The 51,541-nt window shown below is 43.2% G+C and overlaps 9 protein-coding genes across 17 annotated transcripts; 7 read left to right on the forward strand and 2 right to left on the reverse strand.

Annotated features, from left to right (window-relative positions):
• The first annotated feature begins 4,072 nt into the window (after positions 1 to 4,072).
• rasd2a (RASD family member 2a) lies at positions 4,073 to 5,675 on the forward strand. The gene is made up of 2 exons (XM_070981620.1): positions 4,073 to 4,691; positions 4,992 to 5,675. Exons 1-2 carry the CDS (start codon positions 4,166 to 4,168, stop codon positions 5,507 to 5,509), a joined length of 1,044 nt encoding a protein of 347 aa, XP_070837721.1. The 5' UTR covers positions 4,073 to 4,165; the 3' UTR covers positions 5,510 to 5,675.
• A 1,106-nt stretch (positions 5,676 to 6,781) lies between these two features.
• On the reverse strand, positions 6,782 to 11,250 carry rsad1 (radical S-adenosyl methionine domain containing 1). The gene is made up of 9 exons (XM_070981913.1): positions 10,948 to 11,250; positions 10,644 to 10,777; positions 10,352 to 10,556; positions 9,895 to 10,260; positions 9,015 to 9,078; positions 8,782 to 8,929; positions 8,404 to 8,458; positions 8,151 to 8,254; positions 6,782 to 7,937 (listed from the first exon to the last, which is right to left on the reverse strand). The coding sequence occupies exons 1-9, from the start codon at positions 11,086 to 11,088 to the stop codon at positions 7,793 to 7,795; spliced, it is 1,362 nt and encodes a 453-aa protein (XP_070838014.1). The 5' UTR covers positions 11,089 to 11,250; the 3' UTR covers positions 6,782 to 7,792.
• A 1,540-nt stretch (positions 11,251 to 12,790) lies between these two features.
• Positions 12,791 to 14,309, forward strand: LOC139343229 (GTPase IMAP family member 7). Its single transcript, XM_070980731.1, has 2 exons — positions 12,791 to 12,882; positions 13,285 to 14,309. Exons 1-2 carry the CDS (start codon positions 12,864 to 12,866, stop codon positions 14,307 to 14,309), a joined length of 1,044 nt encoding a protein of 347 aa, XP_070836832.1. The 5' UTR covers positions 12,791 to 12,863.
• A 368-nt stretch (positions 14,310 to 14,677) lies between these two features.
• Positions 14,678 to 17,629, forward strand: btr02 (bloodthirsty-related gene family, member 2). Its single transcript, XM_070981120.1, has 7 exons — positions 14,678 to 14,796; positions 15,656 to 15,928; positions 16,008 to 16,085; positions 16,186 to 16,434; positions 16,518 to 16,665; positions 16,761 to 16,787; positions 17,040 to 17,629. Exons 2-7 carry the CDS (start codon positions 15,659 to 15,661, stop codon positions 17,582 to 17,584), a joined length of 1,317 nt encoding a protein of 438 aa, XP_070837221.1. The 5' UTR covers positions 14,678 to 14,796; positions 15,656 to 15,658; the 3' UTR covers positions 17,585 to 17,629.
• A 49-nt stretch (positions 17,630 to 17,678) lies between these two features.
• cldnk (claudin k) lies at positions 17,679 to 20,473 on the forward strand. Its single transcript, XM_070981121.1, has 2 exons — positions 17,679 to 18,365; positions 19,368 to 20,473. Exon 2 carries the CDS (start codon positions 19,570 to 19,572, stop codon positions 20,215 to 20,217), a length of 648 nt encoding a protein of 215 aa, XP_070837222.1. The 5' UTR covers positions 17,679 to 18,365; positions 19,368 to 19,569; the 3' UTR covers positions 20,218 to 20,473.
• A 1,711-nt stretch (positions 20,474 to 22,184) lies between these two features.
• On the forward strand, positions 22,185 to 31,252 carry hgs (hepatocyte growth factor-regulated tyrosine kinase substrate). 5 transcript variants are annotated; one of them, XM_070981029.1, is made up of 20 exons: positions 22,185 to 22,340; positions 24,039 to 24,123; positions 24,316 to 24,391; positions 24,537 to 24,629; positions 25,365 to 25,488; positions 25,593 to 25,645; positions 25,812 to 25,880; positions 26,010 to 26,134; positions 26,840 to 26,924; positions 27,224 to 27,322; positions 27,405 to 27,500; positions 27,604 to 27,642; positions 27,749 to 27,913; positions 28,030 to 28,243; positions 28,340 to 28,512; positions 28,598 to 28,738; positions 28,872 to 29,055; positions 29,227 to 29,363; positions 29,469 to 29,651; positions 29,846 to 31,252. In XM_070981029.1, the coding sequence occupies exons 1-20, from the start codon at positions 22,304 to 22,306 to the stop codon at positions 29,945 to 29,947; spliced, it is 2,280 nt and encodes a 759-aa protein (XP_070837130.1). In that variant the 5' UTR covers positions 22,185 to 22,303; the 3' UTR covers positions 29,948 to 31,252. The 5 variants fall into 5 exon arrangements, with proteins under 5 accessions (XP_070837130.1, XP_070837127.1, XP_070837128.1 ...); XM_070981026.1 differs by having other exon boundaries at positions 22,193 to 22,340; positions 26,813 to 26,924; XM_070981027.1 differs by having other exon boundaries at positions 22,193 to 22,340; positions 26,813 to 26,924; positions 28,033 to 28,243.
• A 117-nt stretch (positions 31,253 to 31,369) lies between these two features.
• Positions 31,370 to 32,978, reverse strand: LOC139343897 (methyltransferase-like 26 B). 3 transcript variants are annotated; one of them, XM_070981736.1, is made up of 7 exons: positions 32,823 to 32,978; positions 32,523 to 32,747; positions 32,132 to 32,294; positions 31,985 to 32,044; positions 31,799 to 31,866; positions 31,630 to 31,708; positions 31,370 to 31,545 (listed from the first exon to the last, which is right to left on the reverse strand). In XM_070981736.1, the coding sequence occupies exons 2-7, from the start codon at positions 32,720 to 32,722 to the stop codon at positions 31,498 to 31,500; spliced, it is 618 nt and encodes a 205-aa protein (XP_070837837.1). In that variant the 5' UTR covers positions 32,723 to 32,747; positions 32,823 to 32,978; the 3' UTR covers positions 31,370 to 31,497. The 3 variants fall into 3 exon arrangements, with proteins under 3 accessions (XP_070837837.1, XP_070837839.1, XP_070837836.1); XM_070981738.1 differs by lacking the exon at positions 32,823 to 32,978 and adding an exon at positions 32,799 to 32,805 and having other exon boundaries at positions 32,523 to 32,725; XM_070981735.1 differs by lacking the exon at positions 32,823 to 32,978 and having other exon boundaries at positions 32,523 to 32,768.
• A 482-nt stretch (positions 32,979 to 33,460) lies between these two features.
• mrpl12 (mitochondrial ribosomal protein L12) lies at positions 33,461 to 36,488 on the forward strand. The gene is made up of 5 exons (XM_070981296.1): positions 33,461 to 33,661; positions 34,455 to 34,653; positions 34,748 to 34,813; positions 34,941 to 35,078; positions 35,876 to 36,488. The coding sequence occupies exons 1-5, from the start codon at positions 33,603 to 33,605 to the stop codon at positions 35,990 to 35,992; spliced, it is 579 nt and encodes a 192-aa protein (XP_070837397.1). The 5' UTR covers positions 33,461 to 33,602; the 3' UTR covers positions 35,993 to 36,488.
• Positions 36,489 to 40,672: 4,184 nt separating this feature from the next.
• On the forward strand, positions 40,673 to 44,057 carry slc25a10a (solute carrier family 25 member 10a). Of its 3 annotated transcripts, none has more exons than XM_070981586.1 (11): positions 40,673 to 40,907; positions 41,422 to 41,541; positions 41,625 to 41,739; positions 41,809 to 41,857; positions 42,268 to 42,309; positions 42,411 to 42,454; positions 42,696 to 42,766; positions 42,852 to 42,944; positions 43,035 to 43,112; positions 43,286 to 43,342; positions 43,476 to 44,057. In XM_070981586.1, exons 1-11 carry the CDS (start codon positions 40,818 to 40,820, stop codon positions 43,575 to 43,577), a joined length of 861 nt encoding a protein of 286 aa, XP_070837687.1. In that variant the 5' UTR covers positions 40,673 to 40,817; the 3' UTR covers positions 43,578 to 44,057. The 3 variants fall into 3 exon arrangements, with proteins under 3 accessions (XP_070837687.1, XP_070837690.1, XP_070837688.1); XM_070981589.1 differs by having other exon boundaries at positions 41,625 to 41,694; XM_070981587.1 differs by having other exon boundaries at positions 41,434 to 41,541.
• The last annotated feature ends 7,484 nt before the right edge of the window (positions 44,058 to 51,541 follow it).

Here is a 51,541-nt window from a genome sequence, read left to right on the forward strand (position 1 = left end):
CACTAATGGGCTGTTGTCTGAACTCAAGTCCTTCTGCATTACAGGCCTTAAAAAAAATCTCTGGCTTGGAATCAAACAACCGTGCAAAGCAATCTGCAGCCACGTACAGGTCGCCTATATGAAAACACACAAGGATCCTAAGGTGACGCTGAGCGAATGATGATTAGCCAACTGAGGGAAAATCAGGAGAGAGCAGTGGCTCCCGTGGTTGGTTGACTGAGCAGGATATACAGGAAATACCAGCTCCACCTTGAAACAACAAAGGCACGACTCTTGGAGAAGACAAAAGGAGAAAGTGTACAGAAATAAGAAGTGCGAGAAGCAGAGTGAAACCGGTGGCATATTACTTCTGATAAATGCTTCACAGAAGTTTGGAGTCTATTTACTTTATGATGCTCCCTGTTTACTCTTCATGTGACTCATTGATGAGAGCACAACTTCATATATTTACATATATATACTATATATATATATAGACACTCCTCCTCCTGTCTGCCTTGGCACCCAGTGTCTTTATTTCTCCTGAAAACAGATGCCTGAACATTCTTTGTTTCCCAACAAAGGCCTGATGAGGTCAGTGCTGGGGGGACATGCAGGCGAGGTCTGGGAAACAGAGGGGGAGGAGAGAGAGGGCTGACAAACAGCACCAGCCTACTACTGCACGGCGGTGACGTCACACAGGAGAGGAAATCTGTGCGCGCGCGCGACCAGTGACCACTTTCGGTCCACTGGAGGATCCAGTTTCTAAAACTTCATGTGTCTCTCTTTGCTGCCCTCTAGTGTTTTTGTGTTTGTTTTCTGGTGTCTTGTGCCGTGATCTCATCTGAGTGTTGGACTGGTTTTATAAAGCTGTACATGACAAAGGCTGGGCTGCCCAAGACCACCCAAAGGGTCCCCAAAAAGAAACTGGGTTCAGTCCATGTCAGTTGCTCTTATGGTCCTGATCTTGTAAAGGCACTAGGTGTCCAAATTCTAGTTTAAAATATTGAAATGTTTTGTTTAGTCTGACAATAGCCCCAAACCCAAAGATGTTGAATTTAAAAGGAAACTGAGTGTCACCAATTTTTGTTTGTTGCTTATATTGCTCGGAAAAATTTTGTCCACTATCAAAACTGCAGTTCATTTTCTGTCAATCAACTAATCAATTAACTTAATCAGTTCGGCTTTAGAGCACTGGTAGGTTTCTCTGTGCCTGGGGAAATAATGAAACTGCTGTGTGTCAGCGGGCTTTATCCAGCCATGCAAATTACATGTGATATAAAACCACCAGTCCTCACACTCCCCCGCTGGCAGTGCGGTGTTTGTCTGTCATTGATGTGCTCATTTCCTGACAATGATGCCCTCAGTTTACAAGATGTTAAAAAAAAAAAAAAAAAAAGATTTACAGGACCAAAGGACATGCAGGCAATGACTGGAAAAACACAGGCAAGTGTATTTGCAGCACCTTTCTGTGGCACCTTTCTTCAATAAGGCAATTCAAATTGCTTTGTATGAGACATAAAAGGTATTTAAAAAAGGACAAAAGGCAATGCAATATAAATATATGCTTATGGGTAGGATTAAAAAAGTAAAATAGAATGTAAGAAATCTATTTCTGTGCTGTACACGTCAAAGTCTTTAAGTAGTTTTTAGCGGGATGGACGAGTTGACTGACAGGACTCTTGATTTGTTAATTGATTTTATATTGCATTGTGTTGTGTTTTTAATTATCATTGTCGTGAATTTCTTCACTTTATGTTAAGCTTTAAATGCCTCTATGTTTGAAAAGTGCCTTTCACCAAATGATCCTGTAATCTGCTGTCGACGTCCATTGCTCATTTATGTGTGACGCTAAGCAGAGGAACAAACAGTCAATCATCTTAATACATCTGCATTCAAAGCACCTCCAAAATCCTACAGTAAAATGATGAAGGTGACGTGAATCTGCCCCTGAGTCAAACAGGTGAATCATGACATCTAAGATGCTGCTGTAATGTGTGACTATTTGATGGGCTGATGATTGTGTCCAATCATTTCCATAAATATAAACCTCCAGTATCTTAGGAAAGTGAAAGTGGTTTCTATATTTAGCCATGTAACCAGGGAGTGGATGTGTCAGTGAGCAGCCATTAGTGCAGTGTGACGTTGTACTGTGACTGGGTGGTGACTGAGGCCCTACCCAGTGTAAATTACAGTTGCAGTAGTAGCATTACATTAGCTTAACGCTGTTTGTTGCTGCACAGTCATAAACTAGCACATTTGATGAAGGTGACAAAATATGGAAATCACCATGAAGCGTTGCTCTAAGATTAAATCTAGAATAATTCATGTTTTATATGCGAGACATGAACAAAAATGAATTCCTTTTGTTTTCAAAAAAGTCATTCACATCCGCAGAGATGTACAGTATGTTATCCTACACTGTGATGCTACTTATGTTTAGACCCACGAGAGGTCGAAATCCTGTTGTGAACAAACTGCCATAAAGCTCCAACACCAGAAATCCAAACTGACTCACTGGGACCTCAAATATAACACTATAAGCTGTATTTGCTTTAAATGGTGTGTCTACTCTGACTATAGAAGGCAGCTTTACAGGAGGTCGCTGGAGGCCACAATTTAATTAACAACTCCCTGTCTTATTTTTTTAGGCAGATATTTTTTCTTTCAGAAGGTGTTTTGTTGTAAGTGCTCATAAATTTCAGGGCGAGGAAAATGCACGTCTCTTACATTTTCCATCAGACATGGCGTTCTGCTGCCTTTCACCGAACTGCACTTGTTGAATTGAGGTCGCGCAGTCATTGGCAATCAAGCCTTTCCTTTCTGTACAACAGCACATCCAACCCATTCTTCAAGCCTCCATGAAGAAACTGTTATGTGAGCTTTCCATTCAGAGTGCCCTTGGTTTGTGAAAAGGATGCTTTGACTGAGAGGAGGCCACAGTTATTCAGTGTGACTCAATGTTCAAATGTTCAGTTCAGTGCATGGCTAGAGTATTTCCTTCATGTCCTTCAGCTTTCATTGTGCGCCTTCTTTAAGCCTTCACTCTCAAACATCAAATCCATCGATGCAAATGAATGCGTTCATATTCACCACTATAAAGCAAAGGTAATGACTTCGGCCCTCATACTGATGACTTTATACAGTGGAAAATGGCAAGAAATCAGACTGCAGTTGCTGAAGCCGGTGATGCAGCAGAGGACTCATCTCATGGATCCTACAGCAGAGAGTGAGCTGTTTCTCCAGCCTTTAATCTGACAGGACGTCGTGATTTCTGCAGAAAACAATGGGGGGTGTATGCAGGTACTGTTCATACTGCCCTCATGAATAACTAAATCCCAGACGCGCAGTCATGTTAGGCTGTGCAGGCACGTAAGGAAACACTGCGTGGTGGTCATATGAGCATAAAAAATAGATCAAAGAAACAGGCCGCAATAAAACGCAAATCAAAAGCCTCCTGTTACCATGACAGCAGTCTAAGAGAAGAAAATGAACACAATTAATTAGCTCTCACACTTCTGGTGTCCATGACTACAGGGATTTGGGCAATTATGTGAACACTCTATCAGCTCATTCATCCATTTATCCATATGAGACAGGAAACACCTGTTAGTCAGGTGCTAAAATACACCACATTTAATTAGATTATTATTTTTTTAATTTTCAGAACTGTTCAAAGCATAATTTTAGTCTGATTTTTGTCATTTTGAACATGATTTATCCATAATATAATAAATTCCTTTTAGACCAATATCATGGACTTCCATCATACAGCAAGTAATTCGGACAGTCGTTGCTTTTTTTTTCACTTTTAACTCGATTACTGGCCCTGTCCTTGAAAAGCACCTGATTATTTAACTTCAGTTTTTGCAACCCAACTGTTCTTGAGCGAGTACACTCATGCGGAGAGCTGCACTGTGAAATCTCATACTCACAGACTTGTAGAGCTCATTTCTCCAAAGGAAAAGTACAAGAGAGTGGAGATCTTGTGTGCTTTTTTTGGTTCGGGGTTTGTTCTATGCTTCTATAAAAGGAGCGCGTTATTTGGATGAGACGATGACGCAGACACTGTGGGTGTATAAGAGAAGACACTCGGCTCTGTTTCGGCGCACATATGGAGAAGCAACTGGGTTAGTAAGATTTTGATCGCCTCTCGGTGTCCGGAGACGCTTGAAAGAACAAGGAGATGAACGCAACTGAGAAGTTTTACCTTCCCGTTGATGGCATCTTCGAAATGTTCAACTCTCTCGCCGGGCAATCACGCATTACGCACCCAGTTCTTCAGAGCAGCCCAGTACCCCAGCGCCCCAAAGTCTCAAACATATCGAAGACAGGCATGGGCATCATCAAAACGGTCAAAGGGAGCTGGAGACAGCAGGAGAAGAGAGCGGTTGCAAGTAGATCCTCGAGTTCTGGGAATCGGCAGGTGTCGACTGACCGACTCCCAAAGAGGTCCGTGGACTTGCTGGAGCTGGGTCTGACCAAGCCCAGGAACTGTCACAGAATAGTTGTGCTTGGAGCACCTAAAGTAGGTAAAACCAACATCCTCCAGCGATTCCTGGGTAACGAATTTGAAGAGCTCTATGAGCCCACAACGGAGGACTTTCACAGAAAACTCTTCCACATCGGCGGAGAGGCGTACCAGATTGATCTCCTGGACGCAGCGAGTGAGAGGAACTTCCCTGCGAAGCGGAGGTTATCCATTCTGACAGGTGAGCACTCAGACTGTGAAGAATCACTGCAGTTGTTTTAAGTATCAGCAGGATTTTAAGAAATATTATTTAGCACAATTTTGTGGCTTTATGAGTATCATTTGACCTTAAATTAAAAAAAAAAATTAATTTCACTTTGAAATGTGTTGTCTATCAATGACATACACTTCACAGCACCCGGGTTGTAAACTATTTAAAAGGTTTATTAAACCGGTTGTCCGGTGATTTTGGTAAATTTTGAGAACTGTGATTTTTACATTAAAAGAGGAATAATTAAAGTGATGCTCTCTTTCTCTCCAGGGGACATCTTTCTGCTTGTGTTCAGTCTGGATGACAGGGAGTCTTTCGATGAAGTCTGCTCGCTGCTCAACGAAATCGAAGCTGCTAAAGCAAAGCTGCTGAAATTAAAACATCCCGCCAGGGTGCCGGCCGTGATCTGCGGGAATAAAGCGGACCTGGAAGCTGCAAGAGCCGTGGGACGGTCGGAGGTGACAGAAATCCTCGGTGAGGATGTCCCATTCTTCGAAACCTCGGCCAAAGACGGTACGGGGCTGGAGGGTGCGTTCAGGGCCCTTGCCACTCTAGGCGGACTGCCTGACGAGACCGGTCCGTCGAGGCATCAGCTCATATCCATCCTCAGCTATCAGTCGCTGTGCATCGGCCAGCGGGGCAGGAGAGGGAGCCGGGCGCGGGGACTCGCCGCGCCCTGTGCCGCCATGGACCCTCTGGCGCGCCGCCCGAGCTTCACCAGCGACCTGCGGCTGGTGCTGAGATCAAGCACCAAACACAACAAACCCGAGAGGTGTCAGATTCAATGAATCGTGAGCCTTCTCGATAAACCAATTGTAGTAGTATGCTGCAATGTCGTATTATGTAAGGAGTTATACTCTGTCGCACCTGGCTGGACCAGTGCGTTAGTTTTGTTTCATTTTTGTATATGTAACTGCATTAAATGATCCTATAATAAAAATATTTCTAATTCTCACATGTGCTTCCTCATCTGTTTTTACCAATCAGTTTATTTCAGAGCTTCATGAAATAGGTCAAGGAGATGGGGGACCGATATTATTAGACTTCACGAAGGTCAGCAATCAGTAGTTTTCAAGTGATGATGCAAAACATGATCATGTAAGTGTGTGGGAGGACGTGACTCAGTCGCAGACCTTAAGCGTTTTCTAACTGCCAGACACGAGAGATTGCTCATATCTCCAAGCCTCCCACGCCGTAGTAAATGGCACCAAGGACCGAGGTGTGACAAAGCCCGCTTACTCAGTACCAATAGAGTACACACTCATGTGTCAGCACGAGGAAACAGAAGAGGTAGTGTGTTTATTACAGGGAGGGAGGTGGGCGAGAGGAGAGGAAATCAGCACCATGGAGAGAGCCCACATGAGGCTCTCTCTGCTGGTCTGCCACTGAGCACAAGTTCCATTTATATCCCTTCACCAATAAAAAGCTCTTCATTTCTGTAAGACAGTGTCTCCAAGCCACTCTGCAGGTCCCCAGCAACACACTGTTCAGGGGGCTTTGCATTCAGAGTGTCCTTGGTTGTTGAAAAGGATGGTTTGAAGAAAAGGATGGTTTGAATTCACTTCAGTACTTTAAAGTCAGACAAGTTTTTTCCTTCACGTCCTTCAGCTTTCATTGTGTTCCCAAACCTTCGCTCTCAAATATCACATTTACTGATGCAAAAGAGTCTGTTCATGTTCTCCACCACAAAGAAAACAATTTGCGCCCTCATATTGATGTTCCCATCTCAACTGTCTCATGGAGTGGATAATAAAACCAGACTGCAGCTGCTGAAGCTGTTGGTGCTGCAGAGGTCTCCTCACCAGGCTTCATGAATCCCACAGCAGAGGGTGAGCCGTTCCTCCAGCCTCTGCACTGACAGCACATCGTGATCTCTGCAGAAAAGAATGGGGGTTGTGTGCAGGTACTGTTACATGAATAACTAAATCCCAGATGCACAGTTATGTCAGGCTGCAGGCTCGTAGGAAAACACTGCGTGGTGGTGATACCGTACGAACATAAAAATACATTACGAGAAACATGATTCATTCAAATGTGCAATGACTACATCAGTCTGTGTTTAATCAATTCAAGATAATTTATTCGTTCCTCAAGGGTCAATTGAATCCACTGAATTCATTTACGCACATAAAAAATATCTTTGGCTGTAGCAGCAATTCAGAAGTAATAATCTTTCCTAGAAAAAGATGTTTATCACTTCATGTTCATGAGCCAGTAAATATCTTTGAATTACACAGAGGGAAGCAATATCAAACTGGTACATGGTAGCACTAGATTTTATGTTGCATAATTTCTTTAAAAAGAAAATCCTAATAGGGAATTTCCCGCAAGGAACTCCACCTCTATCACTGTGTCTCTCCTAGTGCTCAGCAGCAAATTAGAAATTTGTTTAAAAAGACACAGACCTATAAAACAAGAATATTAATATATTCATTCATATATTTATGCTACAAAAGAAGCAAAGATGAACCTTCATACAAGGATGTACAGAGGTGAGCAAGAGTGAAAAGACGATGCAGCTATTGCATGTGGTCATATTCATGAAGTCTGAGAATTGGATATTCTGTATCTAATAATAAAATAATCTCACATACAAAATAATACAATAATAACTATGCGTTCTGAACATGGCAGCTGCTTAATTATGGAGTTGCATTCATCTGTTCAGAGGGTGCATTCACAAGAGCAGCAAAAACCACAGGTCCTCTCAGCACAGGCACACACTGAAAAGGCATTCACATCAGCTCCAACCATTTCCTCCACTGGGAGAGTAAAAATTAGGTTTACGTGACAGTAAAATGCAATGAGAAGTGCTTCAGCAATAATTACATGACAGGACCTGGCTTTTAAAACTAAATTAACATCTAATGTTCAGTGTCGCCCAAACCAGAGAGATGACAGTTCTTACAGGATGATACAGAGTCAGTTTCACATAACAGTCAGTGGGCCTGGTTTACTGGTTTTACACCAGAACAAGACGAGGGACTGACAGTGGTCACTTTGTGGTGGTTTGAGCCTAACCCATGAGCAAGCTTTCTCTGACATCACCTGCTCTATGAACACTCCTGTCATTATGGGTTGGAGGTCTTCTTTGTTTGTCCATCAAAGCGGTTGTCCCTTGGTAGCCTGTGCCTGATTTGTCTTTCCAGCTCCACCAGTAGAGCTGGCAGCACGCTGTCCAGTAAGGCCAGTCCATCCCAGGAACAGCGCAGACCTCTAACAAGGAAAGAAAATGAATTGATGTTTTGCCAAATTAACTCAGTTAACTGAATATTTTTGGTTGTCAAGCAAAACGAGTTATTTGGATACTTCACCTTGGGCTGTGGGGACCTATGACAGCCATTTTTCCTGATTTTAATCATCTTTTTCTCGCCACTGAAAATGTCAAACTGCTGAATTCAAGTACAATGACAGTCATAAGTACGTCACCTGTCATCAAGAATGAGTCGTCCACTCTGCAGCCACTCTTGGACATCGGTGGATGCACCAAAGACTTCACGGAGGCTCAGCTGAGGGCTAAACAACTCCCAATGCTGCAGAAAATGTCCAAAAACAATATTATCACATTTCTAAAAATGGACTGAACTCTGAGCATCGCCTTCACTGGCAGAGAACATAACACAGAAACTGTGCTGAACAGAATCTTTTCTGAGTGTATTTCATGTCTGTATAAAGGGTTCACCTTGTGATCAATGCCCTCGGTCATTCTCATTCCCATCACCAACACCTCCTCCAATCTGCCAAACAAACATCTTTCATCACAGAACATCTGAGCGACTGCAGTTTGATAATAACGAGGACAGGGCAGAGTGGGTAAACAGGCTGAATGGACGAGACTGATTATAGTTTCACAAGGACAGAATGTTTGAGAGAACGAGCACATGTACAGCGACGTCCAGCACTATGTTTCTGACGCTGTTAAACTACACTCTGAGGTTTGGCTGATACACTTCACATGGGCTCAGAATTTGTGGCAACAGCAGCTGCCCCCTTGTGTGATCACTATATATACACTCATTACCAGACAGCAACACTACTTCCTGTAAGTGCAACAGCTCACAGTTCAAGATGGCCCAGTTGAATCCGCCTCCGTGTCCCATGTCCCCTCTGCCGGACTTCACGGATCCAGACGTCAGGCTCCAGAGTCTGGGTCCGGGCCTCCCGAAGGACACCTCCCTCCCCCAGAGGAGCGAACCGGCTGTGTGCTCCTGTCACAAACAAAAATGCTAACGCTAACTTTGCACAAGGTCAATATTTCATCGATCGCTGCTTTCGATCTAGAAAACAGATCACCTGGTCCGACACCGATGTATTGTCTTCCTTTCCAGTAGCTCATGTTGTGATGACTCACTGCGTTCTGCATAACACAAAGTGAAGTATCATTGCGCCGTCGTGACTGTTCCGCTCAGACGTGTTTATGAGGCCATATGGTGCACAACAGAGCAGACATCTGCCTTGTTGAGTGTTTGTGGAGACATGTCATCAAAAACAAACCAGCAGAGCTGAATAATGGCCTTCATCTCTCAGAATCATCAACAACAGCGCACGTCACTTTTACCTGTTGCTCTATAACCTGAAAAATACTGATAATAATGTATACACAGTATTACCTTTCCTAAAAGTATTTGAGAATTAAAGATTTTACTAAAAAAAAGATGACTAATTTGCCTACTGACATCCCCTCAGCTCCAGCTATACTTTGCATTTAGTGTCAATCAGCAGATGTTAGCATGCTGACTTTGCACACAAAGATGGTGAACATGGTAAACATTTAGCTCAGCATATTAGCATTGTCACTGCGAGCGTGTTAGCATGCTGACGTTAGCATTTTGCTCAATGCTCGGCTGTGCTAGTTGCTGCGGACTCTTCATCTCTGGTTTTAAATTTGGGACTTATTACTAAAAACCTGTGTTTTTGTATAAATTCTGCTCTACATATATGTTTGAACTTTACATTTTTCTGCACGGTAACACCGAAACTTTCGTCATTATTTAGAACTTTTACCATTATTCCAATTATGGCTATTTTAAGTTTGAAAGGTTGTTGTAATGCTTTTTAATTCCTTATATAAAGCACTTTGCCTTCAGTGCTCCAAAGTTTCTAAACAAATCAGTTCTTCCTAAGATGAGGAGGACGATCAGTGAGCAATCAGTCTTTACAGCCGAGGACTTACATGTCTTGCGAAGTTAGAAACCTCATACTGCGCAAAGCCGTGCTGGTGGAGAGTCCTCCTGGCACACTGGTACATCTCTGCCGTCACATCTTCAGCGGGCACAGTCACTTCTCCTGCTAGCACCTGTCTGAACAGCTGGGTGCCTCGCTCCAAGGTCAGCTGGTACAGAGACACGTGGTCATCGCACACCCTCAACAGCTCAGACAACTCCTTCTCCCAGGATTCGACGCTCTGTTTGGGACGTCCGAACATGACATCCACCGACACCCTCCCGGGGCATACATTCCCGGCCTCTTCGATGGTTTTCAAAGCCTGATGAGAACTGTGATCTCTTCCCAGAATGATCAAATCCTCATCCTGCAAAGACTGAAGGGTTGAACAGGTGAACTGGAGACTGCTGTGCTATGCAGCTCACAATCTAACCTTCTGTGATCAGTATTACAGATCATATATTCACCTGGACCCCAATGGAGAAACGGTTCACCCCAGCACGGCAGAAGTCCTCTAACTTTGACATTCCTACAGGAGTAGGGTTGACCTCGAGCGTGACCTCGGCCTTATCCGAGAGATTCGCCTGCCTGGAAACACTTTCCAGGACTGCGGCAATGGTCGAGGGGTGAGCCAAGCTCGGAGTCCCACCACCAAAAAATACTGAGGTAATGCTGCAGGGAGGAATTGAAATTAAGGGTGGGTGAAAGCTGCGGGGATGCTGGATGACTGCATGTGAAAGGTCTAATAAATCACCATACCAGGATACCTGACTGAGCTGCAGCAGGGTCTCAGTCTCCCTCTGAAGGCACTCGGTCATCATGTGGTCATTGTTCTCTCTGGATATGTATTTGTTAAAGTTGCAGTAGGAGCACCTCCTGAGACAGTAAGGCCACTGCAGAAAGGAGGAAGGTCACTTTGACATAATTTGGGCAAACTGTCTAGACATGACATAGTATTTGCATTAGAGTGAAAAATGGATCTAATTCAGGGCATGGATATGCTTTCGCAGGCGTGCGCTGCATACAAATATTTAATCAGTTAAATTGTCCAAAGCCGGCTCACGTGTACGTAGAGAGACGCCTGCTTGGTGAGATGTGAAGAGTTTGTCCATTCGTCGATTAGTTCACCGCCGGAAATGTCGGAGGAGCAGCGGGGCCCGACAGAGAGGGCACGTCCGACCGCACGCAACGTGTGTTTAATCATTCTGGAGCCAGTGTTTGTCTATCTGAGGGCAGATATGACCGTCTCTCTGTCTGTCTCCTGACCCGAGGCTGTCCTTCACTTGAGAACTTGGTCCCATTATAGCAGCTACACGCTGCAGCTGGCTTCATTGCAAACGTAAAAACTGTGCGTTTCCATGGCAGCAGTGAGGCCAACGCAGACACACGTTAACGTAAAGTCGTTTTGTCTGTTTACGTCGTTTTAAGATCTCTTCCTGGATGCTCGCTCCAAACAGGAAGTTCATAAATGTGATTTCCGTTTTGTGTGTTACGACATTTGGCCACACCGGGGCGCTGTTTTACCAGTTTTATGTATCAACAAGTACAGACAGCTACTAACAGTTGACTGTACTGTACGAATTTACACAGCAGTCAGATCATTTTGAGCACCGTTTGCTGTAACTGTTCACAAGTGTAAGTGTGTGAATGAATAATAGGTTTTAGGCGTATTATCCTCTCCTCGTCTGCTGCTTTGGGCCTATTTCCACCTGACTTCACATACCTCTATTTAATGCTTAATAACACAAAACTTCAAATACAGAACCTACTAAATTCTAAGTAACTTATTATTATATAATAGCATTAAATTTCTGGCTGTCATAGACAAAATCAGTGTGGAGCCGTGAAGAACTTGTATTTTAATTTCAAGTGGACAGTTAGTTTATTTAAACACCGAATGAGAGGACTCCAATACTGTCATTAATTTGTGATAAATCAAAGAACTGCATATATGTATATATATAAGTACAATAAGTAGAATAACCAGTAAATCTGTAATAAATAAACTCCTCACAGAGTTTATGCTCCTAATGTAAATGTTTTGAGCGTACAGTACGTGATCATCTGAATATGTTCCCGTTCATGTCGGCCTTTTTGCATGAAGCTCATTTAAATACCAGCAGAGCTTTTTAAACAGCAGTATGTGTTGATGCAGTGACAGCACAAAGAGAATAGTCTATGTTGGGATTATACGTTTGTGCTCTACTCACACAGGATCAAAGTAATTTTAATGAGCTATTGATTTCCCAGATTCCAGGACAAAAACACAGTCTGGTGGGCTAGTGAGATAACCTTGTAGGGTCACCTTTAACTTAAACAGAGAAGCAAAAAATCAAAACTCTCTGAATGCCTATAAAAGCTTTCATTCTTTAGGGTTACAGTAAATCAAATCCCTTCTTCATTTTGAGGTAAGAGCCTATTCAGCACTGTCAGCAGACAAACAACTTACCAATCAATGATTGTCATATTCGTCCTCTGGTCAGCTCTGATTAATACTAGAGAGTTTGTCATGATGGTGATGATTACACAAAGCACTTCAACATCCACCTTAAAGAAAATGTAAAAATCCTCCTTTCCTCTCATCCTCCACAGTCAGGTGCAAACTGCAAAAGCAAAAAACACAATAGTTTATTTAGTAATTGTATTATTAAACTATTTAATTGAAGATGTCAATAAATGTGAATGTTCTCACTGCCAGCTTCCAACCCTGGGGACATTTTCCACTTAATATTAAATCATGTACCCAATTACCTAATCAACAGAGAGCAGAGAGAGAGAGAGAGAGAGAGAGAGAGAGAGAGAGAGAGAGAGAGAGAGAGAGAGAGAGAGAGAGAGAGAGAGAGAGAGAGAGATTAGGGAAAGTGATCGTGGTGTGTTTTCACTGAATACACACAACAGCTGTGGTGATGAGTTCAGTCCAGGGAGAAGCTGGAGAACTTTGTGATAATCCAAAATAAAACTGTGCTGTAAATCTGCCTGATGGATAAGAGGAAGAAAGGTAAGATCACTGATTTAATGCATACAGGAGGCAAAGAACATGACATGGAACTGACTAATCTGCTTTACTTTTACTCAAACTACAAAGCTAAAAAAGGTGGATTGTTATCAGTTTGCATGCTGTTTAGCAGCATCGATCAACTAAAAATGCTTTCAGCTTAGCTAGTTTTTAGTCATGCAGCGGCACTGCAATGTCAGCTGGTTGCTCAGTCCACCACCACTTTACTACAAAATGAAATATATCAAGAATAGATTGCCATGATATTTTATACATTCATGGTACACAGAAGTTTATCATCAAATACCCACAAACCATGATGTAAAATTACACAGATAAGTGTCCCTTTGCATTTACGTGGCGTTTCTTCTCTCTGATATTCAACTGAGCCTCACTTTTTCACAGGATCTACCACAGAATTACGGCTTATGGTGGTGGGTAGCAGCGGACCTTCACAGTTCCTTCTAACAAATGCCATACTCGGGAGGGAAGAGTTTTCTAAGGATATCACCAGCATTTCTGACAGCAGGAAGAATACTGGAGAGCTGGCTGGCAGACGAGTGGCTGTGATCAACGGGCCAAACATCTATGATAAGGATATATCTAAACCCAAGAGGAAGATGGAGCTGAGAAGGTCTAAGTGCTTATGCATTCCTGGTCCCCATGCCTTTCTTGTTGCTTTCGACATGGACGCAATCTCTCCGAATGAAATGCAAACCCCAAAACTGATGAGGGAACGCTTTGGAAGACACTGTCTCAGGCACTGCATGGTCCTCCTGGCCTATGAAGGGAGTATGGATGGAGCGAACCTGGAACACAGGGTGCAGAAGACTGACTGGCACCTGAGGGAACTGATCGAGAAGTACGGCGGCCGCTTTCATGCATTCAGCAAGAATTGGAGAGATCACAGCCGGGACAAAGAGCTGCTGCAGAAGATAGAGCGGATGATGGCCTCCGTGGGTGGCGGCTACTTCTGCAGCAGAACTTTCCAGAAGGCAGAGGAGAGCGTGAAGAAAGAGGAGAGGAGGCTCAGGAAGCAGAGGGAAGCCGGGATGAAGAAGGCCTGGACTGAGATGGAGAGCCAGTACATGGAGGATGAATTGTATCACCAGAAGGATGCCTACACCACCAGTGTTGGCGCAGAGATCAGAGCTAAGGCAGAGATGGACAATGGATGGCTCAGAACGTCCCTGGCCAGAGGACTGGGGACGGGTTTGGTTGTGGGAGCTGTCATGGGTGCTCTTTTTGGGTCCATTGAGGGGCCAGGAGGGATGGTTCTTTATGGGATCATAGGTGGTGCTGTAGGTGGATCTGCAGGAGGAACAGCCCAGGTAGCTATAAAGCATATGGAGGACAGAGTGGCCCCCCCCGCCAGACTCAACTTTAACTCAATCTTCATCAATCGCTTCTTTGCTACTCCTCGTCCATGACAGCATGTGCTAACTTATGACCTGTTTTTTGGGAATAAAGTGAATAGAAAAACTTTATATCATGTGCTCTGTCGTCGATTGGGATCGGGAAACTCTTTTTAGGCTGAAACACGAACTTAACTTGTTCTATACTATGCTACTGTTTTGGCACAGAACATCTTGATTACTAATGATCATACATCTCATGTCTGATTTTAAACTGTAAATCTACATTTTCAATAAACAGAGCTGTCCAACATTTCCTGGTGTCCTGCTGCAGGTGAGGTGTAGCTCAGATTACATTCAGGGTGGAGTCTCAACTTGGAGTGCCATTGTCAAAAGCACTGCCCTTTTCCTAGACAACACACACACACACACACACACACACACCTCGGCGCACCTGTTGAGTGTACACTGTTTGCTGTACCTATGTAGTATTACCTGAAACTGTGAATAGAAGCAGAGCAGACCGACTGCAGTGTTATCAGGACGAGATCAGCTCAGCTAGGTAAGACCACACTCTGTAAATGTTTTTACGTTTGTTTCCCTTTTGGAAAAGTTACATATAAACTGAAATCAGACCTGTGAATCATTCATGAGCATGTTGCGTCATCCGGGAGTGTTTCCTACATGGATGTCAGAGTACAACTGGATGAAACTCAGGAATCACAGGAAAAACATTAGGATTTCAGTAGTTGCGTCTTTGTGTTGACTTGAGCAGGACTGTGCTGTTACTCCCAGTTGACGTAACAAGCTATTTGGTTGCTACCTGTTTGACTGCATATTTTACATTACATCTTTTACTCAGCTGTTTCCGTTCTCAATAAGTTCGGCCTTATCTGTCCTTGATAACAAGATTCTCTTAACTCACGTGGCTGTGACAGTGACAATGAGAAGGACGCTGCGGTAGAAAATAATCTGAGGGCCAGGCTTCACTGTGGGAGGCTTTCACCAGTGAAATGATTGTTACTTCAGCGGATTAAAAGAGAATCACATATCCTGTCCTTTGTGTATCATTACACAATACGAGAGGAATGCCATTCTGCTCAAGCACATGCCATTCCTCTTTGTTTTTTTTCTTCTTTCTTACTCCATTAATCATCTTGCAACCTCTCAGAAAATATGTAGAATATATGAGTACTTCTTCCACCCCATATATGTATATATGTACTTAGTGATTAAATACAAATGCTACATTTTCAGCTCATTTTTCAAGCTCTTTTCTATAATGTTAGTATTTCCTAAAAAGTAGGAAAGAAAGATTTTGCCTAATTTACCATTCAAACATCAAGTGCAGGCTTAGCCACAGAGATCTTTGAATAAACTGAAAAATCTTTCTCACACTTTGTCGACATTGTCACTTTCAGAGTATGGCCTCTACGATCAGCCTCCTCCCTGAGAAGCACTTCTTGTGCTCTCTGTGCAGGGACATCTTCACCAACCCAGTGACCATACCATGCGGACACAGCTTCTGCTTGTCCTGTCTCTGCCGCTACTGGGCGCGACACCAGTCCAAATACTGCCCCCACTGTAAGAGAGTGTTCACTGACAGGCCTGACCTCAGTGTCAACCGCATTCTGGCAGACCTCTCAGACAATTACAGGACGACTCGACCAGAGAAACCACCTGATGAGGAGATGGTACTTTACTGGTTTTGTTAGTTATCACGGGTGACATCATTGGATATTGATAAATGTAGAATATCTGTCACTGTTGCAGGTTATAGACGTTGAGCAAATGATTCAGGAAAGGCTGCAGAAGATAGAAAGGTTGAAGTATTCCCTTGAGCTCCAAAAGGTGCGCTGTAAACACTTTAACATCATTCAAATCTGCATTTAAAAAAAAAGAAAAAGTACAGTACGTTGCTGAATGCTGATGCCTGATGATGTCCAATCAGAACTCTTACCTCAGGGAGGTGCGAGAGAGTCAGAAGGTTTTCTCCGCCCTCGTGAATGCCATGGAGAAGAGTCACAAAGCGGTCGTCGCGGCAATTGAGGACAGACAAAGGGAGGAGGAGAAGAGAGTAGAGACACTGGTGGAGGAGCTCAAACAGGAGATCCAGGAGCTGAGGAAGGAGACAATTGAACCTGATCCTCAGATTCCTGTAAGCAGTGATCAAAGTGATGACACCAAGCAAGTTACCGTGGTAAGAACCATTATCTTCCCCAAACAGTATAATGATAATGGTGAAGCACTGGCCAGCATGAAATCTTTGTTTATGTCATACAGAACATTTTTCCCACAATGTGCCTGTCTGAGATGAAGGACTGGTCCAAGGTTACCGTAGAAACTGACCCTTGTGTTGGGGTCACCAGGCGAGCACTGTCAGACACGATGGAAAAGATAAAGGCGGAAGTAAACAGGCTCTCCAAATCGGGTGAGTAAAGCCACTTTCGTCTCTTATTGAAATCATATTCTTCAATAAATTCAAAGACAGTCACGTTTCTTTTTCCTGTGGCTCTTCTTTGACAGAATTGAAGAGAATAGAGAAATACACAGGTAAGGCTTTGTCTTCACAGACACAAATTTAAGGGACTGTACACAAGTTATGAGACGGGGTGGTTATAGATTTTCCTTTTAGCTTTAATATAGCTTTAAATGCATCATATAAAGTATGCTTATATCATAATTCAAGTTCATAATAATCTTAATTAACAGTGATTAAATAATAACTTACTTACAGTGTCTTGGTGCTCAAGCTGTCCAGACTGTTTGACCCTTTCTTGACCTTTTGACCTCCCTCCTTCTTAGTGGATGTCAATCTGAGCGCCAAGACCGCCCACCCTTTCCTCTCCGTCTCAGAGGACAGAAAACAGGTGAGACACACGGACAAGCTCCAGGAGGTACCAGATCACCCCAAGCGGTTCGACCGTGTGGCGAACGTGCTGGCCAAAGAAAGCTTCGCCGGCGGGAGGTGCTACTGGGAGGTGGAGGTCGGGGAGAAGATCGAGTGGAACATCGGTGTTGTCAGACATTCCATAAACAGGAAGGGCAAGTTCACTGTCTGCCCTGCAAATGGTTTCTGGACATTAAGCCTGAAGGCTGGAGGCCAGTACATTGCCAACACCTCTCCTGTCACCCTGTTGGCTCTGGAGCAGAGACCCAGGAAGGTGGGCGTGTTTCTGGACTACACAGAGGGCCGTGTGTCCTTCTACTGCGCCGAGTCTGGAGTCCACATTCACACCTTCACAGATACATTGACTGACAGGCTTAATCCATTCTTCAGTCCTGGTCGCCTGCATGGCGGCAAAAACGCTGCTCCCCTGATCATCTGTTCTAGTTTCTGCAGCATCTAAACATCATTTTTCATACATGATTTATAAATCTGAAGAATCAATACAATTGCCGTGCTTCTGATTATCTTTTCAGTATCAATCCAGTATTTCAAATATATTTATTTAGTTCCAAGTCCAGTATGAAAAACTACAATGAACCACATTTGTCCTGTCAGGACAGCGAACAAGAGGTTGCATAAGGACCAACTCCCTACACTCGAACAACTTCAATGAAACCCATAAACAGATTGAAAAGGAAAGAGGAGGGTAGAAGAAAAGAGAAGGCTCTCATAAATGAACAAGTGAGTCAAAGTTGAGGGGGAAAAGGAGAAAATAGGTTGCTGAGTTGTATGGATGCAAGGGACTGCAGGGTTTGGACAGAGGTTGACGAGGAGGAGCAGGGAGGGAGGGCACAGCGGAACAGCAGGGCATTGTGCTCGTACACCAGGCACTGGGAGACACACTCAAACACATTCACTCATTCACACACTGACACGGTCGTGCACACAAGCGCATGCTTCTGCCCACTGCCGCACAGACTTGCGCTGGCATCTCGGAGGGCAGCCCCATCTCCAGTCCAGTCCCGGGTGTCGAAGCTGATCGACCCCTCTCTACTTCAGTTCACCTGACCTCTGAGGACAGAGCCTCCCCGTGCTCTGCAGCCTTCCTGAGGACCAGACTGAATCCTCAGGGCCGTCACTCACAACTGCAGGCATCCCAGGTGATCTACGCCAGAAGAGGAGCAGAAACACTTAACTGAGGACTAATTGGACCAGTCAGAGTACTTCTTACTTCATTGGAGGTAAATATCCTTGATAACAGTGCATTGGTGACATTTCCAAAAATGCCACGCAACAGCTTGACAGGAGAACTGATACATTTATCTTTAAGTGTAATGAGTTTGATGGGATATAAAGAACGCTCCCAGAAATTATTCTATTATATGTTTAGCTGTCACCATTCAATATCCCTGTTTAACTCATCTCAGTGTTGGAGGCAGGTGTATGACGCTGCTTTTGTCTCATTACAATGGCTGCAATAATTACCTTCAAAGTAGGCAGGGCCATTAGTTGTACCAAAGATAAGGCACATAGTCTGAAAGTGGGGTCTGTGGGCCTTAAGGGCCCTTTAAGGGACACCCAGGGAGGACTGTTTATTAGTATAAATTAATGCACAATATTTTGTAACACTGGAGGAATGTAGGTCTTATTCTGGTTTTGAGGATATGATCCATTGTTATCTGACCATTCACATTCTCATCAAATCAAATATTAATCCTCTCAGATGGGGATCTATTGGTTACCTGAAAGGGGCCCAGTCAGTAAAGCATATCCCTTTGTCATTCTTCCATCCATCCTTGTCAGCAAGAGTCCCTTGGAATAATTGTGCAGGAAGGCTTTTGATTCACAGAATTGGTCAAATGTGGACACTGAGAGCTGCGATAAATAGACGACATGGGTCCTCCTGGCCCACTCTACAGGCCTTCATGAAAGCTGCTTGTGTTCAGAGTCTCCTCATGTTTTTCTGAGATAATCCACTCACCCGGCAAGGCGTAGCTCAACACCCACAGCTGTGTCAAAGACGGCTATTCTCTGTGGTTCTCACTGGAATCCACCAAACATGGGCCTCCCAGTCTGTTTCCAAATATTTATGATAAATATATGCTTCATTAGTCTTCTCGAGCTTTACTAATGTAATGCTCATTGTTGTGAGTAGTAAGAAGTAGTAAATACTTGGATTTTCGTAGCACTGTTTGTACGATGGATAGAGAATGATTTGAAATTGGTTGTTTTCTGAATTTCAGGAGCACCTGTCCTTGTCTAACCCAAGCTGATCTCAAAGACATCATCACCCGAAGACTGAAGATCCAGTATAGTGGAACACAATAGTCCCAGTACTGTAGACTGCCACATTTCTTTGTGGGACTATAAGCGGGCCCTCTGCAACAAACACAGACTGAAATAAAACCAAGACGAATCCATCTGATTCAAACAACACCTTTCATCATGGCAACCACGGGCATGCAGTTGCTGGGCCTAATCATGTCCATTGTGGGCTGGGTGAGTGGGGCGATAGTCTGCGCCATCCCCCTGTGGCGAGTCACCGCCTTCATTGGTAACAACATAGTGACGGCTCAGATCATTTGGGAAGGCCTTTGGATGAATTGCATTGTGCAAAGCACAGGTCAGATCCAGTGTAAGGTGTATGACAGCTTGCTGGCTCTGCCCAGTGACATGCAGGCTGCCCGAGGCCTCACCGTGTTCTCCATCTTGATCTGTGGCCTGGCTCTGGCTCTGGGGGTCCTTGGAGTCAAGTGCACCAAGTGCATCGGTGTAAACAGCGTCAAGGCCCGTATCGCTCGCATCTCTGGTGCTCTTTTTGCCATCGCGGGGTTCCTCTACCTTGTGCCCATCTGCTGGACTGCCCACTCCATCATCAGGGATTTCTATGATCCGCATGTGGCGGCCCCACACAAGCGTGAGCTTGGCCCTGCCCTGTACATCGGCTGGGGGGCGTCAGCCTTGCTCCTCATTGGGGGATCTCTGCTCTATGCTGGATCAAGTCCCCCTGGCATCCCAGGTTCTCCCACCTTCAGCAGTGGAGAAAGTAGTCCTCGCAGAGCACCTGCCACACAAGTCAAAGGTTATGTTTAAGCTTCCAAAATGTCTGAATGCCTTCAAGTCCTACAAATATACCCCAAACAAAAACAAATCTGATTCCTTTCCTTTTGATTTTGCTTCTTGCAATTATTTTATACTTAATGTTATTCCAGTTTGCTTTTTTCTCTGAAAAGCCGCAGGAGGCCGTTCAAGGAAAATTGAACTCATTTCGTTATTTCATACCTGATATCCTTCAATAACCTGTTTTCTCTGTCCGTGTAAAATACAATAAAATGTCCTCCAAATCCTCTTCTGAGGGAGATGTCATTTGTGTTTGACGTATAGTGGTTTTTAAAAGAAAATCTTTGTCATTTATGTAAACACTACTAGGGGTTCTGCTGAGAGGAGAGGAACAATAGAACAATGGGGATGTGTGTACATTTGCTTGTGGTGCCATATTGTTGCAAAGTGTGTGTGTGTGTGTGTGTGTGTGTGTGTGTGTGTGTGTGTGTGTGTGTGTGTGTGTGTGTGTGTGTGTGTGTGTGTGTGTGTGTGTGTGTGTGGGCCTCCATCTCGAATCTTCCATTTCCTCTTCTGCGTCTCAGCAGCCGTTTACCGGGGACAAAGAAAGATACACAATGTTTCCTTCACAACATTAAAATTGGCTCTTTTAGCACAAGTGATCTAAAAGTGTCAACTATCTTTGTCAGAATCACAATGAACACGAAATCACTGTTATGGCTACAGCTTTCATCTCATCACCTATCCTGGATATCCCAGATTACATGATATTATATAAAAACAGATGAGCACTCAGACTGTGTGTCTATCTCTCAGTGTGTACGCATGTAATGTGGGATGTTACAAGCCACAATCTTCATTCATGAGACATTGTCCAGATCGTTAAGACTCTGTCCTCTTTGCTTTGAAGTGAATGATCTTCCACTGAAAATTTAGATAAATTTCCATGCGGGTAACTGTGTGGAAAACATATTGTGGAGTTTGCTTTCTACCTCCTGTAAGCAATAAATTTGATCACAGATGTGAAGGGATTCAGTCTGCTTCAGTTTCTTTTCCTTCTGTCTGTAACAGCAGAAGACAGAGCAACACAATGCCACTTTATAGAGCATTACAGCACCACAGTAACAATGGACACCAGTGTCCCAAGTGCCAGGTAGTGACTCATACATGACCTAAGTAGGCCTATACCAGTGTTGGTAGAGTAATGCTGTGAATACAGTTAGGCAGTCTGTGCTATTTTACTGTACAATTATAATGGGGAAAACATAGAGTCAGACAAGTGCATTATTTACACTCTAAATAATCAGCGCAGTCTCTGAAAATAGCTATAAAGGTGTGGCACCAACACAATTACGGTCACAATCACATACATTATGAGCATACTCATGAACTGTTGGTGATATCATTCACAGTGAAGTACATGAATTGTCCACAGAGCCAACCACACAACATTATTGATGGAGCTAGTAGAGATTCAGTGATAATGTTCAAGTGCTCTGCTGTAAGGTCTCCTATATCTTTTTCTATATAGGTCTAAGTATGAAAATCAAAAGCACTCGTTATGAAAAATAGCCCATTTCAGAATAATATTTGTTATATTATTGATTTGAATTATTGATGCATTAATCTGTGCAACACATCATCATAATGCTGCAGCTGGCAAAGGTGGGCCTCATTTTAATGACTTTATCCTGTATACTGATAATAATGTTGATAATGATAATCTGAGTCTGCAAAGTCACTAATAACTAAAGTAACTGTAACGTATTAAAAAGTACAATATTTCCCTCTGTAGTGGAAAGTATGAATACTCAAGTAACGTTAGCCAGTAGCTTCCCTCATAACTAAATTGAGCCTACTGTAAACAGTTCTTCCACCTCTGTTGACACAACTGTGGTGATACAATTTAAAATGTAGCTGTATTTGCATCTATCGGTCGCTAGAGGGGGGAAATCAGTGTGTTGTTGTTTCTACGCCGGAAGTGGGAAGTAGGAAGCACTGTACAGCTGTGCTCAGTGGCTAACAGAGAAGCTAAGAGGCTAACCTCAGCGGCGAAAATATCAGGACCCGTTGGCTACATAAGACTCCTCGACAGCTACTTTGAGACCTTGAATCTAATATGGGGAAGGGCGGAGGCACATTTGAGAGACTTCTGGGTAAGTTAGCAACACATTCATCAAGTTAATAGTTTATTGGCCAAGTAAGAGACAAGTGCGATTTTTTTCCCAGCGTATTGTTATGACAGACGCTAGGGCTGTGGCTCTCGGGCCAGCTAGCTAATTTTAGCCTGCTAACATTTTCGCTGCTATTGTTTGGAGGCCCATATAGGCTTACCAGATTTAGCAAGTAGCGAATACTATCTTGTTTTGTCCTTTAATTTTCCTCAGCGTTAAACAAAGCTACGTTTCATTATCCTTGTGTTGTGTCCGTGCTAACAGTCAAGCTAAACCAGGCTGTTTGTTGCCTTGAGGTTCATGTCAGTCTCACACACGGTAATATATTAAGGTTAGCTAGTGACTCACTCCAATAATAATGATGTTGCTGTATAAGCTAACTGATGATACGGCCCGGCTGACCATGAAGCCAGGCTGGCACACCATTGTCATTTGTGAGATCCTTATGACTTTTAGTGTTGTCATAAGTTTTTCAAGTTCACAACAGGTAGATTAGCTAACCTAGCTTCAAGACGGGTATAATTAGCTGCCCATCTATTCCCCGTACAGATCAGCGTTACACTGAATTAGACACCTTTCCACCAAAATACAGTTGGCAGAGGTAACGTTAGGTGGCTAATTAGCTTAGCTTACCTCAGCACTGTCCCAGGAAAAAGTCTAACTTTGTCGTACTATGCAGATGTAAAATGACAGGTATGTCAGATGTAGTTAAATTTCAGATCAAGTTGAATTAACTAGTGGCAGACAGTTGTGTATTAACAAAACTTTTACTTGAGTTATAGTTGACATTGATGGCCAGAATTACCTTTTAGGGGGCCTCAGGGTGAAAATCAGCTGCTGCTTTTTGTCAAATATTTTTGTGATGGGCTAATAGCAAGTTCTCTGTGTGGCTCTTAATGTTGTGATGTGGTAAATTGAAACACAGAAATTTAGAAATGAACGCCATGCACAAGCACACTATTGGCTTAGTTATTAAAGGTCCTGAAATTAGATGTTGATTGTGGACCTCAAGATCCAGTACAAGGCCAAACCCACCTTTTAGGCCATTATCATATCAGTTCATACTGTGCCATGATTGTACATAGTTCCATGTACCTAAAGATACAGCTGGTTATTATCACAAATCAATCCTCAAACAGTCAAGCCCAGGCTTTTTGGGCTCTGAGCCAGATACCCACTTAGGATTGAATTACTAAGACAATAATGAACACTGGCACTGACAAGATGCATAGCAAATTGCAGAGATACAAGTAGTGTAATCCCAGATGATAGCTTTTCTCATATCACAATATCGTACATTACAAAGTTGACAGATCAAACTTGGATCTAGTTCAGTTATCTTTGTCATAAGAATTACTGTTTATTCTTATGTGGCATTAATAATATAATTGTTCCCAAAGAGAAAACATCGCTTTATTTTTGCATTGAATAAAGAGAACCTTTATGTACTTAAGAGAAATTATTCAGCACCTCTCTAAAACAGTTTCAACAAAAACTTACTGTGTAACCTTCATGGCGGTAGGAGCAAGCAAGTGTATAACATGTCGAGGACTGTTGGTAGGAGCGCAGGAAGCCCGTTATTTTTGATGACGTATTTTGTTTGACGTAGCCGATACTGCGTTGTAGATATTAGGCAGACAGTGCATATGTTAAAGCGTCAACCATCTGTACTCATTGCAGATAAAGCCACCAGTCAGCTGCTGCTGGAGACTGACTGGGAATCCATTCTGCAGATCTGTGATCTCATTCGACAAGGAGATGCCCAGTAAGTGATTCTGCCCACTTCCCTCTAATTTCAACTGTATAATGTACATACCTAGCTATTGAAGTTGAAAATAGCTCATTTGAGTATGAGGTTTGTCTTTTTTTCAATGAAGAAGACTGAACAAGTGTGCTTTCCTGACTTGATTTATTGCCAGGACTTTCTTTTGAGCAATGTTTGTTTTTGCCATTGCAGAGCTAAATATGCCATTGGGGCCATTAAGAAGAAGCTGAATGACAAAAATCCACATGTGGCCCTCTATGCACTTGAGGTGAGATGTGTGAACAGTGGGAAAATGAGCTGCTGAAGTGTATTAGTTTCCTATTTTGTCATACTTTTGTCATCTGTTTTTTGGACTAGGCTGCTTTGGTGAAATGTGTACACCATAGTGAATAACTTGTGGCCTCACCCTTCAGGTCCTGGAGTCAGTGGTGAAGAACTGTGGCCAGACAGTCCATGATGAGGTGGCAAGTAAACAAACTATGGAGGAACTGAAGGATTTACTCAAGGTGACCTTTGTTCCATTAATATGTTTTGAACCTACTGTGTTTAATTTCCAAGATACTGTCTTCAGTGTTATTTATGACCCAAAATTGTCCACTTTACAGTGATATGAAACCCACTTTTCTGAGATGCAACAAACTTGAATAAGTGATGAAATAACTGAAGTTATTCATCAGCTAACAAAATTTCCTCTGATAGTTTCACCTCTTATCAGGTTTGAGTATGACTGTGCAACTATATTCCATTCCCTCCTCTGTCAGAGTAACATGTAAACAAGCAGTGGAGAGTTTGGATACAGTGTTTTTACCTTGGTACACACAGACAGGGTGATTTGTCTGACCATATTTTGGCTGGAAGCCTTATCGCCTTTCCCACCCTCTCTCTCTCTCTCTCTCTCTCTCTCTCTCGACTCGCTGCAGTCAGGCAGCAGGCTGCTTTACAGCATGAGCCAGCAATATTTGATTGGCTCCTCGATGTATCATGTGACACAAGCTCCTGTAGCCCACGTCAGCTTCCGCTTCCTGATGATGTCATAGCCTTGTGACAGGAGTTTTTTTTTTTCTTTTTCAGACCAAAGCAAGGGACTTCCCACCTCATTTCATGTTGTCAAACAACATGTAGTTTGATTCAGTTTGTGTTTGAGCAGCTCAGTCGTAGCAGTGTTATGTGACTGTAGACATGTAGAATATAAACACAAGAGGGACTTTAAGATGTAAAGATTCTGGTTCCTTTACCACCAGAAACAGACGGAACCAAACGTCAGAAACAAGATTCTTTACCTGATCCAGGCGTGGGCTCACGCCTTCCGCAACGAACCCAAATACAAGGTGGTTCAAGACACCTATCAGATCATGAAAGTGGAAGGTAAGAGGAAACCTGTAGATCAGATTTTATTCACTTCTGCTAATGTGCTGCTAGTGTCATATGTTATGTTTCACGGTTCTGTTTTTCTTTTCTTCTTCTCGTAGGTCACGTGTTCCCTGAGTTTAAGGAGAGTGATGCGATGTTTGCAGCTGAGAGAGTGAGATATTCTGTTTTCCTGGTTATGAAGTGGGTGATATGTGTGTCTGAATGAGCATGAGTTGGTGCTGGAACTGGTTAGAAGATCAGACTGTACACGAAGCTCCAGTGATTTTGTTGTACCGCTGTGTTTGTGGTAACATGTGCTGTCTGTCTGCTTCGTCCAGGCTCCAGACTGGGTTGATGCTGAGGAGTGCCACCGGTGCAGAGTTCAGTTTGGAGTGATGACAAGAAAGGTAGGCCGGACCTTCTTGAAACGAGGCCACTCGGAGGGTTTATGGTTTGCTTCATTCAGTTGCTACAGTGTGTGCGTTTAAAGTGCATGTGTGGAAAGTGACCTCGATTCGTCTTCTTTGCTTTTCCAGCACCACTGTCGAGCCTGTGGCCAGATTTTCTGTGGAAAGTGTTCGTCTAAGTACTCCACCATTCCTAAGTTTGGCATCGAGAAGGAAGTGCGTGTGTGTGAGCCGTGCTTTGAACTGCTTAACAAGTGAGTCCACAGACCTGATGCACCAGAATTACTGTGAATTCCAGTCTCTGAGTGCGAAGCATGGCACCTCTGGTCAAGCTTATCTGTCTCCAGCTGTGTAGAGAACTACTTTATTAACTGCAGTATGACACTAATATAAAGAATTCTCTTGCTCAAGCTTAGCTGTATGTCTTGTTGTTCAGCTTAAGTATGCATTGCTCTTGATCACTGTCAGCCTCTACTGCTTCTTGGTTTAAGGGCAAAAAGATTTACAGATATTTTATGCAGTGCTAATTTATTGTGCCTAATCTTCACTCACACCAGTACATGCTCTGAACTTCGTTTTGGAAATCAGTTCTCTGTTTGTCTGTTTGATATCACAAAAACATATGTGAGTGAAATTTGGTTGTACTTTAAACTAGGCTGAAAAGGATGTGATGTTTTTTTTTTAGTTTATTTAAAGAAAATAGGACAACCAATTTTGTGGTATTGACTCTGACTGACTTGATATTTTGCTTTGTTAAACCTTTAAGCATTTTCCAAACTCAGCATGAATATGTGTGTTTTAATACTTAAAATGCTTTGCAGAGGTTTGCACTTTTGCATGTTTGTGTTTGGAGAAATGTTGGTGTTTCAAGCACCATGTTCTCCTCTGACTTAAAAGATTGTTTGTCCTCCCTGATCCCCTTTCCTCACCAGCCACCCCTCCCTCTCTCCCCCCCTTAGGAAAGCTGAGGTTAAGGCCCCCACCTCAGGCCCTGCCGAGCTGCCTCCTGAGTACCTGACCAGCCCGCTGTCCCAACAGTCACAGGTAATTTTTCAGAAACTGTAAGTAGTAATTGAAATGCTGTAGTTGATGGTCAAACTGGAATTGTTTTCCTCCACCTAATAATGGAGTTTGTAGACTCTGATGATCTGTGGTTTCTGGATCTTACTTTTCAAGAGCTTGCCCATTGGCACTTTTGGCCACGGTAAGTCAAACCATGCCACGTGGATTTGCATTTCCATTACAAGTTTAAACACACCTGTGTTGTGCCGAATCATGCCCGTGATGATCAAGTCAAGCCAGCACATGTATGAAAAAAGACAATTTCTCTGCTCTCTCACCAGATGCCCCCTAAGAGGGATGAGGCAGCGCTGCAGGAGGAGGAGGAGCTGCAGCTGGCCATTGCCCTTTCCCAAAGTGAAGCCGAGGAGAAGGAGCGGATGGTGGGTTGCACGGTTGAAATTTTACTTGGTAAGTGCCCGTTTATAGACAGAAACTGATACATATCTGTATGTGTTCTCACAGAGGCAGAAGAACTCTTACTCAATGTATCCCAAAGCTGATCCCACTCCAGTGACTTCCTCAGCACCACCAGTCAGCACCCTCTACACCTCCCCTGTGGTGAGACCCTCTGGCTAACTGAATTATTTACACAACCAAACATGATTAAAACAAAGGTCAAATGTCTGCTTATTTTGTCTAAGTAACCATATACTCTCTCCAGAACTCCTCTGCTCCATCAGCTGAAGACGTAGACCCTGAGGTACACGTGCTGTCCTTTGCTTCTCCAATACCTGAATTAAGGCAGACTAATGGAAATCTGAACATCAAGCTTATAATACTGATGGTTGTATGTCACATTATTCCAGTTGGCCCGTTACCTGAACAGAACATACTGGGAGAAGAAACAGGAAGAGGCTCGCAAGAGTCCCACCCCCTCAGCCCCTGCCCCTGTGCCATTGGCCGAGCCCCTTCCAGCAATCAGTCAGCCTGTAGAAAGTCACGTCCCTGTCCAGCCAGTCAGTATAGTGGAGGTATGTTGAAACTTGCTGCTGAGAGCAGATGTTGATAATTGTATTTTTTATGAGTTGGCATGGGCAGACCACAAATGACTTTCTGCGCTTTGCTTCCCTCTCGTCCCTGCTTTCAGCAGCAGTACCAGAACGGGGAGTCAGAAGAAAACCATGAGCAGTTTCTGAAAGCTCTGCAGAACGCTGTCACCACATTCCTCAACCGCATGAAGAGCAACCACATGCGTGGGCGCAGCATCACCAACGACAGCGCCGTGCTCTCGCTCTTCCAGTCCATCAACAACATGCATCCGCAGCTGTTGGACATCCTCAACCAGCTAGATGAGAAGCGATGTGAGTGTTAGCTGTGCATGACTTTGCTTGCCTGTGTCTTCCTGTCATCCTGCATGTCCGGCCTCTGAACTATCACATCATATACGTTGTCGGCAGTGTACTACGAGGGGCTGCAGGACAAGTTGGCTCAGGTGCGTGATGCTCGGGCGGCCCTCAACGCCCTTCGGGACGAACACAGAGAGAAGCTGCGTCGTGCTGCAGAGGAAGCAGAGAGACAGAGGCAGATCCAGCTGGCACAAAAACTGGAGATCATGAGGCAGAAGAAACAGGTCCTTAAACGAAGCTCTCCAATGAAAAAGTACAGATATCGATACATTATTACCATGCTCACAAGCGTTTGTCTTTGAACTGCAGGAGTACCTGGAGATGCAAAGACAGCTTGCCATCCAGCGCCTCCAGGAGCAGGAGAAGGAGAGGCAGATGCGTCTGGAGCAGCAGAAGCACACGATCCAGATGAGAGCCCAAATGCCTGCTTTCTCTCTGCCCTATGCCCAGGTACACACCGCACGCTCCATCACCAGCTGTCAAAACTCATTTCAAACAGGATGTTTCGCCATTGAAATGAAATGGACAAACCGTATTACCTCTTCTCTTTGGGAGTAAACTTCTGATAATGTCTGTTACGCAGATGCAGTCTTTGCCTCCCAACGTGGCAGGAGGGGTGGTGTACCAGCCTGGCGCTCCACCCAGCTACCCAGGCACCTTCAGCCCTGCTGGTTCTGTGGAGGGTTCACCTATGCACAACATCTATATGAACCAGCCTGGGCAGACCGCGCCCCCGCAGTACCAGGCCATGCCCGGTGGTGCGACAGGTGAGGAGGTCAACAAGAACACACTTCAATGCTTTGAAATACGTTTTGATCAAATCCTCCATGTTTCAGTTCTCTACTTCATTACATCCACTGAGGAAACATTTCACATGATACTTTAAGACTTTCTCATGTGCTCCTGAGTGTGTGACTGATTGTCCTCTCCTCCTCTAGATCCAAATATGGTCAATGCGTACATGTACCAGGCTGCAGGCACCAATGGGCAGCCTGCTCCTCCTCCCGGTCAGGCTCCCCCCACTACTAGTCCACCCTACTCCAACTATCAACCTACACCCACACAGGGCTACCAGGTCTGAGTGACTCCCGCTTTCATTTTCTGATCACTACATGAATTACCGCCAAAATGCATTAAGACAAATAATTTTCCCACTAATTGTTGACTCTGTTCTGTGCAGAACGTGGTCTCTCAGGCGCAGAGTATGCCCCCCATGTCCCAGGCTGCCCCCACTAACGGTATGGGTTACATGGGCTACCAGCCGTACAGCATGCAGAACATGATTTCAGCATTGCCTGGACAGGACCCCAATATGCCCCCCCAACAGCCCTACATGCCAGGCCAGCAGCCTATGTACCAACAGGTCAGCCACTTGTTATTTCTTCCTTTGCCACCAGATGGTAGCAGTAAGAAAACCTTTTAAAGAGTTTGCAGCATGCTGTGGTATGCAGCCTATGTCAATCATTCTTTGTTCTCTTTATATTTAACATCACACCAGTTAATTCAACCCTAGCTTATCTTCCCATTCCCACCTGTACTCTGTTCCTTTCTTGCTAGGTGGCTCCCCCTGGTGGCCCGCAGCAGCAGCCACAGCAGCAGCAGCAGGCCCCTCAGCCTGTGCCCGGCAGCGCAGAGGCACAGCTCATCTCCTTCGACTGAAAGCTCACGCGCTGCAGGGTCCACCACACTACACCCTCTCTCCTCCTTTTGGTCTTTCCCCCACTCTCTGGACTCTGAGGATGCCCTCTGGAAACACACACACACACCTCCAACCTCCCACCTCGCCGTGATGTTGTGGCAATGTAAAATATTGTGATGATGTTGCAGAACTCTTGCTCTCCTTGCCTCTACCCGCACTGAAGTATGGGAATGTGGGGTGAAGCTGCAAGGGGGGGCACCATAACCAAGACCCTCTCACCTTCCTCCTCCCTCTTTCCAGCTGATATGTATGTAGTATTTCCTTATTAAATGAATAACTGAAGCTCAGAAATAGTCAGTGGTATTAAAGTTAAAAATGAAAAAAATATGATAACAATTGAGGAGAAAAAAAAGACAAGACATAACCATCCTTTGTCTCATATTTTTCTAAAGCAAAATTTGCATGATAAATTTTGATTATTTTCATTAGATGGAAGTGAATTATTGCAGCCTGTCATCTATATGTGTTGTTGAAGAGACTGTGGGTGTGGGGATAAAGAGTGATGTGTAGGGAGAGAAAGCACAGTCAAAGGCCTGAAATAATGCCACTAACTGTCATCACCATTAGGTTCACAGGCTCCATTTGCACTTGTAGGTTTTCAGTTCCATCTCCCTCATGCGCACACAAACAAGGGTCATCATATCTTGTTTTGGCATTTATTTGTTGTGCACTGCTTGCAATATTGAGTGTCTTTTATGTAGTTTTTTTAAAATGACAAAACATTGCAGGGATTGTACATTGTGGGAGGAGAGTTAGAAAATTGGCTGGGTGGTGGTTAAATCCTTACTTAATACACTTTTTTTTTTAGATTAAATCATTGAAATTACCCAACTGGTGACCTTAAAATATACATACTAAACAAGTCCAGCAATTCCAAAAGCATCCATCTCTCTATTAAAGTTACCGTGTCGCTGATCATAAAGCACCACGACAAGCCAAGACTGGCAGAATTAAACTGTAATTCACTGCAGATGGCTTCCAGGCACCCCACCCTGTGTGCATTTGGTCATGACTGTCACAGATCAAGATATATACATATTAAGCACAGGTGGGCAGTGTTTTGTGAAGTGTGCTTGGCTCTCCAGAGTTGTGGAAATGCTTGCAGAGCGAACATGAAGAGCCGCATGTATTGATCACGCACCCAATCATTGATTTGTGTAACCCCTCAGTTGCTATCTGTGAACTTCTTTATTCCATCATACTGATCTGTCTGACTTTAAAGTAATTTTGAAATTATATTTAATAAATATCTGGTTCTTATTGTCCACTGGCTTCAACTTGTTTTTGCTTTTTTTAGGATTTGAACGTAGGATTTGAACAGGCGCACAGTATGACAGCTTTCATTCATTTAATAAAAGTACACTCACATTCATACAGTTCAAGTAGAGGGCTTTTAATTTGATTTTACAAGTGTAAAGGCCATAACATTACATTTAGGAGTGATATGATTGAATGTTCTTTAACGTGCTAAACTAGAGGTATACAAAAGTTCCTCATGCACTTCAGCCTCTTAAAGTTTTCTGAAGATGAGGCATTTGAAATATTCCTCCATCTCAATCTGGAAATGAAAAACAATACAGATATAAAAGCTATAATGTAGTTAGGATCAAGTAGTTCCCTGAAGCCACAGTGTGTGACTCACCATCCTCTCCAGACGCATCCCGTTCCCATAGGCCAACTGTCTCAGCACATCGATGTCTGGAAGACCCCACTCTGGATTCCTGTGGAAAAGCATTAAATAAGTCTGCAGCAAGCACATGTTGTTGCCAGGTTGTAGTGTGGTATTTACGAGAAAATGAATGCCTACTCACGTTTTTCGAAGCTCTGCGTCCAGTTGTTCATTACAGCTTGGTGTAATGGTGCCATTAATCGCGTATGCCTAGAACATGTTTAAGATTTGTCTGCTGTTTAATCCTGTTGCGCCATGTTTTCACACTCACATGATAACGTCTTGCTATTATGAGTGGATAATGAACAAGAAGACTGCTGGTACATACCCCATATGTTATCAAAAGGCCATTTTGCCTCATGATCTGACCCGCTCCATTGAAAACACCCTGGAAAATTATATATGAAATAAAGATGGTTTAATCGTTTGGAAATCTGTGAGCTCTGACCATCGTTCTTTAGATAAGCAGGCCTACCTGTGCTGTTTTGAAGGTGCTGTACTGCAGTAAGTTAATGGCAACGATAACATCACACGAGTTGCGAGGAAGGCCTGCCCATTGCTCCCACGGTTCGCTGGCATCCAGGTGGACAGGCTGCAGCACAGTCTTTGCATGGGTTGCAGCAATATATGCCTTAATACTGTAAGTAATTATACAGCCTTAATACTGAAGTTTGTATTTCAGAATCAGGTTCTCAAATCACTTGCTGCTTTTTCATTACTGGAAAATGTACAACCTGTTGGCCATGATGCTTACTGTAAAACACTTGAGTGTATAACTATTGTACAGCCATTTGAATCATTAATACATTGTTGTGTCTGATACACACAGGACAGCGTAACTACTACAAGCCTTTTTCTACACAAACCTGTCCAAACACTCTTGTTTGATGTCTGATGGCTGCCAGGTCACAAAGGGCATCTTCTGGGCAAAGCGTATGACATGCTGTCCAGTTCCAGAGCCCAGCTCTAAGGCGAACAGCTCCCTGTGGGACTGCTCCTCAAGCACATCTTCAAGCGCTAAACACAGACTCTCCCAGTTTCTCTCTGCCTGAGGAGACAGCAGCATGGTCTGCAGGATATAAGCATGACATGTTAACCTTTCATCTTGCATTGCCAGCCTATGCATTGAGGATCACTCTTACCTTCACTTGTGCTGGTTGACCGAGACTAGTTGGGAAACAGCATATTGGTGGAGGCTGGAGGTGGTGGATGACTGTGACAGCAGATGGGTGCAGAGATTACCTGGTTAAGAGGATTCCTTCTGTGCTCAGCATTGGTACAGTACAGGTGTCAAGATGAGTTCATACAGTAACGTTAGTTCTGAATATTACGCAGATATCATTGTCAAAAACAGGTGATAATACAGTCAATAACAGTTACAGTATCACATCTGAGTGGCATCAGATTGCATGGGACTGTCATATTGTGTTTAGAATCATAAGTGTTTACTGCCATCCTGTGGTCAAAATGAGGAACTGCAAGAAAACATACAATTACGATAAACCCAGAGAGTTGATCAATATAATATGTTTCTGAAGCGTTGTTTACACTCGGGTGTGTAAACAGTATTGGAGAAGACTTTCACAAAGTATTTTTTTTATTATAGGACTTTTAAACAGTGCATTACACGGAGCAGGGCCCAATATTGTGAGATATTAAAGTGTATATATTAATACAGGTTCAGGCACTCAACATTAAATGAATACCCTTACTGATACATTAAAGAAATTATTTATAAAACGTTCAAGCGTTCATCGCCCATTTGTCCCTTACAGGTTCCCATAGGTTTTTTAACAGTTCACGCACTGCATTGTGGGTAGGTCAGAAGCCGAGAGGACGCCATGTGCTTTTGAGGCAGAGGCACTGCTGCAAGGAGGCCAGGCTGTGACTGAGTTGGCTTTTTTTTTTAGAGGGACACCGGGATAAAGGCTCCAGTAAACGTTATCATGTACTGTACCAGACACTGCCTCCGGACCGCGCTGCGGGCTGCAGCGCACACACACCGGTACGTAACGCGAGCCCGGGCGGGCAGTCAGTCATGTAACACCGGGGCAGCGGCAACGGTGCAGCAGGGTCTGATTGTTTGCATCTTCAAGGGCAGACAGTCAGTGACTGCCGCCGGTCATGCTGATTTTAGACATGCTTTTGTCTGTGTAGTTTGTGTAAATACGCAACATGTATTTGACCCGCAGTCAGGAAGAAGTTTGAAGTTTTACGGCTGTGTGATAACTCTGTTGGGTAACGTTAGCTTGGTCTCTTAAGCTAGCAGAAACTGATCCTTCGCCGGCTTTAACTGGACCATTACTGAATAGACGCTGCGTTTATTGTGATGAAACTTTGTCCTCGTCTTTAGCTTGGTTGTATAAACTAAAGGTGGCGGCTCTTTGACTTCTTCCTTCATTTACCAACAGTGTTTCTGACAGCCAAGGTCACAGTCGTGTACTTAAAAATTTAGGCTATATTGGCATAGAATAAACAACCGCAAGCTTCATCTGTTAATCTGCCTGTGTCAGGTTGCACCCGGAGCAGAGATGAAGCCACGATTAACATCATAATATTAATGAAACAACTGGAGCCGCCAGAACTGAGTGTGTGTACTGCATTCATCCCAGAGCAGTGCCGCCCATCCATGGGGTACGACCCCCGCCCACAAAGAGTCGCAGGATGTACATGAGGGGTTGCAAAAGTGTGATGCTCTCAGCTGGATCTGTATATCTGGGCACACGGGGTCATGTATCTTGAGCTCTGACAACCACAGTCACCAGACGTCATTCATTGAATCCATTTTCGTCTCGCAGGCAGCAGCTTCAGCGGCAGGCGCCTGCCCTGTGTGCGCTCAGACTTCTGAGGACCAGTCCAGCCTCCCACTCAGACGCCATCGCCACCCCCCCGCTAGACGGAGCGCCCAAACAGTATTCCCCCAAAATCCAACAGCTCGTCAACGACATAGCCAGCCTGACTTTATTAGAGGTGTCGGACCTCAACGAGCTCCTCAAGGTTTGTCCCAGACATCGAATCTAAAGCACAACGCGCGATGTCTGATAGAGACTGCTGTGATTGATCTGCGGCGTCGTGTTTTTGTTGCTTGCAGAAAACTCTGAACATTCAGGATGTCGGGGTGATGCCGGTGGCTGCATCAGCTGCTCCCGTGGTTCAGGTGACTGATTTTTAAACTTCATCTGCTGCAAATCGACTCTTCTCTGACTCATAATCGACACAGCAGCAGCTAATAGTTTCAGAACAAGTGCCCAAATAATTTGCTCTCTTTTCCTCTGTGAAACTAGGCCACAGAAGAGGAGGACGTGCCCGCCAAGAAAGAGAAGACTCACTTCATAGTCAAACTGACAGAGTTAAATGCAGCTGATAAAGTGAAGCTTATAAAGGAAGTGAAGAACTGCATCCCCGGCTTGAATTTGGTCCAGGTGAGTCTCTTCATCGTCCTCGGTCCTGATCTGAGTCACTTAAAGGTATCCTGTGGAGCTTTAATTGCTCGTTAATATTGGGTTTGCAAGTACGAATACACTGAACGTGTTTGCTCGACCTGGTTTTGGTGAGGAGGGCTGAATGTAATCAGACTCCTTGTTTGCTCACAAGAAAACACCACAGGACATGTTTAATATTTAGAATTTCCTGCTGATGCACTTGATCCAATTCTTCTATTTTCCCACAAAATACAACTAAAGTAGACCTCCAATAATATACGACCAGATGTTTGACCGATGTTTGTCCAGCCTCTCTTCACCACAAGTACTAATTTCAAATGCAGGATTTTATGATAGCATCACTTGCATACTGTTCAGCTTAGTTTCCAGAATAAAGTTTTGACATTGTACCGCAAATCACTGATATTTAAAGTGTGTAAGTTTCATATGTATTGCATCAGTGCTTTTAAAATAGGTGTCAAAGTGATGTAGTTCAGTTATCAGTGTGTGAGCTGAGTTTCTCATCAGCTGACGGCGTGACAGCTGCTCGATTGCCAAGCGGCAGGTCAAGATGTGTTTGCTGCGACCAAACCGGGTCTTTTAATCCAAAACGTGATCTTCTGCTTGCAGTGTTTCCTTATAAGTGTAATATGGTCTTAATGACAGCTGATCTACTGTATCTGGTTTATATTTATATGTAGTTTATATCACGCAGAGGATTTGAGTTTCAGCAGACTAACTGTGTTAACTAATATTGATTGCTTTTTCTTTGTTTTTGTCTCTCCCTCCTTAACTAGTCTAAGAAACTAGTGGAGTCTCTTCCCCAGGAAATCCGGTCCAATGTTTCCAAAGAAGAGGCAGAGAAACTGAAAGCAGCCCTGGAGGCAGCAGGCGGCACCGTGGTGTTGGAGTAGACCTGTGCGCTCCCGCACACCCGTTCTACACCATGTTGCCGCTCATGCACTTCATCATTCATCCTATAATTATTTTTTTTTACATGACAAAGAGGAGAATCGGGGAAAAAAGGAAACGAATGCCTTCCGACATCAACACTGTCTCTTAACAGCGTCAGGTGGGGCGGTACAGCTCAGACTGAACTTTCCAGGCGCACAGCCTGCACAAATGGCCGCCTCGCTGTTTCCTTGTCCATTAGTCTGCTCATGTGTCTGTCTGATACTTGTGTAGCAGATAAGCTACAGAAACACTGGCCTGGGTGCCAAGTGAGTGAGCTGGTCATTCTGTGCGTGTATGTTAAATTTTTCACAGAGGCAAAGATTATGCAGATGGGACAACGTGACCATCCCTACGGTGAAGAACGCCAGATACTGTGTGGAGTTCAGGGGATGACAGTGCTGAGTCGCTCATGTTGCTGATAGAATTGTTGATAATGTGATTAAAGCTGAAATACCCAAAATTTTCCTCTCTCTTATGTGTCTTTGAAAGATCCATCTAATGCGATGGAAAAACTCTATATTGTAGTTTTTACTGTAACCTACAGGAGAAGGCACCCTGCTGTACTGCTGTTCACCACTAGAGGTCATAAGATCTCTTTTAATCGCCTCAGACAGCATGAAACCACATTCAGTTCCTGTACCAACTTACAAACGTGTTCACAATTAAGCTGATTTTCATTTTGACATGAACAGAGAGGCTGTCCTGGAGGAGAGGACAGCAGTTTGCAGACTTGTAGAAATGTAGTTTTTATAGTGATACAGGATGTGCAGTCAGTAGTTTGACTAAAACAGATAATTTGAAAAGTACACAGCAAAGTTGCAGTGAGTCCCGTTTTCTCAAACCTCCTCGAAAATATACGCTTGCAGCCAGTTTATATTTGGACTATGGGTTTTTTCTTGCGTGAAAGAAAGTCACTCACTGTCCTTTTGAGCAACTTACACCTTTATCATCTGTTACTGCATGTATTTCAATGCCTAATTCTACCTACCCAGAGGTCAAATCAGCCAAAATAACTGAAAACACCTGTGTGCAAGTGTGCTTTATGTGAACGTATTGAGACATGAACGTTTTTCCAACGTGCTCTTTAACAGGTGGTAATTTTCCATTTCTATGGGTGGGTTAAGGTATTTTGTGATGAACTCCACCACCTGCACCTCTTGACCTGACGGTGTCACTGATTGTAGATGGCCATCAGGTGGTGCATGTGGTCTGCGTTCAAGGCTGTCTTTGACACTTGGTTTAATTTTGCCTAGAAAAGCTCAAACATGTTGAAATATGTCACTGAGCGGGAGCTAACTGTTCGTGTGCCTCCGTCAGATTAAGTTATTGCAGTGGTTCATATCTTTGGTGTTTCAGGAGATCAAAGAGGTGTCTGTGGCCTGAGGTGTGTTTATTAGCATAGATGTTAATAAAGCCCTGCGTGGCTTTAGTCTCGGCTTTTGCTGTTGCACTACTTTATCAGAAGGATGTAGTATTTCCTGTTTTAAGTGGCCTAATCATGGGCTTGACATGTCCACATTGACACCATAGGGATTAAATTTTGGTTAAATCTGTGGACCACGTGAGACCAGAGTCGGAACAAACCTCATTTTACATGGGTTCAAAATACACATTGATTCTCCCACCCACCCACCGTGCTTTGATTCAGTCAGTAAATATGACTGTTGACCTGCTCTTGAGGATCATGAGGATGTATCAATGCAACCAAACTTTGTGGTTTTTTGTTTGAGGTTCTGTGCCTGGAAATCATGTTAGAGGCAGCTGAGAAGGAGGACGATAGCTGGGCAGAAGGAGAGGAGTGAGGAGGAGACGTCGTGCAGCACATCTCTCAGGCTGAATAGAAACCAAGCGTAGATATGTGGCGCTCACATCAGTGAACTCCCTCAAGGCACCGCAACAGCTGAATCCAGGAGACGTGTCAGACTGATGCTGAATTACTTTCCTTTTTCAGATACACTGGAAAACACGCCGAAGAGCCTGCTCTGCTGAAGTGGCTTTTCAAAAAAAAAAAAAAAAATCCTACATGGAGCATAATGTGCCCACAAAAAAGCATTAATGGAGAAAATATTAGAGGGAGCATACATTTACTCTCACGGACAATAAGCAACATGAATATTACATAGAAAAGGAATAATAAAGTACATTTTGATAATTAAGCATATGAGCAGATGACCTGAACAAGGAAAGAGAAAGTAAAAAATGCTCGCAACACAAATGGAAAATGCTCAGATTGAAAGGTTAAATGCAAAATCTGAATCACCAGAAATGGAAATGAAAAAATATGGAAGAGCATAAATGGAAATGCTCAAATTAAATATTGAAATGGAAAGGCTTGAAAAAAACAAACAAACAAATGAAATAAAATAAATAGATTAAAAAAATTCAGATGAAAATTTATTTATTTATTTATTTATGCCTTTTTTCACTGATTTTTAACTTGTGTAAATGAGGGGACCTGGCCTTAAGTGAGGAGGAACGCGCCTTATAAAGATCATGAACAGCAGGGGGAGTGTGGACATCGGTCGTCAGAGGAGTGGAGCCAGGCGAAGACAAGGAGGTGTGAAAGATTTACGCCTCAGGATTTGGTTAAAAAGAAAAAAAAAAGGAAGGTTTTGTTTTTCCACATTAATTCAGTCAAATGTGATGTAATCTGAAATCGTCAAGGCCTTTTTCACACCTGCCATGTTGACGTGTCATCGCAGGACAAGCACAGGTGTTACTAATAACATTAACAATGGCTCCTTCTATTCATGTGTCCCAGTAAGCCATGACAGTGTCCAGGGCCCTGAAACTGAAGCAGCTAAATGGAATTCAGCCATCATTCATTGTATTATTTATACCTGTGACATGTCCAAATGTCAAAAAAAAGAAAAAAAAAATCATGTTGTTATAAGGCCATAACATAATGAAGCAGAGGAGAGAAAGACCAGGGGCCGATGAAGACGATGTGAGATGTAACATGAGGAGGAAGCACGGCACATAAGTGGCCGCCAGAGTTTGTGAAAGGCATGCGCCTCGAACAGCTTATCGCGCTGCGTCCCCGAGTGAGCAAACTGTGCAGAAATGAACGAGTGAGAGAAAATTGTTTGTGAACAACGCGCTGAAGAGGAAGCCCTGCTGCGTTAATGGCGATGACTTCAGGCTGCTTTGAAGAGTTGAGGCCGTAACGTGGATCGCGGCAGGAAGGCAGCAAATGAAATCAACGTCAATTCCAAGTTTAAGTGAGAGTCAAAGATCAAACTGTGCGTAAAGCTTCATGCAACGTGTGCGGGCGATTTGGAGGAACATCCAAGACGGCTGTTTGGCATTTCACAGCAGCCAAATCCTGAAATGCAGAATATCAAATGACGCAACATTAGACATAATGTGACCGTCTTACATGCAGTGTTGGTAGAAGGATTCAGATGTACCTCACTGGAAAAATACTCCATTACAAGTAAAAGTCGACAGTTATACATCATTGGATCATCATTACTGCTGGACTTTGTTTGAGGTGGAGCTCATTTTGAGTTTTCTACAGACCTGCAACTAAAGCTAAGCTCAAAATTAATAAGAATCAATGAAAATAATTAAAAGGAAAAGCAGCATTTGTGGAGTTGGGATCAGGACAGGTTTTTGCATGAAATATGACCAAATGATTATCAAAAATCATAAGAACAACTGACTAATCGACTAATCTTTTGGATCTGTATATACTTTTGCGTTGTTTAATTTACGATAAGCTCTTCATATGCTTTTCATGCAAAAATGTCAAATGCTATTGGAGTCAAAAATACAATATTTCTCTCTGAAATGTAGAAGTAAGTAAATTCGTACTTAAGCACAGCACTTGAGTAAATGTGCTCAGTTATATTCCACCAGCGGTCGTACGGATAGAGCAGTTTGTAGACATTTGTGTGCAGTGGCGCTGATGTATTATCCTATTTTACTGTGCGAGCAGCCAGTCGTGGAGCAGAAACCTCATCACTCCACGCATCTCCATGTGTCAGATCTGCAGCAGCATGGTTGTTGCTCGCGTCTCGCCTCTGCTCTGACTTGGAGTGGGTATCCAGTTACTGTTTCTGTCATATGTCATGAGCCCCCCTCCCTCTGAGTCAGCGCACACTGTGCACTGCCAGGCTGGCCATTCATACCACTCCTGCACCGCTCATTTAAAATCATGTCATGCTTAAGAACCAAAACAGACACTTGGGCTTTAGAAACTTGCAGAAAACATAACTTATTAACAGCACAAGCTGTTACTGAGTGTTCTTAAGTGAAGAAGGGTGAAGACATGCAGTATGTTTTTGACTTCTTGACAATTTTGCGACCCTGAATGGTGTAATAGAAAGCAGCGTCTATCCTTAACCAACATGTCTTTGAGCTTTATGACCTTTGACCCTGTTCGTTGAATCCTGGGATGGTGCCACGCCGCATTCACAAAACTACAGCAGCAAGTCAAGCTGACTTACTATTTTTACATTAGTCACGTACACTTCCTCCCACAAACCAGCTGCACCCCTCTCTTGGCACAGAAAGATGGAGTAAGTTGGAAGGCTCTGCACTTACTCCACCGGACAAGTTCTGCCATATGTTAATCCAAACTGTCCAGCTCTTTCTGAGAAACAAAGATGCAGATTTACACAAAGGACACATGGGCTGAGTTTGTGCGTTTAACAGGAACGGCGTCCTACCATTACGGCAGTGAGAGAAAAGGATGAGAGCAAACTTGGAGGAAGTTTTCCCAGCAGCCTTTGAGAAGCCGACACTTTGCCCTCTTCCTTCTGAGTCTGTTTGACGAACAACATGCAGGACACTCGCGTCTCTCGTTGGTATTTCGGTGGAATCTCCGCCAGCGCAGCCGCCTGTTTAACACACCCACTGGATTTAATTAAGGTAAAACACAACGCTAATTGATCTTTAATTTAAACATCACATTTATTTTCCTTTCAGAAGGCAAGAAAATGACCCAGTTAGGCCTCATTGATCTGTCAGCAGTGCACTGTGGAAAATGTTAATAGAATTACTTTCTTTGAAGGTTCATCATCCTCTTTTCCTGCTGACACTGACTTTCTGAATAGCTTGCTGTTTCATGGCGATGATTTGATTTGCCTAATTTCCTAAATTACCTTGATCATGACCATCAATAGGCTTGTTTGGTCGCTTTAAAGTGCATGAAATGATGCCAGACACAAGTCTCAGCGTTCAGTTATGTATTTCCTATAGCTGCTATCCTGCTATTGAATTGAAATTCTTTCATTCAGCCTCCTGGCTGATGTCACTGCTTATGACAGCAGCAGACATTCGTTTTGTCGACTGAGAGCTGTCACCTTGCACATGTGCAGGTAGCTGTCGCGCTCGCTTGATGTGTGACCGACCCTCTTTGCTGCTTCCGTGTGGTCGTTTCCAGGTGCACTTGCAGACGCAGCAGGAGGTGAGGGTGAGGATGACCGGGATGGCTATTAACGTGGTGAGGAGCGAAGGTTTTCTGGCTCTCTACAGTGGCCTCAGTGCGTCTCTCTGTCGGCAGGTGAAAATACACACACGTGTTAAGTCATTCACTGTTCATGTCCATGCTGCACACATATGAATGGGCTTCTTTCTTCCCTATAGATGACATATTCTTTGTCACGGTTTGCCATATATGAGACTGTCAGGGACAAGCTGAACAGAGAGAACAAAGGTCTGATGCCTTTCTACCAGAAAGTCCTGCTGGGCGCCTTTGGGGGTATGCATTGTGACACAGCGTTCACCATATTAGTCCCTATTTTATTATTTAATGTGTTTTCTCCAACAGGTTTTGTAGGTGGTTTCGTCGGGACCCCAGCTGACCTGGTGAATGTCAGGTGGGTTTTGTTTCCTCACCAGGAAGAGGACGCGACCTGCACTTTGGCTTTCATCATACAATGCAGTGCTGCTATTGTACTGCTGATGCATGACGTTTTGTGATGGAGAGCTCAAATCTACTATAAAACAAACATAAATAAACCATCAAGACTGCTGTAATCCTTCTAAAAATTTAATTCCCTTTACTTTAAATTTTCATGTTATTTTCATATGTACCAAGCAGCACTGCAATGTGAAATTCAGGACGGGGTCAATGATTTGACGTCAGCAGCCGAAGGAGCTTTTATGCTTACCTTTAAAGTTTGACAGGCCTATTATGACTCTATTTAATAGCAAGATAATCACTGAGAAGGTTACTCATCCTGACAATTAAGTGGCTTTGAAATGCTTTAATCTCTCGTCGGTGCAGAATGCAGAATGATGTCAAGTTGCCTGTGGAGCTCAGGAGAAAGTAAGTAAAAACAGGAAATGGAAGTACGTCCTGGACAGACCTTTAAATGTAGAGAAAACTGTCTGTGATCATATGCAAATCACCACTTTTCCTTCTTCCAGTTATGCTCATGCTCTGGACGGACTTTTCCGAGTCTGGAGGGAGGGTAAGCTCCATAAGCATTTTCTTACTTTACATTAGCTCCAATTTGTTTCCTTCATATGTCGCACTCTGACAAATGACTTGAAAAAGGTGTCCAACAGGTGAAAAGTGTGAAAAATTCAGCATAACAGATGCTTTATAGCCTGTGTGTAGACATTTTTTCATATCTCACACCACATTTTTACTTACTTTACTATTGTATATTTGTCCTTAATATGCTCCCCATCCTGCTGTTTAATTGGTAGAGGGAGTGAGGAAACTGTTTTCTGGTGCTACAGTGGCGTCTACAAGAGGTGCGCTGGTCTCTATCGGACAGGTAAAGACGTCTACTTTGTGCAGCTATTACACCCCAAAAATGCTACTGTGCTGTTTCGCAGCATGTGTGCACTTTGCTCCTGCAGCTGTCCTGTTACGACCAGTCCAAGCAACTGGTTCTGGCCACTGGTTACCTGACTGACAGCATCCTCACACACTTCCTGGCCAGTGTGTTTGCGGTGAGTGACTCGCCTCCGTCACAGTGTGTGTGTGCATGTGATATCGCCACATTTTCTAAAATAAGACACCTTTTCTTCCTTTCTGCACAGGGTGGATGTGCCACAGTCCTGTGCCAACCACTTGATGTTGTTAAAACAAGATTAATGAATTCAAAACGGGAATATGGGGTGAGTTTTTTGGACGATACAATGATTTAAATGTTGCCAGACAGCATGGTTGGAGTTACCTGTGGCGTCTCTCTTGGTCTTCCTCTCATCACTCTGACATGTATGTTTTATTCATGACCTGTGGAGAATCACACAGCTTGACATGTCTTAGTGTTTTTGTCTTTTTGTTCCAGGGTGTGTTTCACTGTCTAACAGAAACAGCAAAACTGGGCCCGAAGGCATTTTACAAGGTGGATGTCACCTTCCAGACGTGATGTTTTCACCCAGCCAAAATTACGACTCTTTACATTTTCATCGCGTAAATGTTCCTGTGTTTAAAACATCTTTCGACTTTGCTGAAATAATGATGTGATTTGTGTCCAGGGCCTTGTTCCTGCAGCCATCCGTCTCATCCCTCACACTGTCTTCACCTTCCTATTCCTTGAACAGCTGAGGCAGCATTTCGGTGTAGTGGTTGGCGCCTGAGAGGAAGGCTGACATGGACTTTGCAGTTTTTTTCTGCACCACCTACAGAATTACACTTACAGATGACTTGAATTACCTGGTTGTGTTAACTTACAGCGTCAAAGCTGTTGACCATAGTGGCTCTTTACCTGTGAACTGTACTATGCTATAAATCTGGGATTGCGGAGAGAAGGTTTAGTGAGCTTCCATGAACAGAAACTGCTTTTAAAGCTGATATTAACTGATAAAGCTACTTACGCAAGGCCTCCTCTGCCTTCTGGGTGCAAACACTGAAAAATAGTGCAGCCAGATATGAATTTGAGCTTATCTGCCCCAGACAGATTTTGGAGACCACTGCCGAAACAGTTTATTTTCAGATCGTGCAAAGTGTTTTCAAGCTTGTGGTGGGAGGCATCATTTTCACATTTAATGTCGTCAAGTTAAGAGTCAAGGTGACTTCTTTTTATCCCAGAGAGGATGTTTTAAATCCATTTCTGAAAAGCGCACTAAGGAAACATGCTATATCAGATTAAATTAAATTGACAGATTAAAAGAATCGCTCCTTGTCTGCTTGTGGGCCTCGTTGATGAGACCTGAGAGGCAGCGTAATGACGTTCAGACTGTCAGTAAGGAGACAGTCATTTCCTTACTGACAGTCTGAACGCCATTACGCTGCCTCTCAGGTCTCCATGCTCTTGAACAGGAATAATCAGTGTGCCGTAGCATGAACAAAAGCTCTCAATTATGAGCTTTCATGAGGTCAACCAGCAGCCTTTTAAACCGGGGGGCCTCTGAAACAACGTTCATCTGAAGACACTTTTTGGAGAGCTCTGAGAAAAGCTGCGCTGTGAGCAGCAGTTTGTGGGTTTGTGGCTTCCGATTGTTTTATATTGTTCCAAGTATTATTTTTCCAGTGTTTCCTTTCACGGTGATGCACAATCCATCATTTTCAACTCAAAAAGACACCTGATATTTTTCCACGTCCCATGTTTTTTTCATTGTCTGTATCGATGTCAGCGTTTGAGTGAGGATAGTTGTCTTTAGGGTCAAACTCATGACAGCTCTAGCTTTAATGCTTATTTCTGCAATGTTAAGGTGAAGAAAAACTATCCTACTTGTGCCTGTTCAATGAGAGCGAGTGCACAGGGAAGATGTCCAAATCAGCTCTTTTGATTGATGATATAACTCAATTTGCTTAATCAACAGGTTTCATAACCCTGTTAAGTCCGTGTAAAAAATCATCTAATGGCGAGACGCTTACCAACAGCGGTTGTCATGGAGCTCACTAAAAGAGCAGCATGATAACAGGTTGGTAATGACACATAATGCGCCATATAAGGATTGTACATCTGACTCTGGCTCCTTCTTTTTCAGTGTCTGTCCTGCTTTACTTTGTAATGAAGCCACAGAGGCAGGTCTGCAGTTTCCTTTTTTTCAAACACTCGAACACTGAGACAATACAGACTGACCAGCGTGGTGGAAAACATCCATTGAGGATACAGGCACTGATGCTAATGATGCAAACACGTACGCACAGAGGTATTAAGTGCATACAGTCTTCCTCTTCGTTCTGTCTTTGTTTCTGGAAAACATTAAGAAGAGACCTCAACCTTCGGTTTGAAGCTGAGAACTGACAGTCTGAATATTTTGGAAAAGCCATGACGACAGAAAAATAATTTGAGATTTCAAACTCTATTATTCCAGATGTTCATATGTCAACACAAGGAAAAATGACTTTTTACCTGATCGGACACCCACTGCGTCTATGAATATTTATTATGAAATTGTCTGAATATGTTCCGGTCGCTGTGAAAGTCTTATCAAACAGAACACATTCCTGTCTCACAGAGGAACATGGCCTGTGCAAATACAAGCCCAAAGGCAGCAATGCGGACCACATTTGATGAAAAACATGCAACGGTCAGGCATTCTGTTTCATGGTGTTGAGATGGGAGCGTCAACAAAGCTTCTGTTCCACTGTTAGATGTAATGTAAACACTCATGACATATTTGTCTCTTTTTACAGAGTCGACACCGATATGACACCACGAGACAGAATTACAGGGGCTAAAAGCTAGTATATCACACAAGAGGCATTTTGTGGCTTTTTTTTTTTGACTTTACAGTCAAATTTGAAATTCTCTAGCAATTAATTCATTTCGAAATCTAAAATATTGAAAATGCTTACTTTGACTCGAATCTAGATCAGGTAATAGTATTTCAAGCTACAGTGAACCCGGAGCTTTTTAATATGAATGACTTATGAATTATTTAATGAATTATATAAATGAATAAAGCCTTTCAGTATCTGGGCTGGAAAGAATGATGAAGGTCTGCTGAGAACATTATCCTCTTCAGCCTCTTCTGCAGCCCATAGAAGGGAAACGCATGCTGGGAAGGTAATGTTTGCTTAAACTTGTGACAGTCCTTAACATTCCCCATCCATCAGTAAATGTTTGTTAATTATTACAGTAATTCACATTCATATATAAGACCTCCTCACAGAATGAACGAGCATGTAACAGCAGGATGTGATTTTCTGTTTTTCACCTCAGCTCGGGTTTAATAAATCTGTGTCTGACACCATCTGCGTGCACCTGCGAACAATTTCATGCAATAAAGACTGCTTTGATTGCTTTACATTTCCACATTCCTGCGTGTGATTCATATGTTGCCTTAATCTAATTCACTTAAATGGACTAAAGTATTTGGCTACGCTTTTTGCTCCACTGGACTAAACTAACTTCACAGCGAACACAAACTGGCTAAGAACAGCTGCTGTCCTCAGACAGGGTCGTGTGGAGGATGGTGAGCTTTGCTTGTTGCACCTCTGACAGTGACTTTGGACCGTCATTAGCCAAGAGCCACCGTGTCTGAGTGTTTGACCTCTTAAGTCCAGGAGCATCAATAGGTCACAATGTCCAAATTGGCCAATGAACACCTCAGCAATTGTACGATTATAGCTGAGCAATCATAATTTGGCACTATCAAGCTTCACACTTGAAGAGTTTAAATGGTGGCTTCCTTTTTTACCTCCTCCGTAACCAAACATACAGGAGCAAAAGTGTTCATCAAACAGTGTGTTTGGCTGCTCAACGGTTAGCTGCACACATTATTTTGGTGGATATGAGTAGGTTTACGCTCCAGAAATGCAAGATTAGATCAAAAGTTTGATTGGTCCACATCCTTCACTTGTTAAAAGATGAAGTGAAACATGACTGGAAATACAAATAATATCTAAGTGTAGTAGTACCTGTCTTGCTCCTCTAAGTTAGCTAAGTTAGTTAGTTAAGTAGCTAAACAGTGTTATCATACTTAAAATACAAGGACTAACTAGCTCTAACTGCAACGTTAGAACAATATTTCTTTACGTCTATGTCTTCTATGTGGATCCTCAACTGCAGCTTTGGCTCGTCTTTTAGCACATTATCGTATGTGACCAACAAGTGCATAGCTTGATTAGCTAACTGCCTGCAGCTGATAAAACATGCTGGTGACAGTTGTCCTTTCAGTTGACAAATGCTCACTGGCTAAGAATGAGGTCCCATTGTTTAAATAAATTACGAAGATTTTGGCTGGTAAATCTGCCCACATTGTCTTTGTAAACTGCATATGTGATGCAAGAACATAAACTTTGACAGCCACTGCAACACTAACTTAGCAAAGTCAATTGAGATCCACTCTCATTATCATTCCCAGAGGCCAGGACTGGACCAGTTTCCCTTTATGAACCCCCTCCCTTAATAACCCAGTGAGGCTGGAGATGATCTCTTTTTGCCTTTTTAATCTCCTGCAGGAACAGACGCTTCTCATTCCCAGGTCATCACATTTTTTCATGCCAGCATCTCATACAGACGAACAAGATAACCTCAGGCATCTGTATGAAACATATCAGGCTTTCAACTCCAATGTCAACCCATCCATGGCATTATGAGACACTTGGAGCAAAGTGATGTAGCGTAAAGGGCGAAAAAGTCCATGTGTGGAGGAGGTTGGAGGTGGATCACGATGGGCAAAGCACAGGACTTAATGCACATAACGTACTTAACCTGCATGATGTACATAAGCATAGGCCTACTTATTTTAACCCTAAACCTAACCGAATAGTTTTGGTGTCTAAACGTTTCACAACATTAACCACATGTTGGCAGGCGTCTCATAAAGATGCTAAAGGATACCTTGCGCATCTGTATTTGATGGCTAGGGAATAAGACCGAGTTTGACAGGATCCCTACTTGTGCAAATCTTGGCCATGGCAGCTGTCACTTTCTCACCGTGTTTTAAATGTGTTTTGTCAGACAAAATGTGTGTGGCAGAGGACTCATAAATCTGTGAAATTATATTTTAACAGTAAGTACCCACACCTGCAATTCCCAGGTTTTCAGTTGATGACAATAATACCCCTCTCTACCTCTCTCGAGGTATATTCTTGCCTGTTTTTCACAGAGTGGTAACAGCGCTGATCTCTCTGGTTTGGAACGATGGCAGAGTCTAGAGACTGAGCGATGGTTTCAAATTATGGAAAAGTTTGTGGGATGGAGAGTGGAAGCCAGGTTTTTCTCCGGAGGTCTGCATCTGAGCTTACGTGCCTCCTCGCTCTCTTCTCCGGCTTCCAGCTCTTTGCAGCTAGCCAGAACCGTAATCTCCCCACAAACAAGAACTAAAGCCAAGGGGGTGGATGTCACAAAGACAATATATGAGGATGTTAGTGTGTGTTGTGACCGGCACAGTCAGTCAATTAGTCTGATTTCAGCATTTAGTCCAGAAAGATGCAAGCAAAACCATATCAGAAACGTTACAACTTCATGATTCAGTCCTGTTGCAGCACAGCATGCGTTTAATGCATACCAGTTTCAGAATTAGTCCAAATAACAAACAAAAGATGTTAAAGTGCATTCATCTGTGTTCTCTCGGTGCATCACAGTTTCTCTAATTGTTAAGCAGCTAATGAGCTCTTTCAGTTTGACAGCAACATTATGGTGCAGTCTGCAGCCAGTGGACAGAGAGAGCCAAACAAAAGGATGCTGACTGATGCTGAGACTGCTAATAATAATGAAGAGGATGAGGGAAAAAAGGAGGTTGTGTTCTCAGTGATAAGTCAGTATTAAACTCACAGGAGAGGAAGACGCAGACTATTAGGCAAGAACAACATGTTTTGTAGAATTTGTTGTTTTTGTTTTTAAGGGACTAACAAAGGATATTTAGCCCACCGTTGTTCTGTCATCCAGCCTCCTTAGAAAGGTCAGACATGACTCCGACATCCACGTCTGCAATAATGGAGACAAGATCTGTTATATCCAAGCATTCAGGGCCAATTTTCCCTGTCAGAGCAATTTAGATTTAGTTTAATTTCAGTCCATATTGGCTTGTGCAACAGGAAGTGAAGTTACAAAACAAAAGCAATGACTGAACTGTGGGGTTTGCATTTATCACTATGCTTAATAACATCAGTGGATGTACAGAGGCTATTAGTGGGCCAAGGTAATCATATTGTTTATCCACCCGATATAGCCTCGACACTGAGTCAGTGAACCCTGTTACCTTTGGCTTTCCTGTAATAGAGGCATGACTACAACAGCAGTGAAAAGACCTTAGTGGAACATTTGCAACAAAGCTATCCTTAATCCTAATGATGTAATCCACTTGCTCTAAATTTCATTTGAGATGACGCAGACGTTTGTGATAAACAGTAGGGGTGTAAGTTTATCTCATGCTTTTTAATCTCTCTTGTTTTTCCTTGGGGGGGGTGCCATTATATAGAGATTTACATTAAAGTTCCAACAAATCAGCGATCTTGAAAAAGCAGCGTGTATGATAATTACCTAAAAATCAGCAGACACTTTATTCATTGTTGTATTTCTTTGCAGGAAAGAGTTTTGGTTGCATTTTCTCTTTCTCTTTCTCAATGTGGTGAAAATAATATAGTTCCTGCTGCTGCATCACAATATTAAACTCATAAACGTGATTAAAGTGAACTGAATAATGAGCCAGCAAACAAACAAGCTTAAACACGCTCTTACACATGAATGACTCGCAGATGTCCGACACTGGCATACAGCTTTTGTTGCTGTAGTAACAACCTGGAGAAAGATGCTTAAAGATGAAATATTGTGAATTTTAATCTTGGCCACTTCATCAGCCCCAGTTAAAAAACAATCTGGTGTTGAACTGGGAGCTATTTTGATAATCGATGGGACATGATCTCATTACTGTACAGTAATTATTGAGGCTGCGGGCTGCAGAGTCGGTTCCAGTGGTTGGTTACTTTGGAGAGAGCGGCGGCATTAGCTCTGAACATTGTGTCCCAACAGTGTGAGCGGCGGTTTTCTCTCCCAGCAGGATATGTTGTTTTCAGCACCTCCCCAAATGTTAGAGCACTCTCCCTCTGGGAATGTTCTCAAATCTGTGTGATCAAACCTCCAACCAGGAGAAGACACAGAAAATTTCTGCATTGAGTTCATCTGAATTTGATGATAAAAGAGGGTGTACTGATAAATATCAATAGTGCAAGTTATGAATATAAGTTAAGAGGTGATGGGATCTTTGTAAAGCACTGTATCAAACCAAAACCTGTGGTACGCAGGTGACATTTAGCAATGAACAGATTGCCACAAACTGAATACACTTCGCCAAATTCTTCCTGCAGTGGCCACTAAAATCACAAATAAAGCAAAATGAGCTCACTGGAGCGAGTGTTTGGTTTGTCCATTCTGGGCTACTGTAGAAAAATGCCTGTAGATATACAAAGCTCATTCGAATGCAACAAAAACATACACGATAAAGCTATAATTATGAGTATTATATTCCATTTCTGCCAATAGATCCCCTTGAATCCTCCACCCCGAACCTTTAAAGATTGTATGACCTCCAAACAAATATGCAACTTTACAGAATTAAGCTAAAAACATGCGGAAAGCCATGTCTCAAACACTTGTTGAGATGCACATAGATCATAAACAGTTAGACCGAGATCATTGTTGGAAGGTTAGCACGGGAAATATGCTCAAAAATATTTCTGTTGCAATGATAAATGGCTGTTTATTTGATCGGTTGTAATGTGTAGATAGAGAGTAATGACATCACAGTCATGCATCAGAGTTCTTCGAAAACAGATTTGCTGATAGGGAACACTGCATCAACTCAAGCAGGCGATAAATCTGTGATGTGATCTCTGTTTCTCTTTATTCATCACTGGTGTTATTAGTCAAAACACGAGATCGTTTCTGTGTTGTCCTCTTGATTTGTGGCAACATTAAGTTTTAATGGAGCATGAACCCACAAACTACCAAGACAAATTTCTGTAACATTTCCAACAGAGATAATGCAGAATGCGTTTAATCTGAATGGCTTTAGTTTTTATGATAACATGTCTCCCGAAAAAGGCTAATGCGTCTTTGTGCGAGTTCAGTGAAAACCAACACAGCAGTGTTCTACCTTCAGTTAAGCCTTGTTTGTTGTAAACTGGCCTGACATTTACTCCAAATGGATCTCTAAAATAAAGTCACATTTCCCAGCCGCTGTCTGCGTCTAAGTCAGTTTTATGCTTTGCATGAATGTGCCTGGGGACAGTCCTTTATCCATTAACACATAAGAACAGTCAAATATTGTTTTGTGGCCACATTAAGAAGCAATTGCTTTCATTTCCTTTCCTTGTATGTTTTGCCCCTGTGGCCAAATTGACTTGATTTAAAATAAGCAGTAGATTCACCAATAAATGCTGCGTCAGTTGATGGAAATAACACCTGACTTTATAGCTAAAACGTTCTTTTGAACTGTTTGTTGCTGATGTCTTTAAGCTTGTCATTACAAACCTAATACACCTCCTCTATTAAACAGCGGAAGAACACAGTTAGTGGGATATTGTTTTGCTCACACCTTGGCCTCTGATATAGAGGCAATCCTGAGGACGGCAGATGTTAGTCATTAGCAGAGCTGTGTGTCACCCATGGGGGACTGAACATTTTCTACCAAAGGTGTGACAGGTC

Source organism: Chaetodon trifascialis, chromosome 15 (assembly GCF_039877785.1).
Source record: "Chaetodon trifascialis isolate fChaTrf1 chromosome 15, fChaTrf1.hap1, whole genome shotgun sequence".
In the NCBI taxonomy this organism is placed as follows: domain Eukaryota; kingdom Metazoa; phylum Chordata; class Actinopteri; order Chaetodontiformes; family Chaetodontidae; genus Chaetodon; species Chaetodon trifascialis.

What these genes read in the sequence shown, in the direction of transcription:
- btr02 (XM_070981120.1), top strand. Translation starts at nt 15,659, where the DNA reads ATGGCCTCTACGATCAGCCTCCTCCCTGAGAAGCACTTCTTGTGCTCT. An exon ending in AACCACCTGATGAGGAGATG is followed by an intron (nt 15,929 to 16,007) that starts GTACTTTACTGG and finishes TCACTGTTGCAG; the next exon opens with GTTATAGACGTTGAGCAAAT. An exon ending in ATTCCCTTGAGCTCCAAAAG is followed by an intron (nt 16,086 to 16,185) that starts GTGCGCTGTAAA and finishes ATGTCCAATCAG; the next exon opens with AACTCTTACCTCAGGGAGGT.
- hgs (XM_070981026.1), top strand. Translation starts at nt 22,304, where the DNA reads ATGGGGAAGGGCGGAGGCACATTTGAGAGACTTCTGG. An exon ending in CCCTCTACACCTCCCCTGTG is followed by an intron (nt 27,501 to 27,603) that starts GTGAGACCCTCT and finishes TACTCTCTCCAG; the next exon opens with AACTCCTCTGCTCCATCAGC. An exon ending in TCTCTCTGCCCTATGCCCAG is followed by an intron (nt 28,739 to 28,871) that starts GTACACACCGCA and finishes TCTGTTACGCAG; the next exon opens with ATGCAGTCTTTGCCTCCCAA.
- rsad1 (XM_070981913.1), bottom strand. Translation starts at nt 11,088, where the DNA reads ATGATTAAACACACGTTGCGTGCGGTCGGACGTGCCCTCTCTGTCGGG. An exon ending in TTTCTAACTTCGCAAGACAT is followed by an intron (nt 9,079 to 9,894) that starts GTAAGTCCTCGG and finishes TGTGTTATGCAG; the next exon opens with AACGCAGTGAGTCATCACAA. An exon ending in CCGAGGGCATTGATCACAAG is followed by an intron (nt 8,255 to 8,403) that starts GTGAACCCTTTA and finishes CATTTTCTGCAG; the next exon opens with CATTGGGAGTTGTTTAGCCC.
- mrpl12 (XM_070981296.1), top strand. Translation starts at nt 33,603, where the DNA reads ATGTACTGTACCAGACACTGCCTCCGGACCGCGCTGCGGGCTGCAGCG. An exon ending in GCTGCAGCGCACACACACCG is followed by an intron (nt 33,662 to 34,454) that starts GTACGTAACGCG and finishes TTCGTCTCGCAG; the next exon opens with GCAGCAGCTTCAGCGGCAGG. An exon ending in CCGGCTTGAATTTGGTCCAG is followed by an intron (nt 35,079 to 35,875) that starts GTGAGTCTCTTC and finishes CTCCTTAACTAG; the next exon opens with TCTAAGAAACTAGTGGAGTC.
- rasd2a (XM_070981620.1), top strand. Translation starts at nt 4,166, where the DNA reads ATGAACGCAACTGAGAAGTTTTACCTTCCCGTTGATGGCATCTTCGAA. An exon ending in GAGGTTATCCATTCTGACAG is followed by an intron (nt 4,692 to 4,991) that starts GTGAGCACTCAG and finishes CTTTCTCTCCAG; the next exon opens with GGGACATCTTTCTGCTTGTG.
- cldnk (XM_070981121.1), top strand. Translation starts at nt 19,570, where the DNA reads ATGGCAACCACGGGCATGCAGTTGCTGGGCCTAATCATGTCCATTGTG.
- slc25a10a (XM_070981586.1), top strand. Translation starts at nt 40,818, where the DNA reads ATGCAGGACACTCGCGTCTCTCGTTGGTATTTCGGTGGAATCTCCGCC. An exon ending in CCTGTGGAGCTCAGGAGAAA is followed by an intron (nt 42,310 to 42,410) that starts GTAAGTAAAAAC and finishes TCCTTCTTCCAG; the next exon opens with TTATGCTCATGCTCTGGACG. An exon ending in TTTCCGAGTCTGGAGGGAGG is followed by an intron (nt 42,455 to 42,695) that starts GTAAGCTCCATA and finishes TTTAATTGGTAG; the next exon opens with AGGGAGTGAGGAAACTGTTT.
- LOC139343897 (XM_070981735.1), bottom strand. Translation starts at nt 32,767, where the DNA reads ATGCAAGATGAAAGGTTAACATGTCATGCTTATATCCTGCAGACCATG. An exon ending in AAACAAGAGTGTTTGGACAG is followed by an intron (nt 32,295 to 32,522) that starts GTTTGTGTAGAA and finishes AATTACTTACAG; the next exon opens with TATTAAGGCATATATTGCTG. An exon ending in GCACCTTCAAAACAGCACAG is followed by an intron (nt 32,045 to 32,131) that starts GTAGGCCTGCTT and finishes ATAATTTTCCAG; the next exon opens with GGTGTTTTCAATGGAGCGGG.